We start from the raw sequence: 72,089 nt of genomic DNA on the forward strand, positions 1-72,089 counted from the left end.
TGAAGATTATATCTGTGTGGCAAGTTCACATCCTCCCAGCACAACATAATAGTTAATGAAAAGCTGTGAGATAAATTAAGACAGAAGATATTATCCAGGGCATTCACCAGGATGTGAAAAGAACTGGCAGAAGCATGCTGCCCTTAAAATGGTCCCCTATTACTGAGATTTTGTCAGTTCTGATCTCTGGCAAAATCAATAGATGAGCAGTTTCATCATTTGAGTGAAAATATTGAAAGAGATTGTCTGAACAGATTCATTAAAATCAATGGTCTTCTTTCAGTAGTCATGATTAATTTTAGTCTTATTGATTTAAAGTGTCTACTTTAGGTATATAAAGCCAAGACTGATCACCTGATAAAGCATGAAAAAACAGGTTGTTTCCACTTTTTTGAGATCCCTAATAATAACAATGAAAAAAGATCACACATAAAAATGGGCAAGCCATTTATTTTTATAAATAAAATATATGACCTTCATCAGTTAAGTTATAGGTTTCCTCTTCCCCTCTTATCCAGACCAAACAATTTGGTTAGATAGTTTTCTAAATCAGTTTTTAGTGTAGAAAATTGCATATTTTTACATCTTAGCTTAATTTAAAAAAAAAAATCTTCCAAGAATTTCTTCCAAGGGTTTGATTTTTCCTGAAATTTCATTCATAGTGAGGAAAACAAGCAGGTGATCAGTACAGAGTGATACCTGCTACTTGAAAATTTGAGGAAAATATAATCACAATAACTCATGAATTCAGGGAGGGTGTGTGGAATAAACAGAAATAAACTGAACCAATCAATAACATAAACCTAATGTCCAAAATCAACTGCTATGTCTTCAAGGACTTGTTATCTTAAATTCAGAAAGTCAAATGGGTTTATTTTCCAGGTCTTCTTTGGCCACCCAATTCTTCATGGCCTGTCATCTTCCTGTTTAACATGAAGTAAGAAAGAGATCTGGGTTTCTTACCCTGTTACCAAATCCGGACTTCTTAAAACATTAAATGAAATGTTTCTTTTATGGCTCATTATTTTAAACAGTGATGGAAACCAGCTCCCCAGGAATTTGTTAACTTTTTTCCTAAAGGAAAAGTCTTTTTTTCCTAAAGGAAAAATGTGCAAAGGGGGGAGTGTGGCAGCCCCATGCTCCTGAGCTAACGCACTGCCCATGGGATCTTTGACAGAAACTTGGCATCAATCAGTCCTATTAAAATGACAGAAGGCCTGGCAGCTCTTAGCCCTGCCTGCAAGATGTACTAATATTTACAAACAAAAAAAAGAATGTTTCTGGCTTTGTTGAAATAACACCACCTTCCTCGTTTGACTGTTCTTTAAAGCAGACCTTTGCAAACAGCTACCAGAAGGGGACTGGAAGCAACAGAAAAGCTAAGATCTTTCATCAAATGGTGAAAGTTTACTTTGAGCCTCAAAGTGGTCAAAACTATATCAAATAGATTGTTAGTCTACATATGTAGTCATAAGTTATGCTATCATTCTAAATGTGTCTGGGTGCATATGTGTGCATATTAAGTAAACGGATATCTATTTATTCTAGATGCATACCAAAAACAGGCTGTGATTTACAAAAGCATATACAATGAAAAATTCATTAATCTTCATAGTGTTAAAAAAATCTGCAGTTTAAGCATGCATATGCATATATACAGAACTTAACAGAGCCTCAAAACCCAAAGGGAGGGGAGTGAAAAGAATTATTAAACAGTGTAATTGCCAAGAATTTCTGATTCATTTGATCATTTGCTCGTGGCGGGGGGCTAACGTAGGGACATTTTCAACCTGCGGAAGCCTGTCTGAAGCCTGAGGACTGCAGAAATAGCATGATCCAAAATTAGAAAAAAATTAATAATCTCCATACAATCCTTTATCCAAACCTTCAGGTTTTTCTCATCTACCTCCTGGCTGAAATGTTAGCTCCCTATGGAGTATTTAGCATTGGAGATGAAGGAACACGTTTATCTTAGAGGCTAAGTATGAGATTTGTAAGTTATTATGTCCTGCAGATCTTCCTTGAATATCATTTGACTATGAGTTACTGAAGTTTAATTCTGTAGACAGGGAGAAATTTTATTATTTCACTTTGCAGTGTCATCCCTATCATGGCCATAACCTTTGGCATGTCTAGCTAATATCACTAGCAATTCGTTTATTTTTCTACACCCTTTACCATTTTAAACACTGTAAATCTCAATAACTGTCAAGCTTGGCTTAAATCATTTATTTCCTAGGAAAGCTTACATATATTATAAAATAGTATTAAAATATCAATATTCTAAGGTTTTTAAACAAGAATCTCGATATATTCAGATTTTGGGACTGGAAGCACTTATGCATTGGTGGGTGTATGTGTGTGTGTGTGTACTAGGGGTCTGCATGCCATTTTTTTAATAGAGCTTTGAACTTTGTCTGAGTGCTGGGCTGTGATTAAAGTAGACTAACTTTTTTAAAGGCTTTCTTGAGAGCTTAAAAAAAGGAGCCATTGCTTGGTTACAATCATTTTAATTTGTGGAGAACTTTAAAAAGCAGTACTGTTTAGCTCATGCAGAAGGCTCAAAAAGGATTTCATTTTAGAGATGCTGGACATATGGAATGTACATTTTAAAATGTAGTTTAGTACATGTGGCAATCTTTAAGTCAATATCTCTGTTGTGATGGATCACATGTCATTACCAAACAAAAATCACTTTTGCCCAAAGTTGGATTATTTACCCAGGTTTGGAAAGTGTTGCTGTAGTGGTTGGATTCTAACTTTAGACATTGTGTAGATGCAGCTTGGTCTAAGTTTAGATGATCAGGCATAAATGATTGAATAATGTATATAAAAGTCAAACATGAAACTCTTAGACAATAAAGGGATGAAAACATTTGCCTCTTTATTCAGAAATGGACAAGTGCTGTTCTGTTGACATACATATGGCTATGTTGGGAGACAATGCTCCATTGCTCCAAATTTCCTTCCAACTGAATGTTATGTCAGTGCAATATTCTTCCTCTTCCTCTGGAACTCTTGAGGTCAATAACTTGTTAAGTGGGAATCTGCAATAAAAAAAATTCTAAAATATTTGATAGTATTTGCTATCTTGAATTAAAAATATTGTGTCATCTGATAATTTCAAATACTGAACTATAAATCAGCTCTCTCAATATATGGAACCCCCATTGCTCTTCTTTAAACAGAGTTTTTTTTTTAAAGTAAATTTTCCCAGAGCAGGAATGCACAAAATTCAAAGACACTTATTGTTACTTACAAGGAAGGGTTGAAAACCAAAGGCTAGTTTGCTATTACTATATTGAAGTGACACATAGCGAAAGAGGAGAAGCAGCTGCTTTGGGGCCTACAGATATAAGGATATGTCTTCCAATCTCCTTATTCCTTTACCTGTCATTTCAAAACAAACAAACAAACAAATAAAACAAATAAAAAAAGATCCTGGATCTGGATTGTCAAAATCTGCTAGATATCAGCAAACAGCATTTTTTTATTTCTTAGTTGCCAGCTAATTGTTGTAAACCCTTTTTTGTAGTCCAAATTGTTTATTAAACAGTTGTACAGGGTCACAATAGGAGATGGTCAGGAGGCCCAACACCCTACAGCTATTTTGTTCAGAGGGTGGACAGTTTCTCTACCTCCTTCTTGCTTCCCTTACACATAAAACCTAGCCCAGGCACCCACAAAATAGAATGCTTTTCCCCCTTTGTACAGGAAAATCTCATGTTGTTATCATAAATAGGCTTGAATATATTTGTAGTTTCAGAGACTTTGTTTTATATGGAGACTCTGGGGGATAAGTACAGTATATGTAGATTTATAATTTATAACTTAATTACCATATTAAGAATATAGATGGTTATGGCTTGTAATATCAAAGCTCAAATTTAACATTCAGTTATGACATGAAAATATTAAAAATATAAAATCTACCCTATTATCTTATTACCATTGTAATGTAGGATTAAGACCAGGGAGAATCCAGTTCAAGTCCAGTCTTAGCAGTGAAGTTTCATTCAGTTGTTATCTCTTAGTGTAACCTGCTTCCCAAGAATAGGGCTGGAAAGGTAAAAAATGTGATTAATGTCACAATGAAAAGGAGGAAAAAAGACCCTCCTTGATTCCAAAAAGTATTATTTTTCTTAATTATGCATCTGGTTTTGGTTGCTAACTCTTACTGGCTTTTTGTATGGGAAAAGTCTCTGAGAATTATTTCCTTAAAAATATTGTTTCCATTTCAGGAAACATCTCTGCTTCCCATGTAGTTGTGGGAACTCAAAATGTTTTCAATGCTTTTCTTTTTCTTACAGTCATTTTAGGCCAAGGCAAATGTTCACCTGGACCCATGGCTCATCTGACTAAAAAAAAATTAATTACAGTAAAACAATAAAGGAAGTAGGAAGCTAGTAAGCAGCACATAAAAACACTAGTCTTTGGTATAATCTTTATTTCAAACAAAAGTTTTGGGTACTGTATAATCTGAATTGTAATTTTGTAAAGTGAATGGATTTAATATGTAGAATCACACAATATATGCCATTTTTCTCTTGTGCCAAAATGGAGGTTTTCTAAATTGCATTTGTACAGTTATTGAACTAAAAGAAAATGAAAGCAAACGCCACTGCAGCAGTTAAAAGGAAGAATTCTCCTGCATCCCTAGAGATGGATATTATTGTTATAAACACTCATCTTAAGACAATAACTCATCTTTCAACAGGCCACTGTGTAAATTTGTACTTTGAGTTCCATCAGTGAGACTCTGGTTTACCTTTCCTTGTTCTGAGTGGAATGCTTTTGAGAACAAAGAGACAAAAAGGATAGACATTGATTGGCAATTCATTGTTAGAAATCCTTTATTTTACAAGATAAAAGTACTTCACAGTACAGAATGGAATCTATATGCATCATGATTCCTGCATGTAGATTTGTGCTCCTGAGAATAATGGCTTAATAACTTCAAAACTCAAAGGACATTTTTTTTAAAAAAAGTTATTTATCAATAGCTTAGATATATATTGGATTCTACTACTGCAGCTTAGATATATATTGGATTCTACTACTGTTTTCAATTGCCTGTAATGCTGAGTGTAAAACTGTCATCTCCTCTGGGGAACAGATGGCAAATGCACTAAAGTTGAGAGTAATGTTCCAGTGAGCTGTAATTCACTAATATGTACCCCAAGCTGGGGAGGAGGGGAATGTGACATTTCTGAGGAAAAAGCAATGCTCTTTGTCCACAGGTTAAATGTTTGCTATTAAAATTGAAGTATGTCAGAAGACATAATGCCCAACTGCATTCAGCATAAATGAATATGCTTGGATGATTTTTGCCTTTTTTGCTATTCATGGGTTTTGAGAAAAAGATTTCTTGATAAGATATTGAAACCAAAGTTTTAGAAGCCTCTGATTATCATATAATAAGGTTTAGGAGCAACATCTTATTGCACCCAGTGTTGGGCTCTGACTAGGGAAAGGGTTTATCCCAAATGTGCTTCTTCCAAAAGGCAACTAGATTTTCTTGTTTTTCTCCTTTGAGAACATTTTGCTCCTCATCCAAGAAGCTTCTGTTAGAACTTACTAACAATTCTAACCAATTAACTGACTGATTAACTAACAGTTAGAATTGAAGAAACTTCTAGAATGAGAAATTTTCAAAGAAAAAAAACCAAGAAAGTTCAGGTGCTTTTTGGAAAAAATATCTTTGAGATAACCATGACCTGGATGATTGGGAATCTTCACTGGCATGAAAAATAGCTCAGACTGATCAAGAAGAACCTTTCTAAAGCTTTTTAAAAAACAACAGTAGATAATGAGTCTGTATATTAAATATTGTAAATGTATGTGTGTATGTATCTATATACACACACATGTGTATATGTCTCTCTCTTTGTTATATGTTGTGTGTTTGTTTGTGTGTGTATATATATCCTCATGATGGTCATGTCCCTAAGCCTCCATTTAATTCAGCAATGCTTCAAATAAAATCTACTTTTAAAATTGCTTCAAGAACCAATATGGCATCACCCTGTCGAGTTAATGAAGAGCCAAGCCAGGTCACAGCAAAACATTACAGCAATGCAATTAAAGTAATCTCTGAGCCTTCTAAGACAAATACCTTTGCAATGTAAAGAGACCAATCCGAAAAATTGCAGAGCCACATCCATACCTATCCCATAAGTATTACACTTCTGTAATGAACAATTTTGCATTCCTTGTGTTAGTTTAACTAACATTTCAAAAGAACAGTAGTGCTTACCTCTACAGGAGTATCTCCCTGGAATTTTACCTATCTTGCTGGCCCAGAATCACTCTTTATTTTTTTATGGGCTTAAACAAATAATTTCTTGCTTCGGATAATTTCTTTTAATGTTTCTGTTACAATTTAGTCTAAGTTCAGCCACAAATTAATAGAAATTAAACAATGGTGATGCGCTATTGCTAACTCAATAGAGTAAAATAAAAATATATTCATTGTATGAAAGGAGAAGACCTTGATGAATATAAATCACCTGATGGATTACATCAGGTGAGAGTTTTGAAGGAGCTGGCAGATGTAATCTCAGAACCATTGTACCATAACTTTAAAAAATCCTGGAGCACTGGGGAATTTCCAGAGGATTGGAAAAGAGCTGATGTGGTTCCCATCTTTGTGGGGGAGGACTGACCCAGGAAACTACAGACCAATCAGCCTAACATTAATACCTGGAACATGTTAGAAAAATATAATCTAAAAACAGATCTATGAACATTCAGAAACAAATAAGTTATAACTAGTAGCCAGCACAGATTTGTTAAAAACAGATTATGCCAAACCAAGCTTATTTCATTCTTTGGCAAAGTAACTAAATTAGTAGACCAGTGAAATGCTGTGGACATATACTTAATCTTCCACAAGGCATTTTATAAAGTAGAACATAATCTACTTCTTCATAAACTAGAAAAATGTGGGATAGACAGCATCACCACCAGATGGATTTGTAACTAGCTGACAAACCATACTAAACAAGTAATCCTTAATGATACTACATCTACATGGAGGAAAGAAAACAGCGGAATACCACAAGATTCCATCTTAGGACCAATACTCTTCAATATTTTTATAAATTATTTAGATGAGGAAATAGAAGGGGAACTCATCAAATTTGTGGACGATCACTTAAGCATAAGTCAGCAATGCATGGCAGCAACCCAAAAAACCTAATATAATCTCTAATTTTATAAACAGAATCAAAATCACATGAAGTATTAGTATTGCTTTATAAAGCCTTAGTAAGACCACACGAATACTGGAATACTGCGTCCAGTTTTGGTCACTACATAAGAAAAAAAAATTGAGACTTTGGAAAAAGTACAAAGAAGAGCAACTAAGATAATCAAAGCCCTGGATACAAAAACATATGACGAATGATTGCAAGATTTGGGATTGGCTGGTTTAGAGAAAAGAAGGACCAGGGAGGGCATGATAGCATTATTCTAGTATTTGAAAGGCTTCCACAAAAAGGAAGTAGTCAATTTATTTTCCAAAGCACTAGAAGCAGGACAAGATGGATGGAAACTAATCAAGGTGTCAAGCTACAGAACTTTTTCCCATTCAATTAACAAGAATGAACTTCTGAAAACCAAACGTATCAAAAGAAATCCTTTATTGAGATGAGACAATTCATGTAGGAGTTCAAAGCAGCGTCTGAGGTCCCTCAGGCATACAGGGATAGATAAGGGAGTTTAGAACCCCTCCCCTTATCTTGATGTGTATTTAGTGAAGCAAAAGCCAGTATGTTAATTCCACCCCACCCCTTCTGTAGAAACTATCTTTTTCACACTTTACCAGGGCATACCTAATTTCCCCCCACCCCCTTTTTAGAATAAACTTTTCCAGAGATTCCCAGGACACATCTCACTGTGGAATTTTTATGATCTTCTCATCTCCTGGCTATGCCTCTCAGAGGTGATAGGTTCCGGTCATCTGGGTTTTCTCCCTCCATTGTATCATGTGTGGGTTATACAAATTCAATATAAGATTAAATATATTCAGGTTACATCAAGACAGGATTTCTTTATCAGTTTCCCCACCAGGGGTGGCATTCTACTAGTTCGCACCTATTTGCTAGAACCGGTTGTTAACATTCTAAGCAGTTCAGAGAACCAGTTGTTAGAAGAAATTACTGGCCTAATCCTGTAAGGAAGGCAGGAAGGAAACATTCTGGTGTTGCTTACAGAAACTGCCTCTCCGTTAACCCTTATTACATTCTTGCAGGACTAGACTTCCTGTCTCAGGAACATCTCTGGAGTTTTTTTCCTCTCTTTTGCTGGTACTTTGCTTGTGTGGACTGACCATTCAAAGTTACAACGGCACTGAAAAAAGTGACTTATGACCATTTTGCACACTTACAACTGTTGCAACATCCCCACAGTCATGAGAGGCCAGGCGAGGAGATGCATGCCTCAATGTGAGTGATATTGAGTTGGCCATGCCCAGCCAATGACATGACCACCAAGCCATGTCCACCCAGTCACATGACCACCAAGCCATGCCCACCACCTAAACCACGCCCATAGAACCAGTTGTTAAAAAATTTGAACCCCCCCCGCTCCCCCGCCCTTTTCTTCTTCCACTGAAGAAATGACAGATACACGGATCTGACACAAGGACAAAAGCAACCCGGAATTATGGAGAAACTTCCTAAGAGTAAGGACAATTAACCAGTGGAACAGCTTGCCTTCAGAAGTTGTGGATGCTTTATCACTGGAAATTTTTAAGAAGAGACTGGACAGTCACTTGTCTGAAATAGTATAGGCCCTCATGCTTGAGCAGGGGAGTGGACTAGAAGACCTCCAAGGTCCCTTCCAGCTCTATTCTGATTCCGTGGTATTTGAGTCTTTCCTTTACAACTAACTCATTAGATAATTTTAGTTACAGTCCTTCCATTCAGGGGATAATAATGGTTCTTATTTAATAATTATGAAAATAATGTTTATATAGTTTTAGAACAGTTGAAATAATACTAATGCTCATGTTTTTATTTCTATTGTTACACTTGATAGATTTTCCCCATGTGACTTTGTTTCTTTACAATAAGGAAACTTAAAATAAACAACAACAAAGAACTACTTAAATCTGCAAATGAATTATTCCTTAAAGCTCTACAAAAGTTATTGGGTTTCAAAGTTAGATTTTGAAAACCTGGTTACCCTTTTGAACCTCGTGTATAATTTTAATGTTATGACCACTGATTGCATTATCTGTTAAATTTTGCTTGTCAAAATTATCTAAACAGGAAAAGGATATTTAATGCCTTATTTTGATCTTTGCAACTCCTGGCTATATTTTGCTGTGCTGCACACATCTCCTCTCTGCAATCACACTTCGACAACATAGGAAATCAGAAAATGAGACAGCTCTACAATAACCTGGAAAGAGTTCATTGGTTACAGAAATGGCTAATGTCTGCTATTCCAGGTTTATAGAGGTAGTTAATTTTACAGCACACATCTGTAAAACGAAAGAATCCAGGTCACCACATTACAAAAACCACAGCCAAACAGTTAGTTTAGCTTACTTTTTAAGAATATGACACAGTGTGTACAAATTAATCTTGTTTTCAGCTTTGGAATTAAGCTAGAGGAAGAATGATAAGAAACTTTGATGTGTATGTGCGTGTTTGTACATGTGCATTGTGTGCTTGTATAAGTCAAAGAAGATCTTTCTAAATAAAAAATAATGTTAATCTCCATCAACAATTGAGATAGATGATAGATACAGATAGATAATAGATAAATAGATAGATAAATAGATAGATAGATAAGACAGGTGATATGATATATAACATAGATAATAAAATCGATATAGATAGATGATAGATACATGATAAGATAGATGATAGTTAAGATTGATAATAGATGATAGATAAGATAGATGATATGGTAAGTAACATGAATAATAAAATAGATAGATAGATAGATAGATAGATAGATAGATAGATAGATAGATAGATAGATAGATAGATAGATAGATAGATATTGTATTTTAATTTAATTTTATGAACAAAAACACTGTTGTTTCTTTATGAATATCTCCAAATCTAAATCATAATCATTATGGGCATCTAATGATTAAAAAAAGCACAGCCTTAACTGAAAAATTTAAATCAGATTTTGGAGATGCTTCTGCTAAGAGTTTGTTGTAATCTCTTCAGAGCTCAGCCTTCTCTTACAGCAACTCCTGGGTAGCTTTCACCTATTTTGGCAAGGAAGTTCCTCTGATCTTTTCCTTTCTTCTCCTGTCCTACCCAAGCACTGGTCCAATAACAATAGAAATATATTCTTTTAAAAAGAATAAGAAATCAGCTGTGGAAGAAAAGTGAATATCCGCTGCAGAACCATCAAACCATGGAACCAATTAGTGGTCTGTCAGATTTCAGTGAAACAAATCTAGGGGGTCAAGTAGTCTAACTCTACTCAAATCAAAGTTCAGACAGAAATACTTGGAAAAGAAACAAATATGCCTTGAGCAATTTTGCCACAGGGTCAGTTACACGTATCTAGTAAAAGACTCAAGCCATAAATTATGATAACTCCATGTGTTCTCATGCCAGTTTACCAAATAAAACTCTGGAGAACAAGGCAGAAGCTCAGAGAGAAGGAATGACATGGATTGTGATTTTACAAGTGGAAATCTCAGGCAATTTAGTTTTAAAAAATCCCAAATCACTGTTAAATATAAAGGAAGCAGATACCAAAAGGCAGGGGTTTTAATAATAAACCTTATTTATCAATGCAAAACCTTTACTCTCTTATGTTTGTCACTATAGGACAGTGGTGGCTCACTTTTCAGCATGCGCCGAAAACCAAAAGAGCAGCTCCTTGATGCCGCATGCAGAGCACCGGAAACCGGAAGCTTAGCTTCCCGGAGCACGCATGCATGCCAGCCACCTGGTCTTCCAGTTTCTAATGCACCTGCATGCACAAAGACCAGCTGGCCAGCGTGTGTATGCGTTCTGGGGGATCTGCTTTTCTGGTTGCTGATGCTCCCGCATGTGCAAAAACCAGCTGGCCGATGCACGCATGTACACCAGGGGAGCTGCTCTTCCTTTTTTTTTTAAATAATTTTTTTAAATTTCCAAATTTTAAAAACATAAAACAAAGCTTTATACATTGTTATCAACATCAAGACATCTTTTGCATTTCCTCACATTTTTCAGTGTATGTATTTACTTATTCCTTTACCATTGCATCTTACTCTTACTATAAATCAATATCTTTTATCCTTATATCTCAATCATCTCCATGGTATATTTACATATTCCCCCATTCTTTTCCTAATTGCCATTTTATTTTATTTTTATTTCTAAACCACTCATAGCAGGCATCCCAGGCCCTATAATAAATTGAATCTTCTCTTTTATTTTCATCGTGAGCCTGTCCATCTCTATACAATCTATTATTTTTTTAATAACCATGCCTTCCAGTGGAACCCTTTTTTCCTTCCAGAGTTTTGCGTACAAAATCCTTGCAGCTGTTAATATATGTAACATAATGTATCTATCTGTTTTATTGCATTTTTGTGTTATTATATCTAATAAAAAAGTTTCCAGATTAAATTCAATTTTCTGATTCGTGATTTCTTCTACTCATTGTCTAATTGTATTCCAATATTTTTTCATTTCCTGGCATGTCCACCAGGTATGAAAATAAGTGCCTTTTTCTTTTCCACATTTCCAACAATTTGGGTCTGAGTTAAACATTTTTGCCAATCTAGCGGGAAGAAGGTGCCATCTGTAGAACATTTTGTATTGATTTTCCTTGTATGCTGTGGATGTAATTAGTTTGTAATTTGATCCCCACATTCTCTTCCAATTTTCCAGGTCTATATTATGGTCAACATTTTTCGCAAATACCACCATCGTCTCTTTGACTACCTCCTCATGCATGTGGGAGCTACTCTTCCACTTTCCGGTGCTCCCACATGCATGAAGACCAACTGGCTGGTGTACATGCAAGCGCCAGAACCTGGAAGAGCAACGGCCGACAGCTGGCGTGCCTGGAAAGATGGCTCTATGTGCTATTTCCAGCATGTATGGCATAGGTTTGCTATCACGGCTATAGGATTTATATTTTTAAAGGTATCTTTTCCTGCATGCTGTTCAGGTCAAAATTGCATAGATTGTACATTTCCAGTTGTGCCCTCAGACCTCTGAAGATTATATTCATGGTGGCACTTCATCTCATTTAAAAAAAAAATGAAAACTGGGTCAGAAAGGAAAAACTGTGAAAAATGCAGTGAAGATTAACCAATCAACACTGAAAAATATTAAATGTTATCATTCTTTCCAACAAGCTCTAGGAGAAATTTCCATTTATAAAATACACAAGAGTACAAACGGAGTTATTTTTAAAATAAAGGACATTGAAGGTAATGGGATAGCTAACTCTTCAAACTCATTTAAAGTAATGTTCTAAACAAAATTATAAATGTTCTTGCCATCCTAAACAAAATTTCTAAAGGTCCCATGATGTAGAACTTCTGCATGATTTATGATTTAATTCTGAATCAGCATGTTTAAAAGAGAGGCAGATAAATTGCAGTTTACTCTGTCTGAATTTTATTTTATTTATTGACTTAATAGGAGTTAAATCCCATTACTATATGCATATTTTCAATTCAGAATGCCAGCCTACTGCCTTAGCTCAAATACCTGTGGACCAGAGTAATCACAACAGGATCAGAATTTTGTTTCTTTACTGTACATGTGCTGAATACTCTATCAGTTTTTACTGCAACTATGTATAGTTTGTAAAATGTTAGTGGACTTCCTTATATTGGAAATAGGTTTCTTCTTATGCTTTCAATTCTCTGTGCAATTCCAGCATTTTAGTAAGTGCCACAGTGAAGAAAGTGTATGATGATAGGTTAGAAACCAGGAGACCATAAGTTCAAAAAAATATTGCCAAGAAACTGCATGGACTTATTCAGGCAGGTGGCAGAAGTCAACACAGACTTGAAGACGAACAAATATACACAAATCCCTAGCAATGATTTTATCATTAGCAATGAGCAATAGCACTTATACTGCCCTATAATCAGGGGTGGGATTCAACCGATTCAGACTGGTTCAGGCGAACTGGATGCTAATTTTACATCCAGTTCAGCGAACCAATGTTCTGAAGACCAGCTGGCCCCGCCCATCCCGCCCCTCCCAAGAGTCCCCACATACCTGGTTCTGGCTCTCATATAAGTGCAGGGAGGCTTCCTAGGCCCAAAACGAAGTGGGAGGGAACAGCAGCAGCACCACCACCACTCCATGCCCGATTTTGGCTCCCTGGAGGCTGCAGGGAGGGTTCCTAGGTCAAAAATGGAGCATGTTTTGTACAGATTTGTACAGATCCAACCAATGGAGATTTATGCAGTAAAACACTTTTAATCATGCACATGTATCAGCTTGCATCATTAGAACCAACCTGAAGGGATCAATAGTAGTAGTAGTACTAGTAGTAGTAAGAGGAGGAGGAGGCAGAGGAGGAGGAACTCAAACCAATTTTAAGCTGTCAAATATTTGGCAAGTCTCTTATTTTTTATTGTGGTCAGAGCTGAAATTGTGAAATGAATCTTAACAGTATGAGACCTTTTGGTGAATATTGTTCACGTATTAAGCTGAATATGCTTCAGACATTTCCATTCAGAAACATTTTAAAACAGGAATATTTTTACTGTCATTTCTGTCTGTCAACACCAAACAGTCAACTTGGGTGAATTGAGCCCTGAATTTTCCTGTTGCCAGCACAAAATCTTCTCTATTCCTCTTCCTAAAGTCTCCAATTCTATCCATTCAACCACATGCCCTGTTTCTGGTCTTCTTCTGAAGAGTGTTGTTGAGAGACAAAGAAGCCTAAAGCAATATTCAGTTTGGGGGCAGCCATTTATTGACCTACATGCAGTTGTTGAAAATAAAATATCTTGATTTTGTTTGCTATGGGAGCATCGTTGCTATTTGGGGGGGGGGGTGGAATGTGACACTGAGAAACAAAAAATATAAAACATCTGTGATGGCTCAGGAGGTCAATTTCCATCGTTAACTAATATCTGAAAAACAGATTTTCCTTTAAAAGTCCAACATGCTTTGGATTTCTTTCTAGGGATAAATGTTTCAAATGTTTGCTCCTGACAAATAATTTTTTGTTAAAATTTCTGGATCAGATCCAAAGCCCTGATAATTAATTTTAAAGCTTGAAATGATGCAGCATCAGAATAACTGAGGCAACACTTTGCCAGAACTTGATCTGCCATTCAGCCTGGTCATTTAAAAAAATAGAATCTCTGAGAGTTCCCTATTCTTGTCACATCTGGCAGGCCTTCTTTGTAGTGGCTCCATCTTGTAGACTACTCTGTGGAGTTTTTGGTGCTCTGTGATGATGTTACCTGATTGGGAATGGAGTATCTGCAAGCAAACAATGAATCTCAGAGCACCAAGAACTCCAAAGTTCAACTCTGGGAACAAAAATTTTCTTCTTTTAAAACATTCCTCCAAGAACTACATGCAGCCTACTTTGCAGCAGTTTCATAAAGTTAAACATGTTAAATTTCAACAGGATTTTTATTTCAGCTGCATGACTGAGTACCATATCTTTGATGGGAAATCTTGTAGGATATTAGTCCTACCAACCAAATTGGTCTTCTTTCTCCCATTTACTTCCTTTCATTTTATAATTGTTAATACTGGTTTTAAGAATTTTAACAGTTATTACTTAACTTGCAGCATGAAAATAACCAAGGTATTCTTTTAAAAATAGAAATACTTTTGCAGAATTATATCTTATGAGATGTGAAACCATACCTTCCAAAATTCCAGAGTTAAAAAATATCTCTAGACTTTCAAGGTATCTTATTGTTACATCTTATACAATAAAAGTTAGAATTTTCTCTGTCTCTAGTACAGAACATCTAGTGAACATCCAGGTATTTACAATCAGTTCTTGTAGTCTAATGTCATCTGCATTAAAAATCTATATCAGAATAAATGAACTTTACTTAACATTCATCTTCAATTCTAGGCACTCATAAAAAGGAAATTAACAACCAATGAAGCCTATATATACAATTCTAAATTTTGAATGGCACTCTTTTCTCAATATTTTTCTTCCTCATATCATTCTTTTTCATTCTGCAGATTGCAAAGTTGTTTGTGAGTTAGAGAAATAATGCTGGGAAATAATAACATTGTTGCCTTTTCTTTTCTGCTGAGTTTTCACCTGCAAAATAATCCTGTTACTTGTGGCTCAGTGCAAAAGAATATGTCTTAAACTTTTTTCTTTGGAATGAAAAGCACTTTGAGACCAGTTAAAGATGTATATACAGGGAATACCAACCTGGAAAAGACTGCTATGTCTCATTCCATTTTAGAAAATCATACAGCTATCTACAGTACTAAGAATCTATGAAATATGAAACTATTAAATATGAAAGTTATTTCTAGATAAATACAAATGGTTTTCATATAATGCAGATTTACTTGGAAGTAAACCATACTGAATTCAAAAGGAATTGCTTAATGAATCCTTACATTTAAAAATCCATATACATGCTTATAAATTCAATGTTGCAGCCTAGTTAAGATACAATTATACAGTTATAAATCAGCTAAAGTATGTTGTTAAGTCTAAAGCTGCTGGCACTGTACTCAACTATTAATTGTTTATCTGATATTATGAGCAAGATCTGCCTGAATATTGCCTCCAACATTATACAGTATTTTACACATATTCTGCACTTTTCATCTCTGCTCCCAGTGTTTGTTGAATAAATAGAGGTAAGGGTTGGGATAGCAAGTATGACCTCAGCCAGGAAGGAATTTTTAAAAAATCAAAATAGCTTTTATAATGTAGTTGATCATCTCCAACTTTGTAAATGTGTGACAGAGATGAAGACAAGTGAAAGGTGTTCCAAGACTGGTCATGGAGTTTATATCTGCTTATATCAATTTCTGGTGAAGTCAATGACTCTCATTAGCTGGACTCAATGGATCCCATTATAGGGCAATAATGTATGGGATTCAAAACTCTGGGTAACACTATACAGGAGTAAAAAAAAGTTTTCATTTTTTTGCTACTGTTCTGTATGGACATTAGCATTCTTGGAATCCTGCAATCCTGATTGGACAAGCGCACAGCAAACGGATTGGTTGAGCGCGCGGCACTGATTGGCCGTTCTGAATCGACTGCGATTGGCCGAGCCGATCGCGGGCGATTCGAACGGCTATCATTGGCCGCAGCGCCTGGCACCAGTTCAATATAAGCCGCCGCATACCCAGCCGGCGGCAGATTTTAAAACCTGAATAAAAAGAGCTAAAGCCAGTCACTGCCTCGCGTCTTTTGTGATCGTATCGGCCGATACGACAGCTACAATCTAACGGCTATCTGGATTTTTGAAGTACAGTTCTGATAATCTAAATTTATAACACAATTAGAATTATTTCAGCTACTGCTATAATGCAGCAGTTGGCCTGATGTCTTTCTGAATCCATTTGAGAAACTACAGACCCATAATTTAAGACTGCCATTCTCTGACATTTTCCCTATGCTGCTTTGAGAATGTAATAAATGCTTTTAAATAAAACAATGCTAAAACTTAGCTGGTTTATTATTATTATCTCTTTTATTCATTAAACACGAAACTTAGTCAACTGAACATTTAAAAATGTATCACAAATACCAGTGACTGGTGCTAATGATTGATATGGGTTGCTTCCAGCATCATAGGTGTCAACCAGGTAGCTTTTTAAAATATATGATGTTCCAAATAGCACATTTTTTTGCAGTTCCACTGGTGTTATTTCAGGAAGCTGCCATTTCTTGATGTGTTTTGTAAAATTCTTGGACATGGTACCAAGTGACAATGGGTATCACTGTTAAATGTTTCATCCATGACCATGTAGTTTTGATGGCCAGATATTTATATTTCATGATTCTTTTCCAGTTCTTTTTCTTTGATTCTGGCGTTTCCTGATAGAGCTATATCAATAAATTGTAAGCTTTGGCCCTCGACAATTGGCATGTTGTGTTCCAAATGGCAATCTGTCTGTATTCACTGTCTCATTTTCGACAACTTTTTCCACTTTATGTTCCCATGACTACAGGTAGGGCATATTTTTTTACACAATGACCAGTGGATTAATTTAGCAACTTAATCATGTCTACCTTTATAGTCACTTTGCAGGATTTTGCTGCACTCACATATTAAGTGTGAAACAATTTCAACTTTGTCATTGCAAAGTCAGCAGTTTGGACTGTCAGTGGATTTTTGTATCTTCATTTTCATGGCATTAGTTTGTAATGCTTGTTCTTGAGCAGCAAGTATTTAACTGTCTGTTTCTTTCTTGATCGTTCCTCTCTTAAGCCATGCCCATGTCAAGTTGTTATCATATTTTCCTTGAATGTTTTTCAAGTGCTGTCCATGCAAAGCTTTGGTTTTCCATCCATTTAATCTGTCATCAAGCTGTTTTTCTGTATATTCTGTCTTTGTTTCTGTTGTTTTTATAATGTTCTCCATTTTCACAGCCTGCAGCAATTTTTCTGTACTTTGGTTAACATAATCATTCAAACTTCATTTTTCTTCTTCTACAGTTTGATGGATTTGCAATAGTCCTCTGCCTCCTATTCTTCTTGGCAGGGATAACCTGTCGATGTTACTTCGTGTATGTAAAGCGTGGTACGTATTCAAAAGTTTATGTGCTTTCAGATCCAGGTTTTCCAGTTCAACCGCAGTTCAGTTGATGATTCCAGCTGGGTAGCATATCTCTGGATCTACCCATGTATTAATGGCTTTAATTATGTTTCCAGCATTCAGCTTTGATTTTAATATTTTGCAGACCCTCCTGATGTATTCCTTTCACATTGACTTGACTTTTCCATTAAAAATATTATCTGTTTTCAATATGCCTAGATATTTGTAATTTGCTAATGTTTTCACAATGCTTCCATTTCCCAGTTCTGTTCCTTCTATTTTTTCCATTTGTCCTCACTGCATGGATAGTCTAGCACATTTTTCAAGTCCAAACTTCATTCTGATGTCACCATTGAACAATTGAACTGTGTTGAGCTCAACACAGTTCAATTGTGTTGAGTTGTTGTTGTTGTTGTTATTTTGAGCTTTTTTTCCTGGGCTAATAACAATGTGAGTCAATATGAGAATGATTGCCCAATAGCATATTCAAAGACTTTTCACTGTTAGGGAATCATTCTTGTTTGTTGTAGCAATTTTCTGAATCATCAGGCATAAGAAGGTGATCTTGTCTAGCAATATATTTTTGGCTGTCATTAGCTTAACTTGTCTTAAAAAGAATTAACAGTTAAGATTGGTGAAAAACAAACAGAAGCAATTCGCCCTCTGAAGAACAGGGATAACTGATCCAAATCCAAACTGTCCTGAACCCAGCTGAACAGGTGTGCATTTCCATAATGGCTGACACAGTCAGAGAGGATGTTTTGTTGGATATTTGGAAACAAATTAGCAATCTTCCTGCTCCCTGTCCTGATGATTGAAATAAATTACTTTTTTAAATTGCTAAGCAGTTGACCCATCTGTTGGCCCATGAATGTTCAGATTCTCCAAGGGTTTATTATTCCAAATAATAACTGCCATATGCAACCGTAAACAATTCTTTTACAGATGACTGAAACACTCTGTGTTACTTCTGAAGGCAATTTGCAGAGCCATTCATAGCCTCATAAAGAATCTGCCCTTCAACAAAACTTTCACAAAGTGATGCTGACCAGTTTATATTGATAAAGAATATCTCATTTCTTTTCAGTAAAGGAGGATAAAGCTAGAGCAGAAGATAGGAATGACTGAGTATCCATTCCCTCAAGGACAGCACAAGGTGAGACTAGGCCTTCCTGCAACTTCATGTCCCTCACACTGGCTTCCAGATTTGAGTGGGCTTATTTAAAGTAAAATCTCTGCAAACAGATGCCTGCATTTCAAAAGCCACAGTAAAATAAAAACAAGATGATGTTACACTAACAATTGTTTACAAACATTCAGCAAGCTGGGTGAGGTAGCTAAAACTTGTCAAAATGTTGTTTGACAAGGAGGGGGCTCTTTTATTACATCCCTCAAAGATAATGGCAGAGAAGAAGGCTATTTCAGTGCTCTCTTTGCCAGATCACCTTTCATCAGAGCAAAAATACCAATTGCAATGTCCAGTCTGGGCTCAAAAGAACCCTGAGAAACATCCAGGTTTCAATGTGGGCAAGGAAATTAGGATGGAAATTCTAATTCTTCATTTGTCTAAGTCAGGTCAGATTGGCGATTTCATGGATACAGCCATACACTTTGCTTGGCAATAATGTGGTTACAGTTTGCCATTTTTATCTTTTTCTGTTTTTATTTTTCTTTGTTACTTCTCAGTTTTGCCAATAACCCATTTGTATCTTTGTAGTTCAAGTACCATCCAGGCCCGAATCTTGCTTTGTTTCTTGAAATCAGTCAGGATAAGCTACGTAGTTTGGCATTAGTGTTTTATTGATTTGTCTCTCTTGTGAATATAAGAATATCAGTTGATTAGCTGTCCTAAAAGTGATCCCATATCTGCTTAACACTTTGTTTCTTCCATGCTTAATCATTCTGGAAAGGCTATGGATTTGTAAAAACACTAGGGTTCTCTTCCTGCCTTCCAGCAGTTGGGCATCCTCATACGTGAATCTCTATTCTTTGAAGTTCCATTTTACTATTATAGTTAGCATTTACCTGATCTCAGTTACTCAACAAGACAACCAGGGGTGGGATTCTATTGGTTCGCACCAGTTCTATAGAACTGGTTGTTAACATTACCGGTAGTTCTAAGAACCAGTAAAACAGACCCCTGGCTGGCCCTGCCCCTCTCTGTCACTCCTCTGCTCCAAAAACCGGGTTTTTTTTACTACACATGTGCAACATTCTTTATGCATGCATGACAATCCTTGCCTCATTGTCCCCCACTCGCCCCTCCCTTCACAACCCAGTTATTCATTCAAGAAGATGCAAACCCCGGCCATCTCTGCTGCTAGCTGCCCTCATCCACCTGGCATGCCTCCCAGACTTGCCTTGTCCGGCCTGCCTCTCAGACCTGTCTGCCTTGCCTGGACTGCCTGCCTGCCTTGCGCAGACCACCTGCTTTGCCCGGACCACCTCCCCCGGCCACCAAAGACATGGATTGGTAAGTACAACCTCCTCCAACCCAGTTGCCTACCTGCCGCCACCAACCCCAGTCGAGTGCCAACTCCCGGGCCACCCACCGCCCTCGCCGATGCTCCCTGACTCACCTGCCACCATCTCCCCTCTCCCGTGGCCCTCCATTGTTGCTCCCTTGCCTTCCCACTATCAATTGGTGAGTGAGGAGGCAAAACATCAAGACCCACTGGTCCCCTACCTCCTCCTGCCACTGCTGCCACCAGCCCCAGTTGAGTGCCAATTCCCAGGCCACTGACCACCTTTGCCAATGCTGCCTCACTCACCCAGCAGCCGCCATCTTTGCTAGGCTGGCCGCCATCTTTGCTAGGCTGGCACCATCTTCCCTCTCCCGCCGTGGCCCTTCATTGCTGCCTTGCCTTCCCACCACTGATTGGTGAGTGAGGAGGCAAAGGCAGCAAGCCCCACCAATTGCCTACCTTCTCCTGCCGCCACCGCCACCACCAGCCCAGTCAAATGCTGACTTCTGGGCTAGCTGGCCAGCCATCCTCGCCTCAGCAAGCTTGAAGAAGACTGAGGAGGACCCTGGCGTAGCTGGCTAGCTAAGTCGCCTGCCTCATTTTTAGTAAGTTGGTTTTTTTATTTATGTATTTATTTATTTTAGTATCTGTTTTGGTTTTTATGAAACATAAAAACAAAACAGATATTAAAGAATGAATAAATACATAAATAAAAATTATTTTACTATTCATCTTGATGTTTGTTTCTCAAATATCAAAATATAACAGCAATGTAACATTTTGTTTCCATTTATGTATGCATGCAAGTTTTCAGTAGGTCTACTGTTTTTATCATTCATAAAAACAAAATCCATAATTTTTAATAATATTTTTATGTCTGAATTTTGTTTTTGTTGATATTTTTGTTGATGAAGCCAGTGTTATACTTGGGAGCAAATCTGAGATAAACACTAATATAGCCAGAGTTTCTAAATATTATAATATGGCACTGTTTAAACCATTGTCTGCAACTTGTTTTAGATGATTCTATTGGGGAAATAAAGCAAATCAATCATTTTCAAATTTTTATTGATAAAATATATTCTATTTTCCATCAATCAAATAAGAACCTAACTGAATTTAACAAATTTTCCAAACAGCTTGAGATTGAAATTATAAAAATTGGTAGAGTTTTTGGATCAAGATGGGCTGCTTGTAGTTTAAGATCAACCCTAGCTGTGTGGCATGCTTATCCAGTGCTACATCAGTTTTTCTGTTCAAATAAAAAAATACTCTGGTATAGCTGCCCGTCTTGAAAACACATATTTTCGCACTGATTTGGCCTTGATGAGTGATGTGCTAACTGAAAATCTTCTTTCTAATGCATTGCAAGCAAGAAACATAGACATTATAAAGGCTGAAAAACTTGTGATAAGATCAGTTAGATAATTTGAAATGCTTATATAGGAAAAGGGTGCATATGAAAAAAAGGTTGATGAATTAATTATTTCAGAAACCTTTAAAAATATAAATTTTATACAAAATCATCAATTTATGGGACTTCCTCATGAAAAACTTATAGAAAGCATTGTTAACCAATTTGAAGAAAAGATTAATGGATTGCGAATATTTAAAAACAGGCTGCCAATTTAAAGACACTGATCAATTAAAATTCCTAAATTATTTGGAGCCAGATTATTGGAACATTGAAGAAGTGGTGGTTCCATGGAGAGCAGCTGAAGAACAGTTGGTTGCACTTGGTGAAATTTGCAATTATGAAATCAATATTAATGATTATTGTAATTTCATAGAAATTTATTAAAAGGTTCAAAAAATTATACAATTCCTTGCAGCATTAAAAAGGCTAGAGATCTTATTAAAACTATTGCAGTCAGTTCAGCAGAGGTGGAAAGGGGCTTCTTGCAGATGAACATAATATGTTCAGAGGGCAGAAGACACCTTATAGTTTCCATTATTACAGACCTCTTGACCATCAGTCTAATTGGCTTACCTCTGCAAGAATGGGACCCTGTTCCTATAGTAAAGAAGTAGTTACGGGCGCATCACACAGCTGATGATGCTCGTGTTAAACACAAGAGAACTGTAACTCAGGAAGATAACAGAAAAGCAATTTGCAGTACTTTAAATAAGTTTTATTGTTTTTTGTAAAGTTCTGTTTTGTAATAGTTTTTGATTAATATTTTAAAATGTTGTAACAATATAGTTTTGTGTACCTTTTTATTATTTAAGCATTAAAGACATGACATAATAAAGTACCTTTTGTTTTGATATATCTTTTTTTAATACTTAGTCATTAGGGCAAAGAAGTGATGTTGAGTTGGCCTCGCCCAGCCCTCTGCAGCCCTCCCCGTAGCTCCTCCTAGCTGCCCACACCTCTCCTTGCCCTCCCTGTAGCTCCTCATAGCTGCCTGGGCCTCGCCCTGCCCTCCCCATAGCTCCTTGTAGCTGCCCATGCCCTCCCCCCATGATTCACCTTGCCCTCCCCATAGCTCCTCCTAGCTGCCCACACCTCGCCTTGCCCTCCCCATAGCTCCTCATAGCTGCCTGGGCCTCACCCTGCCCTCCCCAGGCCTTGGAAACTGGCAAAAAACAGACAACTCCAGTCACAAGACTGTGGGATGTTGTAACTGGTCATATGTGTGTGCGTGTGCATATCTGTACGTGCATCACTGTCAATACACACCAAAAATAGGTCAAGTAGCTTTGTGGAGGTCACTCATAACTGTCCATTAAGCAAGGACCACTTATATTTGGTTTGCCAGTCACATGGCCATGCCCACCCCAGTCACATGGCACCTAGCCATGCCCACTCCGGTCACATGACCACCTAGCCACACACAGTCAACAAGCCACACCCACCTCAGTCACATGACCACTTAGCCATGCCCAGTCCAGTCACATGACCACCTAGCCATGCCCAGTCAGCAAGCCACGCCCACCCAGTCACATGACCACCAACCATACCCACAAATTAGGCCATGCCCATAGAACTGGTTGTTAAGAAATTTTAATCCCACCCCTGAAGACAACCCTTTTAATATGTCCATTCTCTACTATATATATCTTCCACTTATCATTTTCAGTAAACTTCATTTTCATTATCATTAAGGAAAAAAATGTTTCTTCTTTATCTCCTATCTACATGCTGGGAAAGCCTTTTTAGAAAATCTACCACATCTCCTTTCAGAAAACAAAAACATTTGTGATTTAGCTTTTCCATGCAAACATTTTCTAAAACATTGGTTGTTTTGGGTTATTCTAATCCAACTGACTCATTTATTGATTGGATATCCTTTTACTCCTTTCTCCAAACAGTCAATTCAATCAATAATGATAAAAACAAAATGGAAATATAGTCTTAAATGTATGATACAAAAAGAAAAAGGGATAGAGAAGGAAGAACAAACAAAACACCAACTTTAAAATTAAATGTTCTTTTCAGACTCAGTTAATAATTAATGGGATATTTAAAGGAACTGATCTTTTAGCTGTTGTTGCCTGCTTTTCATCTACTTTTCCTTTACAAATAAAGGAATTGCTATTGATTGACTAGTCTTCTTTCCAACCCATCTTTTTTTAACCTCTTTAGATTGAGCAACTGTATCTACATATTGACTTCTGACTGCAGTCACATACATTCAAATTAAAATTCCTCTTTAAAAAGCTAGCATTGCCTGGAAGAAAAATACATGATTTAACCATCGTATAATTGAACACTATTTGTTGTCTCTCTTGCAGTTAAAATGTCTTTTTTTCTGTGTGTATTCTTTCTCTGGGATTTTAGTTTTAAAATTGCAGTAAGTCTACCTCAACATTCAATAGCATATTTAGAGAAGTTGTTGAAGAGACTACGTAGAGTACAAAAATGGGCCTTAGCCCACTGGTTGTAGGTTCCCCACTGCTGATGTGTAGTTTGGTGCTAGTGTAATGGCACTTATTTTTCCTACTCAGCTGAGACACTAAGTTTGTTGAGAGAGACACTGTTAAGTATAAGATGACCCTTCAGTTTGTGCATCCCAGATTAAACTATCATTTGAAGGCTAGTCTCTTGTTTCTTTTTTTGGCCACCAAAAAGTTTTACATACTAATGAATTCCATAATCACAAGGATTTCTGTGAATGCATTCTGCATGATATATCTATACCATAGATGGATCTGATCTGTTGATTAATAAACAATTGTGGAACCTGCTTATTAAAGTATAGCTGCTGATAGACAAATACTTTTTGAACATTTATTTTATTTTTTTATTTATTTGATTTGTCAATCACTTACTAGATAACAGGTATAAGTATAAACATATTTAAGAATGCATAAGATGGATACATATAAGAAAAATAAAAAGAAACAATAGGACAGGGTCGGTAGGCACGTTGGTGCACTTATGCACACCCTCTACAGGTCTTTTAGAAAAGGGGTGAAGTCAATAGTAGACAGCCTAAGGTTAAAGTTTTTGGGGTTTGGGGAAGAAACAACAGAGTCAGGTAGAGTATTCCAAACATTGACCACTCTGTTGCTGAAGTCGTATTTCCTGCAATCAAGTTTGGTGCGGTTAACGTTGAATTTGTATCTGTTGTGTGCTCTTGTATTGTATGGTTGAAGCTGAAGTATTCATTTACAGGTAGGACATTGCAATGTATGATTTTATATACTATACTTAGATAGGACCGAAGGCGGTGTAGTTCTAGATTTTTAGGTCTAGAGTTTCAAGTGTGGTGGCATAAGGTATTCTGCAATTGGTAGAGGAGCAGAGAACTCTTTCTCAACTGTGTTAATATCAGATACATGATGCGGGTTCCAGACTGATGAGCTGTATTCAAGTATAGGTCTAGCAAATGTTTTGTATGCTCTAGTTAGTAGTGTGATATTACCAGAGAAAAAGCTACGTAGGATTAGGTTAACAACTCTGTAATGTAGTTCTGGGCTCTAGCACTTAGATCATTAGAGATGAGTACTCCAAGATCCTTGGCAGAGTTTGGATCATCAACAAGGTCTTGGCTATTCAGCTTGTATTTTATTTTCTGATATATTTTTTGCCAATATGTAAGACAGAGCATTTATTTGTTGTGATTTGAAGTTGCTATTTGATTGACCATTTTGATATATAGTAGAGGTCATTTTGGAGGATAGTAGTATTTTCTGTGGTGTTGAATAGCTTTACATCATCAGCGAAGAGAATGCAGTTGCTCTTAATATGATCACAGAGGTCATTTGTGTAAAGTATGAAGAGAGTTGGTCCTAGAATACTGCCTTGGGGGCACCACTATTGACAGGTACAGAATTTGATAGGACGCTCCCAATTTTGACCATTTGTTGTCTGTTTGACAGGAATTCTTCTATCCAGTTGATAATTTGATGAGATCCAAATCAATTATTATATTAATATATCAATTATCAACTATAACTATCCACTAGCAGCAGGCACAAAAAAGAACAAGAGCAGGGGTGGGTTTCTACTGGTTCTGTCCACTTCTGTAGAACCGGTAGCTCTGAAGAGCAGCAGGCATAGAACCGGTTCTATGCCTGCTGATGTTTTTGCCCATCTACCCGCCTGGGCTCTTATCTGACCTTTATTTCCTGCGTTTCAACTTCAGCTGCTGTGCGAGGCACAGCTGCAGTTTAAAAAGCAGGAAAAAATTACTTTTTCACAGGCTGCTTCTAGGCACGCAGCGCTGCTCAACTGTCCAGGCATCAGGCTGATGACGATTTGCAGGCACCCGCGCAGCATGCAGGGAAGCACATCGTAAATCAATGAACCTCGTAAATCACTGAACTGGTAGTTTACCCTGTCGGATCAAACCCCTGAACAAGAGTCAAAACCTGCCTTCCCAACCTATTGCCCTTAATATGTGTTGGACTACAACTTCCAGCATGGCTGCCCGATACAATCAAAAGAACCAAACTACTAGGCCTAGTCATGTTTCTGTGTCTGTAGCTTTTCTTGACATTTTTTTCATGTTATTATTGTAATACCATCTCAAATATTATATTATCTACAGTATTATATATTATATTTAGTATTGTTATGTAAGACATAAGTAACAAGGAATACTGAAGTCTAGATTCTTTAAATTTCATCTTGTTTTGATCCTTCTTCCTGTTTTTCTATTAACTTCATAGGCTCTTTTATGCATGAACCTTAGATGTCTCCAAAGCATTTCATAACAGCATCAACTTTTCCATTTAAAAAGTTAGATATATATTATCCTCATGCTAGACCTTTGTCCTTGCCCTCTCAAATCAATTCCAATGCACTTGGTATTCTAGCAAAGATTTTAAACCTCTGTCCATGCAAAGTAGCCATGATTTGTTCATGATGTGAACAATAACCCATCATGAATCAAGTACAGATGTTCGGGTGCTGATGGATGCTTCATGGAAAGCACATGCTTGTTTCTTGATCTATTTCACTTAAGCATTTATCATGTATCACCACGTCCCTTTTTTTCTCTTCCAACTTTTCATCCTCTTTCTATTCTTGAATTCCCTCTATGAATAATCAAAAGCCTAATGCCACACTTTGCATTTGATAAGCTTACCAAAATTAATTATTTTCTTTAAAAGAAAGAAGAAAAAGGAGGAGGAGGAGGAGGAGGAGGAGGAGGAGGAGGAGGAGGTCATTAAAAAGGCATAAACTGCTGCTCATGACATGAAGACTTATTGGGATCTTCTGAGTAGCTAAATAACTAAGCCTATTCCTAGATTGATTTATGCTTAGGTGAATTACCTTGCACACAGGAATCAAAGAATTTGTTGCTATAGAAATCAAAACTAAGCACATGAATTAGTGCAAGAAATACCCACAGCACAAGGTTCCAAACTAAAAAGTCATTTGCAGCCAAGCTAAGACTTTCATTTGCATAAACAACCAAGATGATCAGAGTGCTTTCTTTATAGTACTGGTTCATATGCCTCTCTCTTATAGAGGAAGGCTATCATAATTAAATCCTGTCACAATTTCCTCGTACAGTATTCTTTTTTCTTTTTTTGCTTTCTAGGAGACAGTATATATTTAGGGAAACCAGTCTGAAATTTGGCAGCACAATTGTCAAAAATGAAAAATCTTATTTCCACCCTGGAAATGCAGCTTATCCCAGTCTTAGATAGCTGTCAGACATATGGAATTCTCCATACAATAGAGCTTTTTGTTGAGATTTCTGGAAGTTGAAGTTCTCACAATTAAAGAGCAGCTTGGGAAAAACTATTCCACTGTTTAGCCTTAAGTACATTTAATACAGTTAATAAATAAAATTCACCCCACCCAAATGTGAGAAAACTCCCTTTGAAAATGATTTCTTTGTATGCAAATGCATAATTTATACTATAATTTATACTATATTTATACTATAAATTCACTTGCCAAAACCAACACCAACCATAAGAACCAACCAACCATAATACCAACCCTCCGTTCTTGCCCTGACCTAACCATACAGCAATGTGCCCGCTCCTGTGTACTCCACACTGAACTCAAAAAATGTCTAGACAATGGAGAGAAGGACCTGTACATTGACTACCATCTGACTGTATCAAAAGTAAGTCACACAACCCACAACTGAGCTTTAACCTTCAACCACAACCCTACCTCAACCAATCCACCATCACCCAAGACTAGGTATGCATGCTCCTAACTACCTCAATTCCAACTACTGCTGGCCTTAAATGCAAGCTACTCAATGCAAGAAGCCTTGTGAATAAAATACCTGAATTTCTCCTCTTTCTAAATATGGCTAAATTCGACATCATATTTGTCTGTGAAACATGGCTCAATGTATCTCTCCATGACTCCATTACCACAGTAAGAGACTATCATGTTTACTGATCCGATCGTGAAATCCGTAGAGGAGGTGGTGTTGCTATCTTCTATAAAAAGTCCTTACATCTAAAAAAAACATCCAAGTTACCCAGGAGCTTACACTTCCTGAGACCATCATCTGTGAACTATCCTTAAATATCACGTTTCAATTCTTACTATGTTACAGAGCACCTGATTATGACATCGAGCATGTAAACAAGCTAAATACACTACTCACATGGGCAGCATCCTGCCCACACGCTTTTATCTTTCTTTGTGACTTCAATCTACCTCATATTGACTGGACCCTAAATGAATGTACAACTGAACCCATACACGCAACCTTGTACAATGCTGTTACAAATCTGGGACTGGAACAACTAGTAACCAACAACATTAGACTAAACAACTGCCTCGATCTCATCTTCTGCAATAGTTTGAATTTAATTTAGGGAACACAAATTAAAGAACCCTTTTCCAGAAGTGACCACAATATGATTGACTTTTGTCTCAACATACGCCCACACAAAAATCATCACAATGACATAATCCCCAAATATAACTTCAAAAAAGGCAACTATGATCTTATAGACAACGATCTCTCATCCCTTGATTGGCAATTTCTATTCACTGGATGTAATACTGTAGAAGACCATTACAACATATTTTTACTTGAAGTCAAAAGAGTCATCAAACTATATGTACCAACAACAACTCTCAAAACAAAAACAAAAAAACAGATTACTCATAACAATAAGGAAACTTCAATCCAAAAAGAGATCACTCTGGTGGAAAAACAAATCCACCAGAAATTGGTTATGTTGCCAATTTCAAAAACTGATACAAAAATTTATGGCACCAGATAAAGATTGAATGCACCAATTATCACATTAAACAAGAGGAAAATCTTCTACACACCAATTCCACCCACACTTTTTACAATTTTGTAAACAACAAACTAAAAGACTCAAGGTCCATCTCACCCCTGATAGGACCTAATGGTAAAGACTGCAATGACGACACCATTAAAGCCAACAACTTTAACGCATTCTTCGGCTCAGTATTTGTAAACAGCAATGGATCATGCCCAGTATTTCCTAGTCAAATCACAGACAACTACAATGATCTAATACATATTGATTTTACTGAAGACAATGTTGAAAAAGCACTACGCAATCTAAAACCATCTCTATCTATTGGAAAAAAGCTATCCACTGTCATAGCCGAACCTCTAAGCATTATCTTTGAAAAATCTTCAGGATCACCTTCTTGCCTAACCTATGGTCACAAGCCACGGTCATCCCCATCTTCAAAAAGGGAGACCCCAGCCTAGTTGAAAATTACAGACCAATCTCCTTATGCTGCGTCACCTGTAAAGTCATGGAATCAATTGTTAACCAATCCTTCACTTAGAGACAAACAACCTACTCTCCAATAAACAATTTGGTTTCAGGAAAAAACTATCCTGTAATCTGCAACTCTTACACTGCAAAAACATATGGACTACACAACTCGATCAGGGCAAAACAATAGATGCAATCTACACAGACTTCTGTAAAGCCTTTGATACAGTGGTACATGAAAAACTACTTCTAAAACTAAAATCTTATGGTATCTCTGGACAACTGCATAACTGGATAGAAGCATTCCTATCAGACAACAAATGGTCAAAATTGGGAGTGTCCTATCAAAGTCTGTACCTGTCAATAGTGGTGTCCCCCAAGGCAGTGTTCTAGGACCAACTCTTTTCATACTCTACATAAATAACCTCTGTGATCATATTAAGAGCAACTGCATTCTTTTCGCTGATGATGTAAAGCTGTTCAATACCACAGACAATACTGGTACCCTTCAAAAAGATCTTGACTATCAGAATGGTCAAACAAATGGCAACTTCAAATCTCAACAAATAAATGTTCTGTCTTACATATTGGCAAAAAAAATTCAGAAAATAAAATACAAGCTGAATAGTCAAGATCTTGTTGATGATCCAAGCTCTGTAAAGGACCTTGGAACACTCATCTCTAATGATCTAAGTGCTAGAGCCCACTGTAACTACATAGCCAAAAAGGCATTAAGAATTGTTAACCTAATCCTACGTAGCTTTTTCTCTGGTAATATCACATTACTAACTAGAGCATACAAAACATTTGCTAGACCAATACTTGAATACAGTTCATCAGTCTAGAACCCACATTACATATCTGATATTAGCACAGTTGAGAAAGTCCAGAAATATTTCACAAGAAGAGTTCTCTACTCCCCTACTCATTGTAGAATACCTTATGCCACCAGACTTGAAATTCTAGACCTAGAAAACCTTGAATTACGCCGTCTTCGGTTTGATCTAAGTATGATATATAAAATCATACATTGCAATGACTTACCTGTCAATGAATACTTCAGCTTCAACCATAACAACACAAGAGCAATCAATAGATACAAACTCAAGGTTAACCGCACCAAACTTGATTGCAGGAAATATGACTTCAGCAACAGAATGGTCAATGTCTGGAATACTCTACCTGACTGTGGTTTCTTCTCCAAACCTTTAACCTTAGACTGTCTACTATTGACCTCACCCCTTTTCTAAAAGGGCTGTAGGGGGCGTGCATAAGTGCACCAATGTGCCTACCATCCCTGTCCTATTGTTTCTTTTATTTTTCTTATATGTACTCATTTCATGTGTTCATAACTATGTATATACTTATACCTGTTATCTTGTAAGTGATTGACAAATCAAATAAATAAATAAATAAATAAATAAATAAATAAATAAATAAATAATGTAGCCAGACCCAAGTATATTAGCCTCTGTGCATTAAATGTGATTTCTGACACCAAAATCTTGTCCATTCCCTTAATCCAAGCAGAGGATGGATTAAATTATCTTTAGCATTTTTCCTTTCTTGATTTCCTCTCCATCTATTTAATCTTTGTTGACTCTTTTCTACTTTATGTTTTCTGCTATTGAGTAAGCAGAATAAGCAATACACGTTGCTTATAAGATATAATTTATATTGTCCAACCCCAATCATATTGGCTAGCAGATGTCCAGCACTTGTAGATGGTACCATGTTGAGAAAAGTGGTCTTATCAATGATATGCTAAATTTAATGCTGATAGGGAGGCAATGTAAAAGAAGCAACTTTAAATAGAAGTTTAAATAGAGTGTTCAGTCAAATCATTGGTCTATCCAATTCAATATTACCTATGTTGTCAACAGAAGTGCTTTAAAATCTTAGGCATGAGCTTTGTTAGCAATAACAAGCAATGATACAATTGCATGCAAATTCTTCTATTGAATTATGAGATTCCCCTCCAATGTCCACTAATGATACATTTGTAATCAATAATGAGATTGGTTCATAATGACCAAATGTGTGCAACAAGAGTAAGATGCTTCTTATTACAAAGATTATGATACAATGGGAGAGTATTATTTTATTTATAAACTATTTGGTTACAACAAAATATAACCAACATGATTTATGGGAAAGGTGGGATTTTCTTATTTTGTTAAATGGTAAAATAATAGAGAACTGTTTTTGTGTTTCACATTCAACAGCAGCAGAAAGATCTGTATGTGAGAAAAAGAGAGAAGAGGGGAAGAGGGATTGACAATCCATTTTCTCCACACATTAATGCACACTTAACTAAAAGCTTACCATCAATATATACTATCCACAATATAGAATATCCATCAAGAAGCATTTATAATTTGACCATGAATGTCCTTTGGGAAACCAAAGTTTCATTGGAAACAGACTAAAGGGATTGTCTAGTAACTGTAGTACAGTTACTAGGTGGCTACTGAAGGAACCTAGATGTACCAAAGACTGGAGTCTAAAGAAGTAAAATAAAATTCTGCAACCATCTTAAACTATTTTGTGGAGATAACTGGAACATGGATAGAAATTGTTTGTAGAGGTTGTCCAGAAAAATATAGTAGGGCAATAGCTGGCAGTTAATGTAGTTCCTCTACTACCATAGTAAGAAAATAACCCTATAAAAATAATGTTGTACCCACTTATGCATATTATTTAGAAGAGCTCCACGTTGATCTAGTCAGGCCAATGCACACCTTAACAGAAATTCCAGCAAACATTTAGACTCTTAAATATAAGAAGATCTCATCGATCTAAACAAGGTTACAGAATTTCCCTGTTCAAAACTGGAATGTAAATTTATTTATTTTTGAGACTGTGTATCTTATCTCTTTGCAACCTGCAAGTGACTACTTTCTCTACATTCAACTTTATTAACATTTGCTACCTGACTTTTTAAAATAGAAATTAGACAACAGAGTTTTTCCAGGTTAGGTTAGGTTAAGGGACAATAGAGTGCATCTTACCAGGAAAGAGTAAATTGAAACAGCAACTCATAGCTGATGTTCACACTTTCAGGAGTTTGCTTTAATTGACTATTTTTTTAATTTCACAATATCATAAGATTTCTTAATTGTCCTATTCAATAGAAATTATTAAAATCCATTGTGTGGTTTCAAGGCTTATTGCCTCTTCAGAAAATATACAGCTTGTTATGTGTTCGAAAACTGATGTATAAGGATATAACAAGCAAAGCAAATATAGATAGATAGTTAGTTAGACAGACAGACAGACAGACAGACAGACACACACACACACACACACACACAACCTCGCTTGTTTTCTTTTCTTTTTTAAAATCTGGCTTTACTTAAAGTTCCTTTGTACCCACTGATGAAAAGGACAAGTTTCAGTTAATATATGTTGATATCACTCTCTTCGTCCATTATCACAATGTGTGGATGCCTTTGATATTCCAAAAGCATTTGAGATCAAGCATCTGAACTCAACATTCAGTAATTGTAACCAGAAGCTTTTGTATAGAAAATGTACCTCCATGCTCCAGTTTTGTCTCCAAATTGCAGTTAGCACGTATGACTTAAGTTCTCATATTTCTTTCAGTAGATGGTCTGCTTATTGCCTTTTTAGACTAGATAGTACTGATCAGAATTTATAATAGATGCATTCTGAATCTGGATATATTAAAAGAATCTTGGTTCTGCCAATCTAGCACAGAATTTAGTCACTTTGCCAGAGCTGAATGGTCAATGCTGGCATCAGAAGACTGTACAAAAAGATATAAATCTGTCGCCAGAATTAATCATTGGAAGCTGGCAAGAATTGATTAGTCAGCATCCAAGGAAAAATACAGCCAATTATATCAAATGACAGATATTCTCAGAAAGGGTAGTAGGTCTCCCATGCCATTAAAAAAAAGAATATAGACATTAGACAAATGGAAGATTTGTGGTGAATGAAACATAGATGAAGAAATCTAGGAAAATAATGCCACAGCTGATAATTAAAATTTATGCTAAATGAGTTATGGAAGAAATAACATATTAAAGAAAGTTAAAAATAAATGAATAAATCTATTTTATTACAGATATAGAAAGAAAAAAATGAAGATTTGTATAGAGCTTATTTGGTTTCCAAACTTTTGTTATAGCTTAGGAGTTATTTCCAATTGTAGCTGCTATAAAACTGGTTTCCTACTATTTTGAAATATGAATCAGTATTGAATAGGCTTCAAAGATGCTTACTGTGGTTTTAAATTAAAGTAGGGAGTTATCTCCTCTTGAAAGGAAATATAGAAAATCCCATCTGCAAACCCCAATATGCCATCTCCAGCTTGCATCATTATCCTATTTTTGGTTTTTTCTCATTCATCAAAGTTGTTCACTTCCAAATACAATTCCAGATTGTATTAAATCTTGCATATTTTACATAGTTTTACTAGTTACTGATATAGAACAAAATAGAGTACCTTAGAATAGAAGAATACTTGCCTTCATTTGTGTAGAATACTTTATTTAAGTGTGATAAGTAATATAAGGAGCACTTATTAACTAATAAGCTAACAAATACACCAAACCCATTTCATATTTTAACAGCACTGATACATGAAATGGGACCGAGAATGTATCACCCTCTCTACAAAAGACTAAAAGTTTCTTCAGAACTATCATTTGAGACCTTTTGTCTCCGAACCCATTTTCTTCTTTTTCTCCCTCCTATTGTTCTTTTATGGAGGGACATGGTTTCTGGAAGAATAAACTAAACAGCTGGCCTTTTTGTTAATTTGTTTGTTTGTTTGATTGTTTGTTTTTGGAAAACTGTCCAAGGATGCTTCTTTCTTTGCAATCCCCTCTATTGGAAGGGGCTCAATCTTATGTCAGATAAATAAATAAGATGAGGAACTGTGAAGTTGCTAACATACATAATTTGTTTTATTTTCTTTTTGATAAAGGTTGTCACCCACTTTTCATTCAGATCAGAGTCTCAGCCAGCTTCCAAAAAAAATTAAATAGGCATGAAAATCAGAGTAATAGGCTTTATGTACATATTTAAACTAAAGGTAAAATCATTGTGCCTTTATTTTATTTGTTAAAAGCATTTCCCATGTTTCCTCCAGGGTTTATTTGTGAATCTCTCTTCATCTAACCCCATAACAACTAGAGTAGGTTGAAATGGGAAAATGGGAAAGTTACGCATTTTCATGCCCGAGAACAGATTTGAAATGTCTTAATTTACTTTAATCCTATATTTTATACTATATATGGTATAGTTAAACCTATAATTTCTAAGTGTACACTTACATTATATACATAATTAGTGTGCCTAAGTAGTACACTTACTGATAACTTTTTAGGCAGTTCATAAATAGGAAGGCCATGCTTTATTATGAAATAATTTGAGGTAATTACAGTGTTTGCTCCCAATGTTTCACATTGCTACACCAATTAATTGTATGCTTTCTTAAAATAAACTTTTTTCCATTCAGCTTTTATGCAGATATTTCTAGTCAAGTGGTCAGAGTTCATGACCTTTAACTCTTCCTGTTCACTGCCTGCATTGTGATTTTTATTTTATTTTTTTGTTGCCAGTGGGTGGTCTCCCTAGACAGTGATCCTAGATGTCTGTACCAGATAAGTTCAGCATTCAGCTGGTAGGAGGGACCTGTCATTGACTTCAATGAAAGGTGAAATATGTAGGCAAAGGGCAAATGCTAAGGCTTCTTTATCAGATACTAAGAATGATAACATTTCAAGTATACTGGACGGCTTAGAGACAGCATTAACTCTTCCTATACACACTCTTTATGCTTGGGTTTCCATGTATTGAATTCAAATTAGAGGTAATTTTCTCCCATTTAGGAAATAAACTAAGACTAATCATTCTAAAAGTCACATAGATGCCTACAAAGATGCAAGGGTCTATAGGCTTCCATTTCATTACAAAAATAAGGGTGAAATATATTAGATTCACATTGGCAAAGCAATGTCACAAATCTGCATGGCAAGCTGAATAATATGATCATAAAAGCCTAGTCCAACACACTGAGAGAAAAAAAACAAGAAATCCAAGAAGAAACCAGCATGGTTGCACAAATATCTCTCTGATAAACAGAAAGACAAAAAATGGAAAATGCAAAAAATGAAAAGAGGGACACATAACTAAGGTAGAATATCAGCAGATAGCCTGGATCTGCAAATATGAAGTCAGGAAAGCAAAGTCTGAGAATAAACAAAGACTTGCAACAAAAGTCAAAGAAAAATATTTAAAAGTTTCTTTCAAAATATAAATAAGAAGAAAAAAAATTAAGGAAATAGTTGGCCCACTAAAAAGAAAGATGGCAAGGAAGTAGCATGTAGTAGAGAGAAGCAGAACTGTTTAATTAATTCTTTGCATCAGTCTTCATGCAAAAGAAACTATAGTCCAACCTATCAAAAATATAACTGTAAAAGACAGACTATTAATAAAAATTAAAATAAGAAAATGATAAAGAGAACACCTGTCTGATCTTGATGAATATAAATCACCAGGACTTGATGGAATATCCCAGAACCATTGTACCATATTTAAAAAAAAATCCTAGAGCACCAGGGAACTACCAGAGTACTGGAAAAGAGCTGATGTGGTTCCCATGTTCAAAAAAGGGGGGGAAACAGACCCAGGAAACTATAGACCAATCAGCCTAACATCAATACCTGGGTGGAGGAGGAATAATGAAAAAAACAGATCTGTGGACATCTAGAAACAAATACAGTTATGATTAGTATCCAGAATGGGTTGGTTAAAAACAGATCATGCCAAACCAAGCTTCTTTCATTCTTTGACAAAATGATTAAATTAGTAGACCAGTGCAATGCTGTAGACAAAACATATTTAGATTTCAGCAAGGCATTTGACAAAGTAGAGCACAATCTACTTCTTGATAAATTAGAAAAATGTGAGATAGACAGCATCTATCATGGTGTAACTGGCAGAAAAACCATACTCAACGAGTAGTCTTAATGGTACTACATCTACATGGGGGGAAGTAGGATACCACAATATTCTGTCTTCGGCCCAGTTCTCTTCAATATCTTCATAAGTGACTTAGTTGAGGAAATAGAAGGGAGCTCATAAAATGATACTCAGCTGGCAGGGTAGCAAACAGCCCAGAAGACAAGCTCAGAATCAAAAAAAGATCCTGACAGATTTAAACAATGGGCCTGATCCAACAAAATTTACTGTTGAAAAAAGCAAGGTTTTACACCTGTGAAGGAAAAACCAAAGGTACAAGTATAGATTAGGCAAAACCTGGCTCAAAAACAGTAACAGTGAGCGGGACCTTGGAATCCTAGTGGATGATTACTTAAACATAAGTCAGCAATATGTAGCATCAGCCATAAAATTTAATACAATCCTTTGTTGTATAAACAAAGGCATAGAATCAAAATCACATAAAGTGTTGGTACCACTTTATAAAATCTTAGTGAGACCACACCTGGAATAGTGCATCTTGTTTTGGTCACCACATTATAATAAAGATGTTGAAACTTTAGAAAAAGTGCAAAGAAGAGAAACTAGAACATATGAGGAATGGTTATATCTAGGAATCAAAAACTACTTGATGGCACATAATCAATCACCTAATTTGTGTGTGATGATACCCTCATTATTTTTGCTGAATGCTTATTTGGTTGGACTATAATTTCTTTTGCATGAAGACTGATGCAAAGAATTAGTTAAATATCCATAAATCCAAAGCTATAGATTGCTTGAAAAAACATTAACATTTTGTATAGTATTTAAATAAATTTCCACGTAAATTAGAACTTAAGAGTACCATATGTGTCAAATAAATATTGAGCAATATTTTATATAAAAGAGTTGTAAAGATTATATTTTGTCCTAAAAAGATGCATTTCAAAGAAATTATTGCACATATTACCATATGATAAGTTTTGTCTCATACAGGTAGTTCTCAATTTACAACAGGTCATTTAATGATCATTCAAAGTTATAACAGCACTGAAAAAAGTAACTTATGACCATTTTTCAGAGTTACAACTTTGCAGCATCCCCCTGATCAGATGTTTTGCAACTGATTCATAATATGACCCTTGCAGCATTCCATAGTTATGTAATCATTTTTTGCAACTTTCTGGTATCAATTAGACAACCAGATTCACTTAACAACAAAATTATTAATTTATCAACTGCAAAGATATACGTAAAATCTGTGGCAAATGGAGCAAAATGGAGCAAAATTCAGTTAACAAATGTCTCACTTAACAACAGAAATTTGGGGCTCAATTGTGATTGTAAGTCAATGATTACCTGTACATAACTCTTTTTTTAAAAAAAGCTGATACTGATCATAATCAAACTTTGCTATTTATTAAAGATTGGTTTAGTGATATAATGGCAAGATACCTTTTTGTTCTCCTATAAATTTTTCTCTTTGTTCTTTGATCTTTTCTGTCCTTTAGGCCATTTCTTGACTAGTAACTTATAGCATCTCATAGCATCACCCAGCCATTGTTGAAATGATTCATTTAATTTATGTTATTTTTGCACAATAGTGATAGGATGGTTTTCAAAGATGGTATAACTTGCTAGTGGGGAAATAACCTCGGTCTCAATTTTTCCTTTGTCCCTCTTTTCCTTGATAACATTTGATTACATGCACTGGAGGTATTTCAACAGGATTGTTGAAGCATATGAGTGCCAACATGCTCCATACATTTACTTACTTGGGAGGCCTATGATATCAGCATGGTAGATCCACAAAAGGAGAAAAAGAGACATACAGTCAAAACTGCATGAACATATCCTATAAAATTTAAACAATAGAAATATATATGCAGTGACACATAAATTTTTTATAATTTATTTATTATTTGTTAGTTAAATTTATATGCTTCTCATGTCCTTATCAAATAACTCTAATAACTCTATAGCCATTTTCCTATATAACTTTAAGCACAAAACCTGCATGCTGATTTGATATACCAAAAAGGTTTATTTATGTCCTTATATTGCTGCTCATCTCACAAAAAAAGCAACTCTTGGTAGCAGACAATATGCAGCATACAGTATATGGTTTACAGCATATAACACCTCTCTAAAAATATTATTTTCTTTATTTTTCCATTCCCACACATACAAAATATCAATATCTTCATGAATCACAGCAAATTACTTGTCAAATGACCAACTGAATGACTGAAATGATTGAATCAAGAGTTAAAAATGGTTAAAAGTATGCAGGTAACTTTTAAAATAACATCACTCCAAACTAAACTAATGCCCATGTTCAAGTCCCATCCAGCTAGCCTACGAAGAGGAAGATTCCATGTAAGTGAAATGATGAATTATATATAGAGATGTGCAACCTCATTTTATTGTTAATAGCGGTTGCTATACATGTGGGTGCATGAAGGAATCTAAAACTTAAAATCATTTCTGCATCTACTTCAACTGTTTGGTTTAATGGAAACAATTTAATGAAGATCAAAACCAGGGTGTAGTGAGCAATATTTTGTTGATTAATTTATATTTGCTCTTATAATTGATTTGATTGTTCTGTCTTCATTTATTTTCACCAACCATATGATTTTAGCTTATACAGTCAAAGCACAAATTGCTAATTTCAAAAGAAGCAATAGAGAGATCTGAACTTTCCAGAAACTGAGATTGGGTTGAAAACATACAAAATCACAATTAAGTGAACAGCTACTCTATGCTTCCCAAGAATGAAAAAGAAGGATGAGATTGAAAAAGCAGCTTAATAAAATGTGCAGAAGGATACGCTAAGAAATCGGTCTCTTGAACAGCTATCTGTAATCAAAACTAAGCAAGCTAAGTACTTTTTTTATCTTTCAAAAATCCTGGAGCACCAGGAACTATCAGAGAACTGGAAAAGAGCTGATGTGGTTCCCATCTTCAAAAAGGAAAAAAACAGACCCACGAAACTGCAGACCAATCAGCCTAACATCAATACCTGGGAAGATATTGAAAAAGATAATTTAAAAAAACCAGATCCACCAACATCTAGAAACAAGTAAAGTCATAACTAGCAGTCAGAATGGGTTTGTTAAAAATAGATAATTCCAAACCAATCTTATTTCATTCTTCAACATAGTGACTAAATTAGTAGACCAGCAAAATACTGTAGACATAATATATTTAGATTTCAGCAAGGCATTTGACAAAGTAGACCACAATCTACTTCTTAGTAAGCTAGAAAAAAGTGGAATAGACAGCACCACCACTAGATGGACTCGCAACTGGCTGACAAACTGTACTCAACAAGTAGTCCTTAATGGGTCTAAGTCTATATGGAGGGAAGTAAGCGATGGGGTGCCACAAGGTTCCATCTTAGGACCAGTACTCTCCAATATCTTCATTAATGTCATAGATGAGGGAATAGAAGGGGAACTTACCAAATTTGCAGATGATACTAAGCTGGCAGGAATAGCTAATCCCCAAGAAGATGGGCTCAAGATCCAGATGGATCTTGACAGACTAGAACACTGGGCCATATTTAACAAAATGAAATTCAATATAGAGAAAAGTAAAGTCCTACACTTATCCAAGAAAAACCAGAAGTACACATACAGACTGTGTGAAACCAGGCTTAATAGCAGTAACTGAGAGAGGGACCTTGGAGTCTTAGTGGACAACCAGCTAAATATGAGCCAGCAGTGTGCAGCAGCCGCCAAAAAAGCTAATGCTATCCTAAATTACATTAACAGAGGGATACAATCAAGATCAAGTATATCTCTCTATAAAGCCTTAGTAGATCACACTAATACTGCATCCAATTTTGCTCACCACACTATAAAAAAATGTTGAGACTCTAGAAAAAGTACAGAGAAGAGCAACCAGGATGATTAGGGGACTGGAGACTAAAACATACGAAGAACAGTTACAGCAACTGGGCTTGGCTAGTCTAGTGAAGAGAAGGACCAGGAGAGACATGATAGCAGTATTCCAAAATTTGAGGGGCTGCCACAGGGAGGAAGGGGTCAAGCTATTTTCTAAAGCACCTGAAAGCCAGACAAGGGATAATGGATGGAAATTGAATAAGGAGAGATTTAACCTGGAAATAAGGAGAAACTTTCTGACAGTGAGAACAATCAACCAATGGAACAGCTTGCCCTCAGAAGTTGTGGGAGTGCCATCAGTTGAGACTTTCAAGAAGAGATTGGACTCCCATCTGTCAGAAATGGTGTAGGGTCTTCTGCTTGTGAAGGGAGTTCTACTAGATAACCTACAAGGTTCCTTCCAACTCTGATTGTCTGTTATCTGTTATCTTTTAAAAGGACTCTGTGATGAGTTGAAGAACAAGAGGAGAACTCTACTAAGGGAGAGGGGGGAAAGTGAGGACACACAAGCCCAGTGCTATTAAATTTATTTGTAAAAATCTGATACTCAGACATATCCCATTAGGTGGCAAAATTGCAAATAGCAGAAAACTCTTTTATTTGGTAGAAATAAATGGACTATAAAGAGCTCTGAAAATATCTGAGCTAATAAATGGCAAGTAAATTTCAAAATTAGCAACTGTATTGCTATGATTTCATTCTTCAGTTATGAAATAGTGGTGGTCTAACTATAAGGGGACAATTAAAATAATCCTGGAGTCACTGTAGTTCAATGAAATCATCTTATTCCATGTGCAGCAGCTCTAAAAAGAGCAAATTCTTAGCTAGGGATCATTGAAAAAGGGAAAATACATCAGCTGGTATTATGATATTCTTACCCAAATCTGATAAATTAACACACAGAGTAGAGTGTTAGTTCTGCTTATTACATTACAGGAAGGATATCTTGAGATGGAGAAGATGCAGAAATTGTCACCTGTATTAGAATCAGGCTTCTGCTGGTGAGGGTAAAACAGATAAAACACAAGACAGCCACAACCATGAGATGACAGCCCTGCTCTTCTGGTGTGTGTGTGTGTTTTGGGGTGTACGGGGTGTTCAAGGAGGAGTAGCACCTCTGGTATAGGGACATGTTGTGTCCTTTTAGGGAAGCTCATCCACCTTTGCTCCTCACCTGTCACTCAGCTCCCATCTGTAGTTCTTAGTAGCTGCAGCATGCACAGCAGCCACACCCCGGGCAACAGCTTCTACAGGCTGGCCAAACCAGGTTGAGGGTCATGAAGGTGGTCTCCACAAGTGATATGGTACGCTAAGAGCATGGCAAGACATGAAAGATGCCCTGGTAAATCACTGTGCCCAGCCCATCTCCAATTGTCTCGACTCTTGTCCTGCCATTGGAGGGGGGCATGCATTGCATTCTGGATGCTGGCATGTGAGTGTGGGCGTGCTGGTGCACTTACAATTTTTGGCACAGGAGCCCAAAAAGGTTAGCCATCACTGGCCTACACCATTTGTGGTATTCTATTGGTTTGGCCCAGTTCTGGTATATCGGTAGCACCAAAGATCGATGGAGACCGAACTGCAGTGCTGCTGTTGGGCACATCCACCCACCTGGGCTCTCATACTGACCTTTATTCCCTGATTTTGAAGTGCAGCTGCTTTGCACAGCACAGCAGATTGCCGTGCGTCAGCTGCTGAAGTGACAGGGAGAGTGCAGGATTGCAAGAGTTGAGCTGGAAAGCCTCTGCTTCTGTATAAAGTGCGCATTTGATGCATGTGCATGTGCATGTGCAAAGTGTTTGTGTGCAAAGTGCGCCCACCAAGCCACGCCCACCAAATCAGTGGTAAACTATTTTGAAAGGTACCACTGGCCTACGCACCCACAATGATGAATCTGGAAGAAGGAAAGGAAAAGTTTTATGAAGACCTTAATGCCCTACTTTCACCCATGAAACGCACCAATAGGCTGATTCTACTTGGAGATTTCAATGCAAGAGTAGGATCTGATCATTGTGCCTGGGATGGCGTTATTGGAAAAAAATGGAATCAACAAATGTAACAGCCATGGCCTATTGCTACTGAAGACACGTGCGGCACATAATCTGATCATCACCAATACCATCTTCCACCTACCCACTCGCAAAAAGACATCCCGGATGCACCCACACTCCAAGCACTGGCATCTTATTGATTATGTCATTGTGCAGAGGAAAAACAGACAGAATGTAAAGGTGACCAAAGCCATGCCAAGTGCTGACTGTTGTACTGACCATAGACTCATCATTTCCAAATTAAGCTTGCACATCAAGCCAAAGAGACATCCACAGGGCAGACAAAGCTGTGATAAAATGGATCAATGTCAGTAAACTGAGGAACCCCCATATAGCAGCTTCACTAGCAGAAGATCTTGACAATCAACTTTCAGAGCTGCAATTAGAGGGAAATGCTGAGAAGGACTGGGAACGCTTCAGGGATATTGTGCATTCTTCTGCACTAAAGGTTCTTGGACCCTTACACAGGAAACAGCAGGACTGGTTTGACAAAAACAATGAAGAGATCAAGGCCCTACTTGCTGAAAAGCTGCACCTTCACCATGCTTATCAGAATGACCCATCACCAACAGCTAAAAAAATACCTTCAACAACACTTGCAGGACTGTACAGAGCAAGCTTCACAAGATGCAGGACTCCTGGTTGAGTGCCAAAGCAGATGAAATTCAGAAGTTTGCTCAACAAGCAAATATTAAGTTTAGAGGGCCATCACCTGCAAAAAGGATGGCATTCCTTTTTGTGGGACACAGGAACCAAAAACAAGTATATTTCCATAGACATCTGATCAGAGATTCATTAATACAAAATTGGATTACAATTAGAAGAAGACATTATATGAAAATTCCGATTTGGGTTTTTACAATTGAAGCTATGATATATGCCAACAATCTGGATGTAAGCTATGTAAAATGACAAAATATAAAAACATCTTAGATGAACAGGGGAATTTAAAATCGAATCAGAATCTTCAAAAACAAGGGATATGTATTGACTGGTAGCCATATCTCCAATTACAAAATAGATATAAAAAAGACATTGAAGAATTTGGAATATACATGGAATTACAACAATTGGACAAAATTTTAACAGGCCCAGATGAAAAAAAAAATTACAAAAATCTATAAATATTTGTTAGAAGTAGAATTAGAAGAAGAAGTTGTTAAGGCATATATGGTAGCTTGGGCTCAAAACATATGACATAATATAAATCTAAGAGAATGGGGAAGCATTTGGAATCAAAACTATAACAAAATCGTCATCATACAAAGAGAATATATATATATAAGATGTTCTATCAATAGTACCTATCCGCAGCCAGATTGGCAAAAATATATCCCAACATGCTGGAAATGTAGAAAGAAACAGGGTACTCTCTACCACATGTGGTGGTCCTTTCTGGAAGCCCAAAAATATTGGCTTAAAATAAAACAATGGCTGCAAGAAATTGTTAAGGAACAAATAGAGCTGCAACCAGAATTATTTATGTAAGGAATATTCAAAAAGAAATATAAAAGAAAAATAAAATACATTGTACTACATATTTTAACGGCTGCCAGAATAGTTTATGCACAATACTGGAAACATAAATGTATACCCCTCAATGAAATGATCATATAAAAAATTATGACATGTGCTGAAATAGACAAACTGACCTTAATGTTACAAGACAAAGATGAGTCTGAATACTACAAAATTTGGGGGAAATGGTATAGTTGAACAGAATTAAGATAGATAGAAAATGAAGGAATTTAAGATAACCAATTTATTGATAAATGTATATATTCATATATTGTATATATTTGTAAATACACACAAAAGATAGAAATGTATGAGATTGATGTCACAGAACGGTTAATGTTATAATTAACTTTTTGTTTTGTTTTTAAAAGATACAAAAGACTAATAAAGTTTATTTAAAAAAAATAAATTTAGAAGTTTGTTGATAGAAATTATACTAAAAGGTTCTTGTAAGAACCTCAGCTCTAATGGAGCTCCCTCTACTGGACTCAGATAGTGCAACTCTCATTACTAAGAAAACTTTGATCCTACAGTGTTGGGCTGACTACTTCCAATCCATACTGAACTGCCCATCTTTCATCAACAACAAGGAAATTGACAGAATGCCCCAGGTGGGTATCAACCACAGCCTGGACTACCCACCATCAAAGACTGAAACCCTACAGGCCATCAGCCAGCTGTCCAGTGGCAAGGCTCCAGGATCTGATGCGATCCCAGTGATAGTATATAAGGATGGTGCTGCAGTGCTTGTCAACAAACTCACTCAGCTATTCCAATCCTTCTGGGATCAAGGATCCATTCCTCAGGAACTGAAAGATGTATCCCTCATATCCCTACAAGAGGAAAGGGAATTGACAAGTCTGCAATAATCATAGAGGAATATCACTGCTTTCCATCGCAGGCAAGATACTTGCACAAGTGTTTCTGAACAACCTGACTGACCGCTGGAACAGGGTCTACTACTTGAAACACAGTGCGGTTTTCACAAAGAGCGTGGCACTGTGGATATGATCTTCTCAGCCTGACAGCTCCAAGGCAAGTGTCAAGAGCAGAATTGTGAATTGTACACCATCCTTGTGGATCTCACCAAGGCTTTTGACACTGTCAGTCATGAAGGTCTGTGGTGCATCATGTCAAAGTTTGTGTGCCCTGACAGATTCATCCTGATAGTACATCAATTTCACAATAGCATGACGGCTCATGTTCTGGACAACAGAGAAGCTTCAGAGACCTTTCCCATTACAAACGGCATCAAGCAAGGGTGTGTATTAGCACTGACTCTGTTCAGCATAATGTTTTCGGCCATGCTATCAAATGCCTTCCAGAACAGTTCCTTGGGAGTTAGCCTGAGATACAGGACTGATGGAAAACTGTTCAACTTGTGAAGATTCCAGGCTGTCACCAAGATAAAGGAGACTTCCTTTTTGCTGATGACTATGCCCTGAATGCTGAATCAGAGCAGGATAAATTTTCAGCAGCATGCAACAACTTCAGCCTCCTCATTAACACAAAGAATACCAAAGTGATGCACCAGCCAGCTCTGAAAGCCCAATACCAAGACCCCACCATCACAGTGAAGGGACCAAAGCTGCAAGCAATGGACCAATTTACATACCTTGGCAGCATCGTCTCCCGCGCAATGACAATTGACATTGAAGTCAACTGCAGAATCATGAAGGCAAGCTCTACATATGGCTAACCAATGCGTGGGACCACCATGGAATAAGCCTTGGTACAAAGTTCAAAGTCTATCGAGCAATAATGCTAACTACCCTGATGCAGGGGTGGGATTCTACTGGTTCTGACCGGTTCTATAGAATCCCCTGTTAACTTTTTAAGCAGTTCAGAGAACTGGTAGTTAGAAGCAATCTCCTTTTGTTTTTTTCCACCCTTATTGCTAGTACGCCTAGACTTCCTGTCTCCAGAGCTTCTCGGCCTTGACTTTCTTAAAGGGGAAGGGTTGTTTTAAGATTTTTACACTGCTGTTGGGGGGAAATACTTCCTTGGACAATCACCACTTTGAAGAAATAATTGAATAATGAAGCAGAGCTGTCAGAAAGAAGCTTTTATTGACAGGGGACCAAGATGAGTGACATTCAGCAAGGCTTCTTGACTAGATAGAAAGCTGACATTCAAACATGAGTTTACATACCCTTTCTGAGTTTTGGTCTAAAACTGGTTTTTGGTTGATGGGATAATTTTCCCTATTCAGCTTCAACAAGCAACAGCTACTGTTGTGATTTAATTATTTGTATTGTGTTTGATTTTTTTCCTGCCTCATGGTTTCTTTTTCTATCTGGGGAGTGGGTCTTCCTTCAGTGCTTTTGTGGTATCTGGCACTGTCCTTTTGGGGTGTACTTCCAAGAGGCAGGATGCAAACTTGATACTGATTTTTTTTTACTGCCTTTTTGAGGAGCATGTGACCTTTCCTTAAATGGATGATTTCCATAGGATATCTTGTGAGGTGAGTGACACCAGCTGGTATCTTTAAGTGGTGCAAATGGATCTAAGGATTGCTTCTCCTGGGTGTGCTCTTTCTGGAGAGCTTAAATGACCTCTCTGCTAAAGGGTTTCACATTATGAACAAGAGATGGCTGCTTGATAGTTATCACTGCATTTTAACTATTTTAATTCTTCAAGGTGCTCTGGAACCCTGCCTGATTTGTAACTCCGGTTTGCAGATATTTTTAATCTAAATATTGGTATTTAGGGCAGCTTTTTGCAAGCAAAGAAGCTTTTTGTATTTTTGTATAGGTAATCCTTGACTTGCAACAGTTCATTTAGTGACCATTCAAAGTTACAACGGTACTGGAAAAAGTGACTTATGACCATTTTTCACACTTATGACCATTGCAGCGTCCCCACTGTCATGAGAGGCCAGGCGAGGAGAAGCACCCCTTGACATTAGTGATGTTGAGTTGGCCACACCCACCCAGTCACATGACCACCAAGCCACACCCACCAATTAAGCCATCCCACAGAACAGGTTGTTAAAAAAATTGAATCCCACCCCTGCCCTGATGTATGCCAGTAGACTTGGACTCTATACAGGAGGCAACTGAACCACTTCCCCACAACCTGCCTCCGCAGACTTCTGAGGATACGGTGGCAGGACAAGTGCCAGACACAGAAGTCCTCCCCAGAGCAGGCCTGCCATCAGTCCACACCCTGCTGATGAAAGCCCAGACACACTGGGCAAGCCATGTTGGAAGAACGCCAGACCATCAACCCCTAAACAGCTCTTCTTTGGTGACCTGTGTTAAGGAAAGCGATCATAAGGGGGACAAAGGACGTGATACAAAAACACATGGAAAGCCTTCTTCAAGTCCCTGTACATTGACACCACCTCCTGGAAACCCCTGGTACAAGATTGATTGACATGGTGCAAGATGATCCACCAAGGCTACCAGACATTTGAAGACAAAATAACTACTGCAGCACAAAAGAAGCAAGAACTCTGCAAAGCCAGAGTTGCAAATGCTGCAACAATGGTGCCCACACATGTTTACATGACATGTGGCAGAACATTCCATGCTCTTGTAGGCATGGGTGAGATTCTATCGGTTCGGCCTGGTTCTATAGAACCAGTAGCTCTGAAGGGCAGCTTCAGTTCTCTCTGAAGATCTTTTCTTCAGTTGGGCCCACCCGCCTGCCCGGGCTCTTGGCTGTCCTTTATTCTCACTTTAGTTGCTTTGCTTGACACAGCTGAGTGCTGCGCGTCAGCAGGATATGGTGATTGCTTGCAGGAGAAGTTGTTTTGCAAGTAGATGGTGATTGCTTGCAAGGAGATGGTGATTGCTTGCAGAAGAAGTTGTTTTGCAAGTACTGCGTGCGCATGCACAGCGCGCAAGCGCACACTACAAAACACACACTGCAAAGCGCAGCATGCAAAGTGCACACTCACCGAACCAGTTGTTATGTTGGTAGGATCCCACGCCTGCTTATAGGCCTTACAAACCACCGGCGGACACACTGTGGACAGCCACAACCCTTAACATTAGAATTAAAGGCTTCCTTGAGAACCTGACTAATAGAAGATTTAAAGCCAATAAGAAGAATTACAGCAAATGATAAACTTGTGGATGATGTTGCACATCCTGGCTTTTGATGGCTTTGGAAGTTGTAATCAAACAACCTGGAAGGACTAGATTTTATACAAATTTGATACGTATATTTCCAAACAAAGCACAACATTTTTAATCATACCTATCCATTTTTTTCTGTAACACATTGATCTTCAAGGAAGTGTTTTCATTTTAGTTTTATTTTTCATTTTCATTTTAGTTTTATTTATTCTATGGAAACAGAATTGGTGGCAGAAAGCACTGCTATTTTTTTTAGAAAAATTTCCTGCTTCAATGTGGGAAGCAGGAAAGGAGTCTGTGGGAAAAGGATAGATAGCAGTAGTAATAATTTACGAAGATGGAGCTTCTATATCTTGGGGTGGGTGCCTATCCATTTGTGGTGGGGGGACCCAGTGATTGTAAATGTGTTAGGAGAATGAGATGAAAACTATTGACACAAGGCATAATTTTCCTTTAAAGTACTTTAAATTAAAAGTGTTCTAGTTATAGGTCATAGGGCAATGGATTTTATGTGCTGAGTTCACGGTATACATTTTAAAACTGTCAGAAAGCTTACAAACTGAAAGTTTCCAATTTGATTGTTCCCTTTAGCTAGATCTGAAGTTAATGCTTATGATCTGTTTTCACAGGGAATAAAGTAACTACCAAGTGTCATGAACAGAATGCTGTAAGAAGACTCTTTTTCTGAAGATGAGAAGAAAGGTAAATTAAAGGAATCATAAGAAGTGGGCAATCTGTGGCCTCCAGATCCTTTTTAATGTTCCTTATTGCTTCATGAATTTCATTTTCCCATAAATTTGATGTGGAGAATTCTATGGAAACAGAATTGGAAGTCCAAAATAAGAGAACATCAAGAGAAAAAGAAAGGAAAGGATGGGAAGGGAGAGGAGGGCAAGGGAGGGACAAAAAGAGGAGCAGAAAATTACATCTCTACCCACCTGTGTGATATGGCCCTACCAAATTTAAATCATTGTCCTTTCCATATCCCTTCCCAAAATTATTGTATGCTCTCTCTAATCCAAGATGCCAATTCTTCTTCCGGCAATACTTTAAATAATTAATGCAAAATCATTTCTCTACATGCTATATTTGTTTCGTTTGTTCTTGTCATTTAACAGACTTTGAAAAACTAATGCTGGTACTTTTATGCTTTGGTCGGGGAGAACACTCCTGTGAAACCATGGATGGGCAAGAAAAATTGATTACCAAAGGATACTTAACAGAGTATTTAATCAAGGAGCAAGTGACCAGACTGAAATGAAAAGATGAAAACAAAAAGAAAAAGAGAACAACCAATAACAAGGTAGATAGATTCAATTACAGCACCATAAGTGCACTATTGTAAGATCTAAAGACTAGATTGGGAACAGAAGATCTTGTAAGACAATCTATGTGTTACTAATGGCAACACTGATATGATGCCATATAGTCAATCAATCAATCAATCAAAAATTGTACTTGTCCAAGGTTAGTCCTGTTGGTGGGCTGAAATTTAATAAAATGGTTTCTTAATTGTTTTACTGCAGAGCCAGATTTACAAAAAGTTATATTATCTTGTGTAATATTATACTACTCTGTTCCAAGTGTGATAAAGATGCTAGCATATATTCTTTGTGATGGCCTTCATTTGAGGAACAATGGCATCAGAATAAGTATAAATAGAGTTCAAACTTCATCCCAGTGTTGTCTCACTAGAGTCAGGTGTGGCTGAATGCAAATTATACACTGGAGATCTAGAAAGCAACCAAAGCTTTCCTGTATTCTCCTCAGGATGCAAATTATTGTGAATATTATAATTGCACTCAGTAAGTGACAAGTGGAGGGAGTCCTTTGATTTTCCATAGTGAAACATATGGACAGAACAGACGTTTTACTTACACCAAAGCTCAATCAATGCAGTCCCTGAAAACAAAGAGGTGCTTTCCATTGATTTTCACGGACATTAGATCAAGCTGACTCTTTAGGAAGAGAGAGAGAGAGGGAGGGAGGGAGGGAGAGAGAGAGAGAGAGAGAGAGAGAATTGTAAGAAATGGATAAACCTACTGAGTGGAAAAATGTTTGTGCCAAATGTATTAGCTCAAAATGTAACAATTTGTAAAATGATGGACTTGATCCTAGACTTTCTTTTCAATCAGGGTTTATCATTTCTTCCCCATGATTTCTACTTTGTCCAGATGCACTACGCTTGTCACATGAGAAGTAAAACTAAAAAAAGTGGCTTTCAGAACAAATTATTTCAAAACTGAACATCTTTTAGGGATTACCCAGACAGTTGCAAGAATATCCTAATCAACAACAAGCATTTGCTATTCATCACAATAGCACAATATCTTAGAGAATAATATCATAAGCCCAAAATAAAGCTTTTGGGCTTGGCTTAGTGTTGGGAAGAAATACATGAAAATAAATAACAACTACCTTTGTATTGGTGTGCATATGTAAATATCTTTTAAATGAATTGATAAATTGTTACAATATTCTTACTGTATTAATCAGAGAATAATTCTCATGACAAAGAGTGACTGATTTCACATACTGAGTTCTTATCTCGTAATGTGTTTGGTTGAGGCTTAGAGTGATATATCAATAAATGTTTGATAACTATTATAGCCAATCATGATGACTAATAAACATAAATAGGCAATGTTTAAACTGAGCAATTTATAAAATATGATTTATTCCTAGTTTTATGTATGAACAAAGGCTATTATGGCTAGTTCAACAAGCAATACTTAAAGTTAATTGTGGCTTTTAAATATTAAATTCTGTCAATTTCTATAAAGCAACAATAGCTCTAATAAACTGTTGGTCACATTTAGCATTTTAGTCCCTATATCCAAAAGACTGGTTGTAAAATATTTTTTTCACTGAAAATTGATAGTGTGGTTTGCCTATAAGATTAGAGGTTAAAAGCTTTGTTGGAACACTTGTGTTAATATATTATAGTGGTTGGAGGTTCTCATTCTCATGTTTCAGGGAAATAAAATTATCAAATATGGCTCCTGATCAGTTAAAAGTTGTCTACTCCTGAATTAAAGACTAGGAAAAAGAATTCAAACAAAAAAACACTGCTATTGACATGATAACTCCTATGAGAAACTCAAAATGACAGACAACTTTCATAGCTTGCAATGCATTTCATCCCATGGATTCCTATTTTTAAATTGTTAGGGTATATATGGAAAGGGTATTTTAAACATTAAACAACATTTTAATCTGAAATCCATAATTTAAATCCCAAACCTACAATCCAATTTTATATTCTGAGTTGTTCCAAAGAAAGCTTTGGCTGAAACTTTGCTCAACTGCCTCTGATTTGATTGCAAAGCTGAGTGGCTGGAGGGTTCCCCATCGCAAATGTGTACGGTTGGGTTTTTGTTTTTTGTTTTGGTTTTGGCACCTGGTTTTATCTGGGCCCCTTTGCTGCTGCTGGGAATGTGCCCTGGCTTTGCCCGACTGCTCTCCCCTATCACCCCTCTGACAGATTAAAACACAACAGAGTCTGTTGGATGACTGACATATCTCTCCCCCATCTGACTCTGAAAGGACTTCATTTAGCAGCCCTGCAGTTCAGGCTTTTGACTGACAGATTGTGAGGGGGGAAAAGACATTCAGTTCCATTAAGTTCAGTAACTGCTGCAGAACAAAATGCCTTGCTCTTGTGCGCTCTCCTCTCCCCCCCCTCTCGTTTTTTAAATAAAGAAGAAAGAAGGAAGGAAGAAATAGAAAAAGAACTGTGGAAAATGGGGGCATAAGCTGAAAAGAAAGGGAGGGGGAGAACGCTGATCCTTTTCAGGTTCAAAGACAGCCTTTCTCCTTGCATTCCGTCTATCAATTAGGGCAGCATTCCCAGAGGGAATACAGACCAGCTCTCATTGGTGTCATTCAACTGCCAATCTTCTTGACATGAACACCACAGGGCCTCATGTTGCGCTGCGGAAGCTGTCTGTCAGGCAATCAGCAGCTGCTATGACATCATCTGCAATGTTTCTCCACAACTCTTATGAAAAAGAAATATATAAAGTGAGTCAGAACTTCCCTTCACAGTCAGGATTAATATTTTTCTTTTGTGTGACTCTCTCTCTTTTTCCACATATTCCTGGAAACACAGTATTTCAGGGAAGGGGGTATTTTTCTCAAGCTGTTTTAATTAATTGCCATTAGATCTGATAATCTTAGTCCCAATCTAATGGGCAGTATTTTGTGGAAAGATCTCCTGGGAATTCCAATATGGCAACTATTTTGTGGTACTTGAGAGTAGCAAAAGGGCAATTGTTCCTTTTGGTTCTGAACAATTATCTAGTTCAAATTTGGTTGTCCTTCAGATTCCTACTCTATTTATAAAATATTAGACATTTTTCAATAGTAATAAAATAGAGCTACAATTCATGATAATTCAAGGCAGAAAAGACAATCCAGAAAAATGCTGAAAATTACAATTCAACAACATTTAAAAGGCTACATGTTCTCCGATGGGTTTATTTTAGAATAAACATTTGAACATAGAAATTAAGATCTGTTTCTCATATACTTATGATCAACAACATAGTCCATTGCAGATGTGGTATTCAGCAGGTTCTGACCAGTTCTGGAGAACTGGTAGTGGAAATTTTTAGTAGTTCGGAGAGCTGGCAAATACCTCCTCTGACTGGCTCCGCCCCCATCTATTCACTGCCTCCCAAGCCCCAGCTGATCGGAGTCCTAGCTGATTGGCTGGGTCTTCTTTTGTTGCCCTGCACAGGAGAACATAGCTGAAAAACAGATTTGTGGTGTAGGGAGGGAATGGGGATTTTTGCAGTATTCTTCCCCTGCCACGCCCACCAAGCCATGCCTACCAAGCCATGCCACGTCCACCAAGCCACACCCATAGAACCAGTAGTAAAAAATTTGAATCCCACCACTGGTCCATTGTTATAAGGCAGAATGTTCAGAAATTGATTCAGTATTCTTTTTATCTTTCTTCCAATGGCAGCAAAACTTAAGGCATAATACAAAAATTTCCTGATTAACATTTTTTAACAGATAGTATTCATTTAGCTACTCAATCATTTAGCTTTTAGATCAGCGACAAAAATGTAATTTCACAACCATATTTATATTTGCAATCTTCACTGGTCTGGAAAGCAAAGGAAAATTGAAAATTTCCAAAGCACAGTCACAGTTTCATTTAGCAACCACTTTATTTAACAATTGCCAACCCCAATTGTGATAGCTAAATGAGGAGTGCCTGTACTCTTCCTTATAATTCAGCTTTAAAAATTAGTGTTTTGTGAAAGGAAAAGAAAGGAATGGGGAAAATAATTATTAGTAATAAATGACCTAGAAGGCATAGCAGTCAAGCATAATGCTAAGACACTAGGTTGTCAACTGGAAAGTCGACAGTTCAAGACCCAAGTATCACATGAGACAATGAACTTCTATTATAATTGTCCCCAACTGTTGCCAACCTCGCAGTTTAAAATCATGCAAATGCAAGTAGATGTAGTAAATAGACGCACCTTCAGCATATAGTCATGCCAGTCATAGAACCACAGAAGTATTTTTGGACAATAGTAACTCTTCAGTGGTAAATCAGAAATTAGCATTGCCCCCTAGAGCCAGGCGCAACTGGCAATATTTTTATTAGAGGAATCAGTTCTCCATGTCTTCTGAAAGATCAAGAAATGATTATATTCCATCATGCCAGTATGCTAGATATTTGAAGCAATCTTAGCATCATAAATGTACCTAAGGGACTGAGGTTATTTATGTACATTTCAGAGGTGGTAGTCAGCAGGTTCTGACCAGTTTTGGAGAACCGGTAGCAGAAATTTTGTGTAGTTCAGAGAACTAGCAAATACCACCTCTGACTGGAGATTTTACAGGATCCTTCCCCTGCCACGCCCACCAAGCCATGCCCATAGAACCAGTAGTAAAAAAAAAATTGAATCCCACCATTAGTACATTTGTACATAAGTTTCTTCATTCAAAAATATTTCACAGGACTCAAGCGGTTTCATATCCCAAACTGAAAACTACCTAAAGACAGCTTGGGTAATCATTAGTGCCAAAGTGTGAAGTGAATGGTCCAAAACTGTGCTTATCAACTTTAGCAACTTTAAGATGCATGAACTTAAACCCCCAGAAATACCGGAATTGAAGTCTACACACATCTTTAAATTATTAAGTTTGAGAAGTACTGGCCTAATATGTCTTCTTATAAGCCAAAAACATATCTAGGAAAAAAGCTGATCTAAAGCACTCATAATCATAAATAAGAACACTTGGTGAATATCTGATCTTCTTTTCTTATTCTCAATGCCAACTTTCAGCATATCCTCCTGAGACACTTCAAAACTTATCAGGATAGACAATCTTCAGATCATATCTGAGAGCTGGGGATTTTTGTGATCATAATGCCTGACAACAATTAAGAATACATTTGCATTGTGAATTAGGCAGTTGTCAAAGGAAAATTTTGGAAATTACATTTGAATGTAGGTTTTTTTAATAAACATTTACTAGTTAACCAATCTAAATATGCTTTGAATTTTAAGTTGCAGACAGGGGTGGGATTCTACTAGTTTATACTTATTCGCTAGAACCAGTTGTTAACATTCTAAGCAGTTCGGAGAACCATTGTTAGAAGAAATTACTGGCCTAATCCTGTAAGGAAGGCAGGAAGGAAACATTCTGGTGTTGCTTACAGAAACTGCCTCTCCGTTAACCCTTATTACATTCTTGACAGGACTAGACTTCCTGTCTCAGGAACGTCTCTGGAGTTTTTTTCCCCTCCTTTGCTGGTACTTTGCTTGTGTGGAGTGACCATTCAAAGTTACAATGGTACTGAAAAAAGTGACTTATGACCATTTTTCACACTTACGACTGTTGCAGCGTCCCCACAGTTATGAGAGGCTAGGCAAGGAGATGCATGCCTCGATGTGAGTGATATTGAGTTGGTCACGCCCAGCCAATAGCATGACCACCAAGCCATGTCCACCCAGTCACATGACCACCAAGCCACGCCCACAGAACCAGTTGTTAAAAAATTTGAATCCCACTCCTGGTTGCACAGAATAAAAAGAAATTAAGAAGATAAATTAGAATTATAGGTGCCTGTTCTAACCCAGAATAGTTAAAAAATGATGAAGGAATGTAAACTTCGAAGGCACCATACTTTGTCACTTATGTCATAATGTTACATGCAAGTAAATCAGAGGATTCATAAAATTGTGGGGTGGCTCATTATAACTAACAATTCTCCTATTAACTTATTGTCTTGTTTAGTTCTGCTTTTTGTACTTTTGAATGTTTTTAATAATTATTACATAACATTTTCATTAGTGTTTGTTTTATATGCATTATTTTATGGATTTTTATATTCGTTTTGCAGTCACTTGCCTTGATATGGGTGCCCATATTAAATAATTAATTAATTAAATGGTAAAGTTTGCATCGCAATGTTGTGATGCATATTTCATTATTTCCTCCTTTGCTGGATGTCAATAATTGGATTCTAACAATCACAGCCATTAATATAAAATGTTTGGAATTAGAGTTTGTGAGATTTTTTTCTGAGGATTAAATTGTTAATTGTTCTTAATTATTTGTGTTTGTGCTTCTTTCCAAATGTTATTCCGAAGACTGTTTGAGAAATGGAATTGAAGAGAATACTACACTGTATAGACAAATGGGGCAAAATAATTCAAGCATCAAAGTTCAATCCATTTCATCCACTTATGCATAAATAAAAGTAAAAGCAGCCATAAAACAAATACACAGAAACATATTGTGGAAGAAATTCTTTTCAAAATCAGAAGTTTTGATTGGATTTTGTTAATTTTAAAGCTCTTGTTGGAGGAGACCTTTTTAAAAGAAATTATTCAATACATGAAAGAGATGGAAATATACTGATTTTTTTTAATCTGGAAAATTTTCCCAAATACTTGTTCATAGCTGAAGTCATCCATGTATGATTTTTATGTTATCAGACAACCCACAACCCACTGCATCATTTCAGAGAAACAGAATGACCATGGGTGAGCAAAATAGCAGTGGGAGCAGGAGTGACTTCTGACTTCCTGCCAGCTTCTCCATTGTCTTTCATTGTAGGAAGCTGGCAAGGATCATGGGACATGACAATCATGAAACCACATTGGCTGCAGCAGTGACTGAAGTGATTACAACTCTGCCAACTTTCAATTCCATTGGAATAATGGATCCTGGGTTTTGGATGCATTGTGTAAATTAAACCATTTGAAGCATCCTGATTCAAAAATTGTTAGTCTATGATATATCATTTTTTCCAAGTTGAAGATTACAAATATAGTTAAGAAAGTTTTGGTTGAGTAAGTTAGAACTTTAATAAATGAAAATAACTATATACTATTACATCAGATATAGTAAGTTTAGTGATATATAGATACTTCCCTTTATTAAAGTTCTGAGCCACTCAGTCACAACTTTCTTAATAGTAACAGAATATTTTATTATTCACTTTCAAAACATGTAGAAACCTTGACTTTTTCAGTGTACAACAACCACATACATACATTACATTCCTAATTTTAAATTATAATTAGGGAAAGACTTCAACAGCAATCTTGTTTTGCTTAAAATATATTTTGAACTGAAATGGTGAAATCTGTGTTATTGAATTGGGACAGCATCAGTTCACATTGAAACAATGAATTCCAATGGATTATGAGGAAATTTAACATATTAACACACACTATCATGAGTAAAATGTGTTCATGTTATAATAATCTCACACACTTCTTTAAAGATAAATTGCTGATTGGTCCATTTCTGTACTATACAAAAATCCCTAAATTTAAATAAGTTTAGGCATTAGGACTTTATTCCAGACATTCCATTTGGTTCATGTCAACTTCACTCAGATCAGTTAGGGAGAAAAATATTTCTTGTCAACATAGTAAATACACTGTGGAGAGACATTACAGGAGACGTAGATTCTCCAAGTCCTTATTTTCTATTTGAAAAATCAATTCATTTGGGATATAAGTAAGTTTGCTTTTTCCACAAGGAGTGATATGAGTAAATGTCAACTAAATTTAAATCTACTAAAGGTTTATTGGAATATATTTAATCAAACTTGAAAATCATAAATGTTCATTTTATATTCACTTGATGTTTACAGATTGTTCTGACAATTCAATTTGCATATGCTGTCAAGGAAATGACAAAGCAAACATGCACCCTCAAAATTGTCTTGGTATTTGCAAATAGTATTAGTGTAGAAAAGAAATTTAATCGCAGGCTTGAGTGAGCAAACATTTGAAGTTGAAAGTATGATTTTAACAGTGTTTGATGTTAAGAGGGCTCTTCCTGCCTTCGCTTGAATAGTCAGAATGTCTGTGGAAATTAATCAATTCAGTTCCCAAGTTACCAGAATGTTACATCCATTTTGCTCTCATGTGTTTGTCTGCATATTTGATGTTGAATGAAAAACTTGTATAACTAAAAATTATGCTTTGTTTTCAGGAAGGTCTTGCATTTTTTTGCATTTCTGCCCAAACTAGCCAATAAATTCCTGAACAATCCTTATCTAGGCATTCCCCAGGAAAAGGACTTTTGTCAGGAAGTTTAATTTTTTTTAAAAAACCTATTTTGAACAAAGTCTAATGCAACAAGTTTCTGAATGTTTCCATCAATAGATTCCATCTTAATTGTTCTTCTGTTTCTCATACACTAGAGGCAGCATTTACCACGAGAATTTCGTAGATCAATTCACAGGGTTTTTTGGTTTGTGGCTAAAAAAACCAAAAACAAAACCTCTACTGTTTAGATTCTAATCCAGTTATGTGAAGAAGTGGTAACTATATGAAGTAGTATCAATAACAGAAAACTTTATTTATATTTATATTGCACTCGGACCTGCAATGAGATACAGTAGGCTACATCAGCACATGTATATTCCACACTGATATAAATTTGGCTAAAAGCAGCATGGCTGCTCTTACTGCCTTTTATAGTCACCACAACTCTGTGAAGTAGGATAGGCATATAGTGACAGTTCCCAACATGGAGAAATCGAGCAATATGCCTTAGTGAATCTTCCTTTGATCATGCCTGATATTTTAATTAATAAGATAAACTCAAAAATAGGTTTAATGGTGTTTTTTTTATAAAACATGACAGAGTGTGAAACAAAATACTCCTCCCCAAAATGTATTTACATAGAAAATCCCAGCTCTGTTAACTTTAGACCTTCATCCCATCATTGCAATCCAATGACCAACTACAACAAATTTAGTGATATCCCTGTGGCTATCCGTGTCTTTCTGTGCTGCTGCAGAAGCATATTAATAGCAGCAAAAAGTAAACCTGCAAATTAATCCTAAAGGAATTGAAAATGAGGTTTTTGGTGCTTTCTTGCAAAAACATAGAAAGATGCCTCATTTCTGTTTAAGGGGAATCATTTTCCCCATTGAACATTTCTAACTGCAAAAGATAATCTATTGTTTCTATGGAGAAATAATAATACTTTCATATAATATACTTATCCAGACTTAAAAACTGTCAATAAGAAATACAAAAAAATAGTGAACAATATCTGGAAACAGCAGAAGAGAAGAGAAAGAAAAGATAATGAAATTAAAAGACTTGCATACAGAAGTTGAATAACCATGAAAAAGCAAAGGCAGGACCAATAGTAATAGATACTTCAATAGGCAATCACAAAACAACTTGTTCACCAAAAACACTGGCAAAACCACCATCAGTCTATTGCAAAAGGCTTGGAACAAATTATATCTTGGGTGACCATACCTTTAACACAACAACACCTGCCTTTCCCTGGTCCTAGGGAAGGACTTCATTGGTGGGCAAAAATCCAAAATCTAGTCTAAACTGTTTGACAATGCAATGAAGCATAATATCAATTACTATTTTATGACACTAAGTAGAGAAAATCCAATTGGTTATCATTATGTCCTATTATTTAAATCAATTCTGACAATGTTTGTTTGTTTATGTTCCATCCATTTTGCCTTACTACACATTGAAATAATTAAGCAATAAATATGTAAAATAAATAATAAATATGTAAAAAATATTACGTTGCAATGAGTGGATGAAGGTCAAAAGTTAACAGAGTTGAGATGTTCTATTTTGGGGAGGAGGGGACACAAAATGCATGGAGAGGTAGGATCTTTCCTAATCCAATAGCCACTCCCAGAATGGTGCACATCTGTTCGGTTCCCAGGCCAGCTAGCAGAGCCAGATCCTTAAGCACTTATGGAACATCAAAAGGGTGGGTGCAAAGTTTCAAAGGGCAGGAATCAAAGCAGAAAAGGCTCTTGTCCTGGATCCTGTCAACCAAAATTCTTGGACTGATGGGCTCCACAGCATGCCCTCTCTGCCAGCACAGATAGAATGGACCAGTCCCATTGGAGTGGGAAGGTTCTTCAAATAACCTGAATAATATTCTCTATTATTTAAACTTGTATTGAACCATAAACCCAGTTCTTTATTATATTCTTCTAATCAAATATAGACTTCAAAGAGTTCATTTTGTCTAATTTCCTTTTGACTTAACTGTACCCTTGCACCATCATTGAGCTACAGTAAAAGAGTCACAGGGCTTTTCCCTAGTAGGACCTAATCAGAGCACAAGTATACCTTGGCATTCTCTTTTATTCTGCTATGTCCCTATGATGCTGCCTTTATCTCAACTCCAGTTCATGATGAATAAAAAAGAAATGTAAAATAAAATTAACATTAAATTGTCTTTTTTATTCAGATGCCACCCAAGGACAACTTCAAGATGAAAGGTTTTGTGTCTCATCCCCTTGAAGGAAATCAGCACCCTGAGTCCAGGAAAAGACATCGTTGTTTTAAAGAGCTAAAACTTTTGTGATGCTTCTACTCTTACATTCATTTGAAGGGGAAGTGAGATAATCTCAGGCCAACCAGCAATGAAACATTAGAAGGTGGCTGTAGGTACCACATGACCACCTACCCTGCTGATAAAGTTAAACTAAATTTCATTTCCTACTAGCTGGCTTTTGTACCTGCAGTCTGAAGAGGGGGTTGTACTTACCTTGCCATTGCCTCCAGCAACACTTGCATGAAAGAAAATGATCTTCAGTTAATTTTATTCTCCATGGTTCTCCACGGTCAGCTTCATGCTTTTGTGGTTGCCAAACATGCTGCATTCCTATTTACAAAGCAGTAATTTAAGTGACAGGTCTTTTGGGGAGAAAGCATGTCATTTGTCATGGACTTCATGGGAATGAAAAAAAGCGGGGGGAGGGGGTGAGTTTCCGGGCTTCTTGAAAGTCTTGCATTTGTAATATAATCTGATGTTGTGCATCAATTTCATTGCTCCCAGCATCTGAGGCATGTACATCTGAAAATAATACAGGACTCTGAGCAAAATAGCTATCTGCCTCAAGAAAAAGACATGATTGTTATCACTGGGCTGTGAGTTTTAATTCTTTCCTGAAACAATGTGGGCAGTTTATCGGCACCCCATGAAAATTGATCACACCTGTTTTCTACACTTTTTTGCAAATGGCATTCAGAAGATTCCACCTCCATCTTCCTTTATAATTATACCCATCTTTCATATTCATTTTTTTTCTTTATGTCTTAGCCTAATTCTAAGAGTTCTCTCTATCTACAAATTTGGGACAAATTACCCTGTTCTATTTTTTGTGGATATTGTTTCTTTATATGAGAAGATACTGCTTTCTCGGGATTCCTATAACAGCCATTATATAGGAAAGTAATGTCCTGAAAACTTCCAGATTAGCAGATCTTACTACCGGTAGTCAAAATATATTGTGTATGAATTCTATCTTTTCATAGATTTTCTGTGATAAGAAAAAAGCTGTAAAACAGTGAGAGGAAAAAAGAAGTTTACAAATAAAAGACATTATCATTCAGATTCTTCTCTAAAATTTCAGGAAACTTTATCTAGAAGCTTCTAAGATTAATTCAGTAGGAAGTATATGGAGATAGAATTGTAAATGGAAGAACTCATGGTCTCTTACATGATTGATTCTGCTACATCATTTGGTTTACTCCAAACTATATTTGTTATCTACTGAAACACCAATCAAACAGCTTCTTATATCTAAGAGAAGTAGATATCAATCACAGAAAGTTAAATTTTATTTGTGTCTGTCCAATTATGGAATATTCTCCTCAAGGAGCTTTACCTATGACTATTACCATTGTAGAGTACTGTACTAGGCAAGAAATTTTTATTACAGTATCTTAAATATAATTGGCTTAAGTACTCTTAATATTATGTAAATAATTTGCAAAATGGATTAATTTTAAGATTGTGAATATATTATATGACTGTAAAATAAATAAATATTTTCAATTAGCAATAATTATTTTATTCAAGATTTCTACTGATGATTATATAGTACAGTTGTGCATATGATTATACAATGTCAATTTAGGAAGTTGAGTTATGCAATAAACTTGTGCACATAGCTACAATTGTTTCTCTATTCCATTCATAGCTTATTAGTACATAGAGTCAAAGTCTTTAATTAAACATTCCTTTGTATGTTTTTGCATTAAAGAGAGGAAGTGATGAAGAGGCAATGTTCATTGCAAAATGCTGTGGTGGCCAACAACATGGCAGCTTTTAAAAAATTGATAAAAATGAATAACTAAAAATCATGAAAAAGATTTATTAGATCAATTCCATGGTGGCAACTATGTCTCTCAATCCTTACTGCTGGAGAACACATGAAATGTATTAGAGTGAAAATACGCTCTCTGGATTTCCCATACAACTTTGTTTAGCTGTTGTGAGAACAAAATGCTGTATCAGAGAGGATTTTGAACTGATCCAGCAGAGTTCTTTCTATATTCCTATATAAGATAGATTTGTTTACAAAGAACCCAATGTGCTTTAGTGTCTGAAGAAGATTTTGTACAAGTAGTTTTCTTCTTCTCCAAAATATGAATTATTCTCCTTTAGCAGTGCTGCATTGCATCAGGCCCAGGTTTTTTTCCACTTCATTAAAAACAAACACGCTCACAGGAGTTCACTAAATATTTATGAATGTAATTTATGACTGTGAATTGATGCCTTTTTCCAGAACTAAAAAGATATCTGTGTGTGGCCAAATCCATCCCCCACCCCTTACACTCACACAAATCTATGACAAATTCAGAAGTATGGAGGTGAATAGCAACTTCACAATAATATTGAAAATCTTCACCTGGAAACTGAACAGCACCCGGGCCTTTTAAAATCTCATTTAACTACTTCAAAAAGAAGTAGAGGGCATTCATCCACTATTTCAGATCAATGTTATCAAGATCAACCAATTGATTTTGTTGTCTCATAAAGGACAAAATAGTATTCATTCCATCGATAAAATCCAATCAGACTGGCAATCAGATTCTGTTTAATCTTCATTCTCAGGAAGCTGAGAGTCCACACTAATGAAAACGGCCATGCTGCCTGGACAACATTTCTATCCACAAAGAGTGAGAAACAGTGGCCACTATCTTTATTTTAACCAACCCTGCAGACTCCCCTGGGTCTATCTCTTCCTAATACCTGATTCTTAATATCATATCTAAATATGTTATTTTCAGTTCATCATATCTTTATTTGATCATTAGGACTGAAATCCCCAACACTAATTACCAAAACAAGAAGTTTGTATAGTATTTTGAACTGGGGGTAGATCAAAGTATAAAATTTTCAACAGTTGAATTAAAAACTACCTCAATTTCCCACAATTTGTGCTGGAGACAAGCTTTATTTGAATCTGAGAATAGCCCTGGTTCTTGCTTTGACCTTTTGTAAAGAAGAAGACTCCTGAAAAGAAAATATCACCAAACTTGGATGAATGTGAGAATCAGGTGTTTCCAAGAGCTAGAAGTGAGAACTTTTTGGTTGCAGCTCCCCTATATAATAAAGTTAGAATGATTCTTAGGGCAGCATGAGGTCACCAAAGAAGTTTCGCTTCCAAATCACCTCCAAAGGAGGCAACGAAACTGTAATTTTTAAAGAGACAATGGGGTGAAATTCTTAAATACAGAAATCAACAATGTTTATTGTATTTCATGACAATGAATATTTGTTCAATTTAAAAGTTAAACTGAATTGGTTATAGTTCTGGATATGGTTCTGTTTCTTCCTTGTTTTCACCTTCCTACTTTTCAGAATACAGTTTTCAACTTATCCCTCAGATCAAAGGCACTTCTATTTGGAGGTTAGATTACTTCCACTGGGTCTGTAATAGTTTTCTCATACCATACATTGGAGAATAACAGGTTGAAGAAAACTAACATTTTCCTAAAACGGAATATATTCTCATCCACCTACTCTCATTTCAACCTACTCAAGTTGATCACAGGGCATCCTGGATTGGTGGGGCTTATTTGAATAACAAATTTTCCCATGTAGATCCAGATTACAAAAACAGAAATGACCACTAGAGAGCATCAAAGAGATACATAAAATTTTCACTCTTGGCTGCTGCCTAGTGTTCAGCTGAATTTTTGCAGTCCAGACCTACTAGCTTAGCGCTGGCATGTTTGGTTTGTTTGGTTTTACATACATTTGGGTTGTTCATTGACCTGATATCAGTGCTCACAATAATATCATTAATAAATGATTATTTATTTATATTTTACAATTTACAATATTAATTTGTAATGTATTTAAAAACAAATGCCCATATGTTTATGATGTATCATTCCATTTGGTAGTTGTTTTTCCAAGCTTTACACTGCTCCGTGTTTCATTATGACACCAAACATGAAATAAGAACAATTAATTCCTAACAATATAACTTTTTATCTGTCCTTCTTATGCATTATGATGGCATAAACTGCATTTTTTTCAACAAAAATATCCAATTTCTCCATAGCCTTTTCAAATCGGTTTGAAAAAAGTAAACCAAATTTTAAAAATATTCTTTTGCAGAACTTGACTCGCAGGTTTACATCTGATGCAACTGAAAATGGCCACAAGACTAAATTATGACCCCTAGCCATAAATATTTGCATATTTTAGCTTGAACAGACTTTTAAATCAAGAAGCTGCCTTTTCCGTGTTCTGTGGATATATGAGGCGAAAGGGTTTGTTTTAGAAAGCAATTTAAGCATTTATCAAGTGGCTGTGCTCCTGCCTCTTTAAACATTCCTGATTCTAAATCAGTTTTATGGGAAGCTGTTTCTTCTAATAATGCCGGAAAAAATCCGTAATCTATGGGAATTCATGCTAATCATCTTTGTCTCTTGTTGAAGACTCTAAATATCTGTTCAACAGTTAATTCTTTTACATTAAATGTCTGTAGATTACAGAATCAGACAGATTTTTCCTTTCTTTCTCCCACATAGCAAATTACTTATCATAAATGTACAAGTAGCACCTTGTTTGGCTGGAATGAAAAACAGGCACATTAGTAAATTCTAAAAAGCAACTATTTTCCTTTCAGAAAAGTCTGACGGATCTCTGAGATGTCTGCCTATCAACGCCTTCCACCACCAACATCCTCAAAAAACCCTTTCCATTTTCAGACATAGTATTTGGAATTTGACTGATTTTCTGCTGATTGGGTAACTTTCAGAAGCAGGAATATCTGAGGATTTGTTTTATTTTATTTTATTATTTATTTATTTTGTCAAGCAATTATAAGATAACAGGTATAAGTATAAACATAGTTATGGATACATGAAATGGATACATATAAGAAAAATAAAAGAAAGAAAAATCAAAAAGAAACAATAGGATAGGGACAATAGGCACGATTGGTGCACTTATGCATGCCTCCTACAGACATCTTAGGAAAGGGGTGAGGTCAATAGTAGACAGTCTAAGATTAAAGTTTTTGGGGTTTGGGGAAGAAACCACAGAGTCAGGTAGAATATTCCAGACCTTGGTCCAGACATTGTGAAGTCGTATTTCCAGCAATCAAGTTTGTTGCAATTAACCTTGAGTTTGTATCTATTGTTTGCTCTTGTATTGTTATGGTTGAAGCTGAAATATTCATTGACAGATAGGGCATTGCAATGTATAATTTTATATACTATACTTAGATCTATACTTAGATTTAAATCTATACTTAGATTTGCATGCATGGCATTCATTTATTAAAATTTACTTTGGTTTTTGTTATTGTTTAGAATGAGGTGTTTTTTTTGACTGGAATCAAATCTGTCATTTCTTGACAATCTGATTGAGACACAGTGACAGGACAACTCCATTTTCAAGGACAGCAACTTTGTTCCTCTTATGGGTACATCCCACTCACATGGCATAAATTGCATTTTTCACCAAATATGTACATTTTCTTTTATAACCTTTCAAGTTAGTTTGTCAAAAAAAAATGAACCAAATCAGAAAATGTCTGAGTGCTCATAGAGGAATTTGGTTTTCTAGATCTATTTTAATCTGATTAAAATCAGTTCATGGCTTGAAGATATTTTCCTGCTGGATGATATTAGGGACAGTGAGGAAGTAATTTGTCCCTAAGATCTTTAAACCAATTTTTGATATCACTACGCACGATAACATCCTTAGGGAGCTGAGAATTCAGAAAAGGGATTTGTCATGGTTCTGCTCTTATCTTCAAATCCAGTTTTAATCAGTAATACAAATTGTCTTTGCTTAAGGATTATGTTCAGCAACCCTTTGAGCTTATGATAGAACTGAACAAGAGGGACTTATGACATGATGTCCTCACATCTATGGCTATCTCCATGGTCAAGTGATCACCATTTGTGACTTTCACTCCCAGTTTTTGATGAGCAAAGTTAATGGGAAAGACCAATGGATGGGTGCAAATGACTGTTGTGTGACCTCAGGGTACTGCAACCACACAGGATTTGCCTAACAACAGCAACAAGAACTACTGGAACTGCTGCCATAAGTCAGTATAATTACATAATGTGATGTCTTATTAACACATTGCTTAGAGAAGAGCTCCTGATCCCAGTTGCCATTGCTAAGCAAGGACAACGTGTCCTGCTTCCTCTGTTGTGAAATGTTGCAAGATTCTTCCATTATGTCTGTGTTCCATTAGATTTCTAAATTATATTCAGGATGCTTTTTATATTTATATGACTTAGCCCAACCCTACCCTCATGCTGTAATCAGAAAGCTACAATTTGTGAACAAAGGCAAATACCAGGAATCTGAAATTTGGCAGAATAATATCAGCAGACTTCAGAAAGCCTAAAGAGGGCCCAGGCTCCAGTAGCTTGAGGCTTAGGGCCTGAGGCAGATCAACCAGTGTACTGTAGTGGTTAAGGTGCTGGACTAGAATTAGAGAAGACCAACTCAAGTACATCTGGGGCATAAATAATCTTTGGTCCAATCAAACTTATCCAACTTTACAGAATAGATGGTGCAGAAGACCACGGGAAATGATAATGGTTTAAATGCTAAATTAAATGCTAAATGATAGTGGTTTCAATGCACAATGTAAATTGTGTTTATTTATTAAATATATATGCCACCCGTCTAGCTATCTAAAGCAACACTTCCCAGTTTATAATAAAATCATAAATATAAAAACATTAAAATTAATAAAATTAGATTTTAAAAAAACTAGAAGACTAAATGCAAGAACAATTCTACCATTAACCCACCATCTACTTCCAGCATAAAGCATCCCAATCATGACTTGAAGCCAACCAGCAGAGCCATTCCAAAATAATAATGCCCTTCCAAAAAGTCTAAAAGGGTAGAGATGAACCTTCACTATGATGGCAAGATGTTTCAAAGACAGAACAGGATCTTTTCCAATATTCTCCAGTCAAATATGCCTGTCTGGCAGGATCTACAGCATGCCCCTTTTCCTGGATCAAGTAGGGTAGGCCAATGCAATTGGGATGACAGATCCTCAGATAACATGGTCCCATGCCATGTTATCAACAGAGATATCAGTTCCTTCCTTTTCTTTTGTCCATTTTATTTACTTACTTACTTACTCAATTTCTACAGCTACTAATTTCAGTCAATGATTCCAGGTAATTTACAATTAAAAAATGTATTTCACTTAAACACTAAAATGTTTTAAAATAATAAATACATACAAAATAAATATTTATAAAGCAGCCTAGATTCCTAGCCAATTGGCAATAAAGCTAAGAAACAGATCCTTTGACAATTCTTCCCAGGCCCATGAACATTGTCAGGTTTTTAGGGTCTGATGAAAAGCTAACAGGATTGGGGCCATTCTAGTCTCCCAAACATGATTCTGCCTAGTTGTTTCCTCATAGCATTGGTTCCAAGAGATATACATGTGAAGGCACCATAATATTTATGTCTCTGTGGCCATAAAATATAAGGCCCATGCAGCAGAAAAGGATGCATGTTCATTCTGCAAACTGCTCTAGTAAAAAATGAAAAATAGATGCTTTCCATAACCTTGGTCTGAACTTATTCCTAGAAGGACTATAGTTGAGATAAACTAATACAGAGCAATAAACAGTCCTTGAAATAGAAGACTGCCAAATTTTAAGTTATATACTTTATTGCCTGGATTACTGTGTACTGGAAGGCATAGATAAAAGTACTGCTCATTTAATCCAAAAATTAAGATTTGATTTAAAACATGATCCAAAATATCACCACTGTGGGAATATGGGAATTTATATCTACATCTTCATTTCAAAATAATCTGTAAGCATCCAAAGTTTGGTGGCAGATATATTAATTTTATAAAAGATCCTTTGTGAAATAGGTATTATTGAAATCTTCCTCAATAAAATTCTGAAGAATTTCAACCGTATAGGAGCTTTGGAAAACTTCAGTTTGTTATTCACTCTCTCTATAAATCTTTCTTGGGTCTTCCCTAAGCCACTATTTCATTCCTTACGGATTCAGAAGGGACAGGAGGAGCCATCAACTCCAAATAAATGTGTTTATTCAGAAATGTCTTGAAGCTTTTCCAGCTTTTCAATACTTTTCTCTGATTAAGCTTCCCTCGCATCCTTTATTTTCCTGTCCATTCGTTGTTGCCTCCTGATGGGAATAACTGCCATGAAACTCTGGATAAAAAAGAGATTGAGTTGGAGAATGGAAATAAATCTAGAAACTGGGGACAAAATGAAATATTTCTACAAAGATTTACTATGCAATTTTCTAAATTTCTGCAAGCAGACTCAATCTGTAACAACTCAACACAATGGTTTTATGACTTTTAATGTTGTAAGTTGCCCAGAGTTGCCTGTAGCAAGATGGGTGGCTAAACAAATAAACAAAATCAGAGTACCATCATTGTTTTATGATACAGTGGTATCATGATACAGTACAAAACCTAGTGGGTTTTGTTATTGGTTTTTATACATGGCATTCATTTAGATGCATTTGTATATTTTGGAGAATGCAATCTGCAAAAATGACAATCAGTGGAGGCAGCGTAAGAAGGATGGAAATATCCGCAAACCATAAGCAAGATTTCTGATTCTATTATATCTTTTCAAATGTTTTTTTTTCCAAATGAGAAAGAAATAAGAAAGAGTACACATCAGAATATTTATTGACTGAACGATGCTGTAAGTGTTAATATCTCTTTTTCAAAGCATAATTGGAGAGTCCTGGGAAAACTGTTCACTGTAATTTAAAAGGCAACTTTTCAATCCTTCACTTCCTCTTACTCCTCCCTTATTTCCACTTCGGAGTTTTCCATTGCTGGAAAAGTGAAAGCAGTTTTTAGGCAGCCATTCTTTCTCCAGCCTGTAAAGAAGAAAATTCATGGGTGATAATTCCATATATCCTAATTTTGTTAGGGATTTCACAGAATGTCTCCAAGTCTTGGGTTACATATAGATGTCATTTGGCAGTTGTTATTGATAGGTAAGATTGTTCTTGCCTGCCCAAGAAAGATTTCATTACATCAGCCAATGAGTTATGGATAGACAAGATTTAAGGATTTTACCTTGCATCAAATCAAAATTGCTGAGGAAAGCCAAAAGAAAGCTCTGCCAGCTTGACCCACATTTTTGTCATTCTCTATGTTGAGTCAAATAAATGTTCGTTCCAGGAAATAGATGAATGTTCCTAATTGGGCAGGTTGTAATTTCATTCATTCATTCAATCCCCATTTTATAATTCTGCTAATTCTGCATAAGAAACTGCAGGTGTTTGCTGCATTTCTTTGTTTGCAGAGATTATTACTTTTTAAAAGTCACATTAAGGTTAATCCATGGTTTGTTTGTTTTTGCGTATTATTAATCATCTAATGCTAAAGTGCATGCTAAAGAGCCTTTGCAATGATATTCCACTATATTGACTCAATGCAGATTGATTCTGATCCACATAGGCCTAGAATGTTTTTATTTTAAGAATGAAATGCCATAAAATAGCTTTCCTAATCTGACAAATTCCCAGTATGCTGGGACAGCAATTGTCAGAATTCCCGGTAAAAAAATACTCCCTTCCAATCCAAGTAATAAATTAGATTAGAAAAGTTGTTGTTCAGAAAGAGGGGGGGAAGCATTAATTCTGATCACACATATGCATACACACAAGAGACACACAGTTTGGATATTGAGGCTATAATTCCCAAAGTCAATATATGGAAATATTGTGACAAAGATATGCCCAGCTTTCCAAGGGGTCCTTTGACATGGTCACAGCTGTAGAAATGAATGTTTTGATGGAACTTTTCCTCAGAAAGAAAAGATACATACTACCTGGTTAACCCTGATCAAAAAAATAGTGTGATTATATTCCAGTCAGTGGAAAATTTCCACATATATGTGCTACAACTGATAAGTCATTCAAACTAGACTACCTCAACTCATATAAGTTAATTTGTTTCGCTTGGCAATAAGTCAACCACTTATTCATAGCTGAGCATTGGGCAAAAGTAAAATATAATCTTGCATAAAAATGCATTTGCTAATTTATAATGCTATAAATCCACTTAGAAAGTTACTATAACATGATGGTGACTTAAAGAATACTGAACAGATAACCTTTGGATTGCTTATTAATCTATTGACCAACTACTGCTGATGGAACTTTTCAATCCCCATTTTATAATTCGGCTAATCTTTAAACTGAATTTAAACCAGATAAACTTCTAAATAAAGAAAAACTTTGGATTCAGACCTATTCCCTGCCAATTCAGAATATGCCTCCCCACCCCCAGAAATGAAAAAGAACTTTCCCATCGCAATAGACTCATTGTGAATCAACAAATTTCCAGTGTGGTTGCAAAACTGTCATTTGTTCCTATACAATAAGGTTTTGTAACTTCAGTAGTGATGATCAATGAACCTCATCTCTCTCATTCTGGAGCCATATTGTACATATAATAATGTATATAATTACAACATGCATATATTTTCTAAGAAAATAAGACAAAATAAGAGCTAAGGTCTGTCTCAGGATATGATTCAAATGCAGGGAACACTTGCATAGTCTCTTCTTACACATTAAGACTTTATCACAAGGAAACACTATTGGTGAAAGGTTTTTCTGCACACAGAGCAGTTCTAGATGGATTTATTAAAAACTGAGGTTTCTCAGAGCAAGGGTCACTTCTAGGAGGCATTTGTATGTTGACTCGACTGTTTCTAATAGCTGCACTAAATCTACTGCAGCTCCATCAGCTTGACTTAATTTGAGATTAGAGAGGTAACCCATCCCAATGGTATCAGCAAAATGACATCTAACTAATTATTATTATAGGCTACAGACAAGCCAGTTGTGGTGGCTTTACTGAAATAAGAACTTAATCCAATAAAACCAATGTATTTCCTAACACCAGCCTATAAAACGTGCATGTTTTTACTGGATTGTCAATATTTATTACATTGTAACGCTGTTCCTTTTCCATCTTTACAGATGGTTTTTGCCCTGCTAGGTCAACATATGTATTACAACTTACTCCTTGGATTCTGCACAAATATATAGCCTAGATTTCTCCTGCCACAGACAATTCCCACCATAGTACCAAGCCTATCCAATGTTCAGATCCTATTCTTGTTTTTCTAAGTTTGTTCTTAGATAAATTTGAGAACTCTAAATCTACCAATGCTTCTTCCCATATAAAAGTGCTGGTGTTTGGCTTACCTACTGGCACTTTCTCCTCAGAGGAAGTACTCTGAGAATGTTAATGAAGTCATAGCCAACCAGTGGGATCCATTACTCTCTAATAGCTAGGAACATTTTGAACTGAGCAGGCTTTTGAATTAAATTACAGGGAGGGGGGAAATCCACATAATTTAATTTAGTAGTGATGGGCCAGAAGATAACAGCTGAGTTTCACATTAGCATATAGTTAAACATGCTGCATATCACATTCAAGAAGGGAAAAGAAAAGGTTTCTGATCCTTTCCATTTTCTGGTAACATTCTTTCTCCTTTTTCCATTCAACAAAAACTCCTTGCTCTTATCTTCACAAAAGTCTTGCAAATATTCTGGAACCTATTTGTGATTCTTACTTATTTACCTGGAATCCATTTACATGGAGCTGCCCTTGAAGAGTATCTAGAAGCTTCAGCTGGTGCAGAGCTCAGTTGGTTGGCCAATTCTTGGGAGCCCTAGAGTGACTCATGTTATACCGCTTTTCCACAAGCTGCACTGGCTGTCAGTTTGCTTCTGGGTCCAGTTCAAGGTTCTCACCATTAAAGCCCTTCATGGCATGGATCCAGGCTACCTGAATAGGACTGACCCCAATAGGATTAGTCCAGATCTTTTCTGACATGGCTCCAACTTCTGGAACATCATGTGCCCTTTTGACCTTTTGAAAGGCCTTGTGCTAATTAGCCTGAGACCCCAATGGGGATATGGCATTTTGAAGGTGGCTAAGCCCATGTCTTCCACATGTGTGCTCTGTTCTCTCCTCTCCTGCATCAATTTCATTCTAAATGAGTTTTAATTTAAAACTCCTATTTATTATTTGAATGTTTATGGTATATTTTAATTGTATGTGTGTAATCATTTAGAGTCACTTTCAAAAAAAATGGGCAGCATACAAGTTTCACAGATAAATAAAACCTTTATTGATTATCATGCTTCCACGGATACTTGTTTTCTCATGCTGCTTCTTATACCCTGTTCTTCAATCCTGAATCTTCTACAGTTTATTTCTCTAATTACAGATGATTTGAAAAGCTTTTATATATAATAATCCAACCTCTTTCCTCAAGAGTGTCTCTCTACCTAATCAAATGACAGATGAGCAAAACAGCTAATGAAAGCTGCATGTAGACAATGGCCACAGGAGTCTGATGACTTTTTCTCACAGCTAAATTAAAGTGCTCTCCATCCTTAATCAAGCTGAAATTTATATCAGCATAAAATC

At 36.4% G+C, this 72,089-nt stretch overlaps 1 long non-coding RNA gene across 1 annotated transcript; it reads right to left on the reverse strand.

The window, feature by feature from the left end:
- Positions 1-3,310: 3,310 nt before the first annotated feature.
- On the reverse strand, positions 3,311-60,060 carry LOC148123977 (uncharacterized). The gene is made up of 3 exons (XR_015740383.1): positions 59,879-60,060; positions 3,950-4,059; positions 3,311-3,390 (listed from the first exon to the last, which is right to left on the reverse strand). It is a non-coding gene; the product is annotated as an uncharacterized LOC148123977 (long non-coding RNA).
- Between the last annotated feature and the right edge of the window lie 12,029 nt (positions 60,061-72,089).

The sequence above is a fragment of the Pseudonaja textilis genome, chromosome Z (genome assembly GCF_049901715.1).
Source record: "Pseudonaja textilis isolate UNSWEBS1 chromosome Z, rPseTex1.2, whole genome shotgun sequence".
In the NCBI taxonomy this organism is placed as follows: Eukaryota; Metazoa; Chordata; class Lepidosauria; order Squamata; family Elapidae; genus Pseudonaja; species Pseudonaja textilis.